The 50,494-nt window shown below is 38.7% G+C and overlaps 2 pseudogenes; one reads left to right on the top strand and one right to left on the bottom strand.

Annotated features, from left to right (window-relative positions):
- The first annotated feature begins 12,851 nt into the window (after window positions 1–12,851).
- On the top strand, window positions 12,852–13,545 carry LOC129514093 (60S ribosomal protein L10a-like; annotated as a pseudogene).
- Window positions 13,546–47,844: 34,299 nt separating this feature from the next.
- Window positions 47,845–48,398, bottom strand: LOC129514277 (chromobox protein homolog 3-like; annotated as a pseudogene).
- Window positions 48,399–50,494: the final 2,096 nt, after the last annotated feature.

Genomic DNA, 50,494 nt, shown 5'->3' with positions numbered 1-50,494 from the left:
TGGTTTCTTTACCTGTGAAATATGTATCCAACAGCCTTCTCTACTTCTCTTAAGCAGACTCTGTACTAATCACGTAGCACGGGTCAAAGCTTGATCTCAGGACCCAGAGATCACCACTTGAGCCAAAATCAAGAGTCAGCTAAGCCACCCAGGTGCCCCTCATTTTCTATTGTTCCCTCAAGTGTGCATCCAGATTTTATAATGACATTTCTGAAGATGGGCAGTCCACTACCTCTTGGGACAACATAGTGGGTACTGCATAGGATAGACTTTGAAGTCAGAACTCAGTTTGGATGCTACTCAATCAGTGATATTTGGGCAAGTTATTTGAACTCTCAAAACTTCAGTTTCTTATCTGTAAAATAGAGATTATAATAGCTACCTCTATGACTCATCAAGAGACTCAAATGTAATGATCCATGGAGAGCAAATAACACAGCCTGTGGCACAGAGAATATGTTTTTTTAAAAAAAAGATAGATGGGACGCCTGGGTGGCTCAGTTGGTTAGGCCTCTGACTCTTGATTTAGGTTCAGGTTGTGATCTCAGAGTCATGAGATCGAGCCCTGCGTGCGTGTGTGTTGTGTGTGTGTGTGTGTGTGTGTGTGTGTGTATCTCAAAAAAAAATAGCAACAGTGATGCAGAGGAGCTTTAAAAACATGGCCTTTGGGGATCCCTGGGTGGCTCAGCGGTTTAGCGCCTGCCTTTGGCCCAGGGCGTGATCCTGGAGTCCCGGGATCGAGTCCCACTTCAGGCTCCTGGCATGGAGCCTGCTTCTCCCTCCTGTCTCTCTCTCTCTCTCTCTCTGTCTGTCTATCATAAATAAATAAATCTTTAAAAAAAATAACATGGCCTTTGAGGAAAGTTTGAAGAACTAGAGATGTTCACCATAGAAGAGCTAGTTAATAGGAAATGAAGAAGAGCATAATGAGTAAGTTGAAGCAAACCGGTGGAACACTAAACTGAGGTTGGTTGTGTTGAAAAGTATGGGAATCATTTTACCTTCATCATCAGATCATCCAGTCGTGCATTGCTTAGCACCAAAAAAGATCCCCTTCTCCATGATTTTGTCATTGAAAACAGGAGCAGGAAGATCCCAGTGCCTTCACCATAGTAGATGCACACCAGCAACCGTTGCCACACAGCTTTTGCCACTGAAAATCCCTACAGTTTTTGCTGATGCTGACTCCAGCTAGTGGAGCTGCCTGGGGAGCTGCTTTGCACCACTCATCCCAGGCCAGAGCAGCCCCTGCTCCCAGCCGCATTGGTGCCAGGCCTCTTGATTCACCTGCCCCATTCTGGCACATGACTGGGGCCCTGGCTTCACACTTGCTCCATGTGCATATGTGCTCTGGGCCCTGGTGCTGCTGCCACTTCATGCATGCCTGTGCACCAGACCCCAGCTCCGCAAACATGTGGAAACTAAAGAATATGCTCTTAAACAACTATTGAGTCAGAGGCAGTCAAAGAGAATATAAAAGTATCTTGATACAGAGAACAGATCAGTGGTTACCAGGAGGAGAGGAATTGGGGGTGGGTGTAAGGGGTGAAGGTGGTCATTTGTAGGGTGATGGATGATAAATAGGGATGATCACTTTGTAGTGTATACAGATGTCAAATTATAATGTCATACACTTGAAACACACAACAATTTTAAAAGTATCTTGAGACAAAAATGAAAACAGAACATACCAAAATTTATAGGATGCAGCACAAGTAGTACTAGGAGGGAAGTTTTTAGTGATAGACACCTACATTGAGGAAGAAGAAAGATCTCAAATGAACAACCTAACATTATACCTAAAGGAACTGGAAAAAAAAATAAGCTTAGCCCAAAGTTAGCAAAAGGAAGGAAATAATAAAGATTAGAGCAGAAATAAATTGAAGGAAATAATAAAGATTAGAGGAGAAATAAATTGAATATAGAATTTAAAAATAGGAAAAAAATCAATAAAACTAAGAGTTATGTCTTAAAAAAATGATAAGCAAAATTAACAAACCCTTAGCTAGACTAAGAAAAAGAAGGAGGAAAACTCAAATAAATAAAATCAGGAATGAAAGAGAGACATTACAATGGATGTCTTGGAAATAGAAAGGATGATAGGATCTATTATGAAGAATCACATGCCAAAAACCTGGATAACCTAGATGGAATGGATAAATTCCTAGAAACATACAACATACTAAAACTCAATCAAGGAGAAATTGACAGCCTGAATAAATCAATAACAAATAAAGAGATGAAATCAGTAATTGAAAACCTCCAGCAATGAAAAGCCTAGGACCAAATGTTTTCATGGGTGAGTTCTACCAACCACGTAAAGAATTAACATCAATCCTTCTTAAACTGTCAAGAAAATGAAAATGAGGGAACACTTCCAAACTCATTTTGAGACCAGCATCACCCAGATACCAAAACCAGACAAAGGCACTACAAAGAAAAAAAACTAGGGTAATCCTCCTGATAAATATAGCAGAGAGGATAGTGATGGTCCTTCAGGTAAGGGGAAATGGGGAGATGTTGGTCAAGGTGTACAGAGTTTCAGTTATGCCAGGTAAATAAGTTCTGGAGATCTCTTTTTCATCATAAGTATAGTTAATGATACTGTACTATGTACAAAATTTGCTGAGAGTGGATCTTAAGTGTCCTTAACCCACACAAAAATGATGCGAACTATGCTATGTAGGGAGATGTATATGTAATATAGCTTGATTGTCATGATTATTTAACAGTGTTCTGTGTATCAAATTATTATGTTGTGTAACTTACACATTTACAAGTTTTAATTGTCAATTATACCACATTAAAGTTGGAAACAAATGGTTTCATAAGAAGTAGTAACTTTAAATTTTTGGGAAAAGACTCATGAACAGCTTAACACTATATACCTACCTACCTACATACATTCATATATATAAAGAATGTTAAAATTCATGAACTGTGTAGCTGAATAGAATCTTTATTATTTTATTCTTTTTCTCCAAAGTACTCATGTGACAAACACAAACACAAACATTTTAAAGCTCTTACTAAACAAACAAATACAAAACTAAGAGTTTTCCAATTAGAGGCCTCTGGGTCAGTTATGAAAATAATCAACTTGCCATTCATTTTTTTTATTTTTAATATTTTATTTTATTTTATTTTCTCAACTTGCCATTCAAAAGAAAAAAACTGGGAATGTCTGGATGGCTCAGTGGTTGAGTGTCTGCCTTTGGCTCAGGGTGTGATCCTGGGGTCTGGGGATCGAGTCCCACATCAGGCTCCCTGCATGGAGCCTGCTTCTCCCTCTGTCTGTGTCTCTGCCCCTCTCTCTCTCTGTGTCTCTCATGAATGAATACATAAAATCTTTAAAAAAAAAAAAGAAAGGAAAAAACTGTTGCTTTTTTTTTGTTTTAAAGATTTTATGTATTTATTCATGAGAGACAGGCACAGACACAGACACAGGCAGAGGGAGAAGCAGGCTCCATGCAGGTAACCCAATGTGGGACTCCATCTGGGTCTCCAGGATCAGACCCTGGGCTGAAGTCGGTGCTAAACTGCTGAGCCACCTGGGCTGCCCAAAACTGTTGCTTTTGTATATTATAGCAACTTTTGCTTCTGTTTTTAAAATAAGTTTAAGACATGAAAAAAGTAACCATATTAAACTATTGTAAAATCAGTCATGTTTTCATTGGTGGCTAATAATGATTAATGAGAATAAGATAATGAGAAAAAATTAGATTCCAAATAAACTTCTAGGGCATATGACAATGAGATTAATAAAAAGTTTTCTCCACACATAATCATTAACAGATGAATAACGCTTGTTTCAATGAAGACAATGTGAAAATAGTAAAACATACTCTATTAAAAGTTACAAGTTGCTTATTTTCTTTGGAAATCACTATAATGATCATTTTATTGAAAAACCAGAAGCATTAGGGTGTCTGGTTTAAGAAGGATCTAGACATGTCATTTTCTCTTTCATCCTTCGCATCTTGATTTTTCTTTATCCCTTGAAGACCCTCTTCTCCATCTTCTACTCTCTCCTTGGCAACATAGTCATCATAATATCTATCCTGAAATTATTTTTTGAATGAGAGGTCTGTTTCCTATTCTCTCTCTCTCTCTCTCTTTTTTTAAGATTTATTTATTTATTTATTTATTTATTTATTTATTTATTTATTTATGAGAGAGAGAGAGACAGAGACACAGGAGGAGGGTGAAGCAGGCTCCATGCCAGGAGCCTGACATGGGACTCGATCCCGAGTCTCCAGGATCCCTGTGCCAAAGGCAGGCGCTAAACCGCTGAGCCGGGGATCCCTGGGTGGCACAGCGGTTTGGCGCCTGCCTTTGGCCCAGGGCGCGATCCTGGAGACTCGGGATCGAGTCCCACGTCGGGCTCCCAGTGCATGAGCCTGCTTCTCCCTCTGCCTGCATCTCGGCCTCTCTCTCTCTCTCTCTCTCTCTCTGTGACTATCATAAAAAAAAAACAAAAAAACTGTAAACCGCTGAGCCACCCAGGGATCACCTCTTTCCCAATTATGAACTTGCTTCATCTTACTCTCCTTCTCATCCTTCTCCTCCTTCTCTTCCTCCTCTTCCTGTTCCTCATATTCTCTGGATGAACCAGCTCCATCCTCCCCATTGTTTTCATATATGGTTATTTTCATCCTCCTTCTCCTCCTCTTTAGAGCTGATGTTCATTATCTTTCTTACCAAATCCGTTTAAGTATGTTATGCTGTAGCAGTTTAAAAACCTTTCTCAACTAATAGGATTATGACATCATAGTTAAACAAATCATGACTTTTCTATTTTTTAATGTTTTCCTGAACATCTACTGAACCTCAGTTGGTTCCATTCAGATTAAAGTAGCTAGAATTTGGTCATTTCCCTTCCAGAACTTCCATGCCCCTAGAAATGATATTGACATTAAGACTTCAGGTCAATGAGGTTAGTTCCACTATAGCCATACTTAGAAATCCTGGTTTTTAAAAATGACCATTCATGCTTTCAGTTTCCCAATGGCTGACTAGCTGTTCAGTCATTCAGGGTCTTCATTGCCCCCCTTTTCCTTAAGTACCATGAATCTTGTTTCTCATTTCTTCCCTCTCACAGTATCTCCAATTCCAAAACTTGCAAAAGATTTGGAAATGAATGAAAAGAAAGACAAATATGCCACTGAACACTAACAAAAAATATAAAGGAGATAAAAAAAACAGATGAAGTGCAGAGTTGGAATGCTCTTATTGCCTCCCCTCATCCTTGTTTACACATTCACAGTTATTTTCCCTTCAACAGCTATTTAGAGGCTTGAATGATTTTTTTAAATGTCTGATACAATCAGAACCGTATTTTTGGAATATTAATCTGATGTGTGTGGAAATTGGGCTAGAGAGGGGGAAAAAACAAGAAGCAAGAAATTAGGAAGTGGTTTTATTAGCCAACAAAAGAAAAAAATTGAGAAATTAAACAATAATCTTGTCACTGGAAAATAGGCAAAGGATATAACTACGAGTGGTATCACGGAGTTGGCTTTGAGACTGGGTGATTAGTGGGAGAGATGGTAACTTTATCATGAAAAGGAAGCCAAGGAGAGAGCTTGCGGGAAAGATGCTGAGTGTAGTTGGGCACTTGAGGTTGGAAGGCTTCTTCATCATGTAGGTGGGAGTTCCCTATAAGTAAGTGGCAAATGTGGGCAGTCCAGTGGCTCAGCGGTTTAGCACCGCCCTTGGGCCGGGGCCTGATCCTGGGGTCCCGGGATCGAGTCCCATGTCGGGCTCCCTGAATGGAGCCTGCTTTTCCCTCTGCCTGTGTCTCTGCCTCTCTCTCTCTGTGTCTCTCATGAATAAATGGATAAAATCTTAAAAAAAAAAAGTATGTGGTAAATGTACTGGAGGAATGAGGTTGAGAGGAAGCCCCAAAGATGGGGTATCAGAGCCTTTGGCAGATAAAACATTTGGGATTATCAATTTTTAAAAAGCTACTGTATTTAAGAAGAGATACTTAGGAATGAATCGGAGAAGAAACAGTAAGATAATGAACAGGGGAAGCCTGATTGCTGATTCTCTAGAGGCTGAGAGGGAAGAGAATTTGGAGAGGTAAGAGATGCTTACTCAGAGGCAGAGAATAGTGAGAAGTTTTTGAGTTGACGGCAGGAACACTGACAGAGGGTTTAACCTGCCAGTGAAGAGACATACTGCTCTTCCACAGACAGTAGTGTCATCCAGTTCTAGGTGAAATGTGCAGGCACAAAATAGCAAAGTACACCCCTTTTCCTCCCTTTTTACCCCTTGACGTTTGTTCCATTCTGAGCAAAAGAAGAGGTGGAACAGAGCTTGGTCTGGTCTCTTCAGAGAGTCAGAAGTGCATTGGATGGCATCTATGTGCCCTTCCAAAACCGCCCTCTGTTTTTCTGTAGTCTGGTTTTTGCCCTTTGAGGCTGACCTGGCTGGATTATAATGATGGGCTTTTTGCCTCCTAACAGCCTGTTGGTTTTGTCTCACGGTGATGTTCGGTGGGAAGTTACAGGGCAGTAGGAAAGTAGTATGGAGTATTTCCTCCCAATTCTTCCATGGCACATAATTATATGTTGTCTGTGTGATTTTGTGATGCCTTGTCTGTACTAGCGTGTCCCAGCATTTTGGCCTGACGGTAGCTCAGAGTAGTGATGTGAACATCAATAAGTGGCCAAAGACGGAGCACTTTGTAATATTTAGGCTTCATATTTCTAACTTGACCAACTATTTTTTTCCTTTTAAAATTGACATTCTGTGATTATGAACTAGTGCTATGCTATTCGAAGTATATAGTCTGTGGACTAGCAGAAACAGCTTCTCTTGGGAGCTCATTAGAAATGCAGATTTGCAGGTCCTACACCGAACCCACTGAATTGCAATCTATAGTTGCAAAAGACACCCAGGTGATTTATATACACATCAGGATTTGAGAAATACTAAGCTAATATACCATCATAGTTACTTATTAGCTCTAAGAATTTGTGACAATTTACTATCCCTTTCTAATCTCAAATTCCAAATTTCTAATCTTAAATTTCTGAAGAATTATAATAACAATCAATAGGGTGGCTGCCAAGAGTCAACAAGACAAAGTGATCCTATATTGTTGTATAACACTTTTTTTTTATTAAAATACTTCTGGTATCTTCATGTGCCAAGTACTGTGCTTGATGAATCCTTGGTCTCATGCAACTTACATTGTTTGAGTCTTGTGGACCAAAGTTATTCCTGTTTTTGATTATGGCAACTTCGTATTGTAGATAGATCACTGACCCCAAAGGTGAGAATATATAGATGGCAATCCTCTTTGATTACCACAATCAAGTTAGTTGATACTTCTAAAATCTCACATAGTTATTTTTCTGCGTGTGTGGTGAGAATACTTAAAATCTACTTCAGTAAATTGCAAGTATATGAAATTATAATATTAAGAATAGTCATCATACTGCACATTAGATCCTCAGAACTTATTCACAACTCAAAAGTTTGTATCCTTTGACCTATATTTCCTCATTTTGGCATCCCTTGGCCCCCAGCAACCACCACTGTACTCTCTGTTTTTATGAAATTGGCAAGTGTGTATACATGTATTTAGATTCCACATAAAAATGATTCCATGCAGTATTTGTGTCGCTCTGTCTGGCCTATTTCATTTAGCATCATGCCCTTCAGGTCCACCCACGTTGTTGCAAATCAGTCCTCCTTCTTTGGAATGCACTCTATAAGGCCTTAAACAAGTCATTTCTGCTTTCTGAACATTGCAAATGAAATCTTAAGAATACCAGACCAGAAAGTGCTTCATAGAACAGTGAATGTGTGCGCTTCTCCATGGAGGGAATAAAAAAATATAAATATGGCCAAGAAAGTTGGGAAACTTATTTCCTTATTAGGAGATCACAATACACTTTTACTATAGTAAAAGCTTCAAGAAGTACTGAATAAAATACCCATAAAATACCCCTTAATTTGGCATAATCCCACATTTCTGGCACTTATCATCAAAGATTTCTTCCTTTCTTTTTTTTATTTTTTTAATTTAAAAATTATTTATTTATTTATTTATGATAGTCACACACACAGAGAGAGAGAGAGAGGCAGAAACACAGGCAGAGGGAGAAGCAGGCTCCATGCAGGGAGCCCGACATGGGATTCGATCCCGGGTCTCCAGGATTGCGCCCCGGGCCAAAGGCAGGCACTAAACCGCTGAGCCACCCAGGGATCCCCTGATTTCTTCCTTTTTTTTACTCCTGCCTCCCTTCCTTTCCTTCTTTCTGTCACAGTAATTTGGGGAGATCTTATACTGGCTCTCTAAGGCCATTTATGGCCATGATATTTAGTGGATCTGTCTTAGAAACATCAGGAGGAAAGGAGGATTTTGCAAGGACAGTCCCCATAGTGGCTGGTCAGGACGACTCCCAGTGGTTGTTTGGTTTCCCAAGAGGAAGCATTCAGTTTTAATAAAAGGTCAGGGGATAGGAGCACAGTCTTTAGGAGTCTCCTGACATTGAGCAAGTCTCTGGCTCTCAGTTTCTGTGTCTATGAGAGGGTGTGTGATCAACCTGGTGACTCTGTCATGGTCTGGAATGTCTAAGCTGTGGAGGAACGGAAGAAGGCTGGAAATGCCTCTGCCTCAGTGAGGAGAGGGCTCTGTGTTGTTGCCCATGAAATTCAGAGAGTGCTTTTCTTGCTTGATTTGGAAATGATGTTTTCCCCAGTGAAAGCTGGGCTTCCTCTCAGTGTGAGGACTGGAGAGTCCTACATTTGGCTTGAAGAGGGCTTACTGACTCAGTTAAGTGACCAAACCTGTCCCACTTGCTTAGAGTGTGGGTTTCAGAAATATGGCCACAATCCAGAGGGAAACAAGCCCAGAGCTTGTCTCAGCAGGTATTTTTGAGGTTGTTTCTTCTCCACATAAAGTTCTCAAGCTTTTGGTGTGAAGAAAAGCACTTACTATCATGTTTTACTTTCTAAAGTTTCCTGTACACTGATAAATAGAAACCGTAAGCACATGTACTTCCAGGTTTAGTGCAGGGAGAAGGAAGGCAGATAGTAATGTACCAGTAATTTTAAACAAGAGGTTTGACAGGTAAGAGGTAGTAGACTCAAAGAAAAGGGTACTGAGGTGATGAAGGAAAGTCTCCTGGTCACATTCAAAAGAAAAGTTCTTCTAACCACCTAGATTCGAGACAGAAACGGGCATAGGGACCACACAGAAGCTCCACATATCTGGGGGATACAAAGCAGTTCCTAAGAATATGGACTCTGAGGCAGTCAAACCCAAATCCAAGCCTGTTGAAGGAGGTCATTGAGAGGATGTGACCACCGGTTGACCCGTGAGCTGGACCCAGGCAATTACAAGCTCCTCATTTCCCCACCCCTCCCACCCCATCCTTGGAATGTACGTTCCTCCCACTATCCACGCTAGGTGTCATTTTCAAGGACACAGCCTTGAGACAGTAATGTGTTATTGAGACCATCAGGACTGGATACGTGACACTATCCCGCTCAAAACCTCTGTATGAACTTCTAAGATTCTGTCAGAGAGGTGCAGAAATGTACTTGCCTTGCTATTACCCAAGACAAGGCTTATATGTAAGTGTCCTTGCTTATTAAACTTGCTACCTACCAATCTAGAGTGGCCCACCTCTTAGATAGTCACTCACATATTTTGATAATTCAAGAAGAGATTTTGAGGCTATATGGTGCTGTGAAAAAAAAGAATCTGTCTGACGTCTGTTCAAATCCTGGTTAAAATAAATTCCTAGTTTGGGTTAAATCCCAAATAATAAATCCCAAACTAGGGATTTATTTTAACCTCTCTGAAACCTCGCAAGGTTATGAAGATTAAATGGATGACAAATCCATGTACCTATTATTAGCGTCTGCCTTACATAAGCCTTCAATAATAATAGCTGTTACCATTGTTAATACAGAATATTGGAGTTCTAAAATACGAACGTGAAAAAAGAAAGACAAGCACCATATGATTTCACTTATGTGCGGCATCTAAAAAATAAAACAAAGGAACAAACAAAAAGCAGAATCAGACCTGTAAATAAATTGATGGTTGCCAAAGAGGAGGGGGGTGAGAGGGTAGGCAAAATGGGTAAAGGACTGTGGAAGATACGGCTTCCAGTTATGGAATGAGTAAGCAACAGGGATGAGAGGTACAGCGTAGGGAATGTAGTCAGTGGTACTGTAATAGTGTCGTATGGTGACAGATGGGAGCTACATGTGTGGTGAGCATAGTATAATATATAGACTTAGTGGATTACTGTTTTCACCTGAAACTAATGTAACAGTGTGCATCAACTCTACTTCAATAAAAAATAAATACAAATAGATGAAGTCAATAAACTTCAGAGGGGAAAAATGACTTCTCCAAAGTCATAGAAAACTATAGACTAGAACCCAGTCCTCCAAGCTCTAAGCCAAATGCTTTTTACATCTACATACTCAGCCTTCTCCATGAAGTAGTATGTGAAGCACATACTTCATGGAGTACATACAGTGGAGAAGTGTAGTGACACATCTTATGGAGCCCAGGGGACTCACAGTCAGAAATTGAAGTTAAAAATCTGGCTCTGCCACATACTGACTTTTGTGATCTTGTCAAAGCCACTCAACTTCTATGAACCTTCCTTCCCTCATCTTGTAAAATGGTGATAATGACCCTTGCTTGCTTTCCAGGACTGTTGTGAAGTTCAAACGAGTTGAAAGAGAAGTTTAAAACTGTAAAGAGCAGCAGGTGTGTCAGGGATTGATATTTATATCACATGCTTAAAAGTGGCAAGGGAGCATAATTTGCTTGATATTGGTTCATCGGTATCAGAGAAATGATTTATTTGATAAGTCTGCTTGCAGTCCAGGAGAAGCAAAACAGGGTAAGAGTTGCTCATTCTAGCAAGGTGGGAGCATGTGGGGTGGGGGTGCCTCTGAGGAGTGTTGCTGTAACCAGAATAAATCCAAGAACTGCAGTTGGCTGGAGTTCTCTGTGCAGCCGTGTTCAAAGAAACCAAGTCTGAGTCCAAAAGTGATTAGAAGTGATTCAGGTCTTTAGTTGAATCCCTTGGCAGATGTCAACAGGGATGTAATTCCTACCCAGTTCTTCTACATCCTCCTTTGTCCAGCCTCCCATCTTCACATGGCTCGCACCGTATAGCCACCCCAAGCCTTTATCTTAAACCTTCACCATCAATCCTCCATGGAACTTACCTTGGCAAAAATACAATACAAAACAAAACTGAACCTTAGTGATCTTCACGTTTCTTTTTTCTCTCTTATCCTTTGCCTCTATATTTTATGCGTCTAGTTAACTAAATATTCATTTGCCTTTCTGATGAAATTTCTCTCCACTTCTCCATTCTTCTCTCTTCTCATTTGCCAATTCTCTGTTAAAAAAAAAAATGAGCCAGAAGCAGAGCTGCAGCATTTTGAATTTGAATTTGAAGGTGGGGAAGGATTAAGGTACAGCAAAAAATATATATATATACATATAGTCTAAATTTATTACAGTTTGTCTTCCTCTCTCCAAAGGAATGACTGAATTAGCAATGTGGTTATGAGGTATGAAATTTGTGTTATGGGACCAGATGTAGGGAAGCTAGTTGTAGGGATTTGCTTATGTTTTGGTTCATACTCATAAAAGTTTTTTGCTCATATTGTCTTCAGGCATTTAAGTGTCTCTCTCGTGCCCTATATTTGTGCTACTGACCACACCTTCTATCTGCTCACCTTATTTTTATTAGTTTACTTTTAAGATCTACTCTCAAAGACTCCTAACTCTGGGAAAAGAACAAGGGGGAATGGACAGGGGAATGGGGTGACTGGGTGACAGGCACTGAGGGGGGCACTAGACAGGATAAGCACTGGGTGTTATGCTATATGTTGGCAAATCAAATTCCAATAAAAAATATACAAAAAAATAAAATTGTAAATAAATTAAATTAAATAATTTAAAGATCTACTCTCAGCAAGTTTCAAATATGTAATAGTATCATTAACTATAGTCACTGTACTGTATGTCCATCCCCATGACTTATGTGCTCCCCTTAAATATTGGCTTGAAGTCCTGCGTTTGGAAGAAAATGCCTTCATTACAAGTGCTGACTCACCCCCATGGGTCCTCATTTTGAGTTACTTATCTGATTGCTTGAGACGGTTAGCAGAAAAAACCACTTTTTTTGCTGAGCACCACCTTGTGGATAATTAATGAGCTGTGATGGCATAACTGGTATGTTCCAACAGTGTCTGGGTCAGAATTCTTGGATTAGAATTCTTGCTCTCCTACCTACTAGCTATGTGACTGTGGACAAGCTGCTTAATCTGTGTCTGCGTTTCCTCTGTAGAAGGAGATAATCTACCAATTCTGTGGTGCCTGGTATTATAGTAAGCACACAGAGCTACTAATTTGATGTTATTATGTATAACAGTTTGAGAGCATTGGTCAAATAAGAGCAGATTTCTAGATAAGGGCAATCGTAATAACCCGTATCAATACTATTATTAATAAGATGATAATAGCTAGTATTTACTGAACGCCTACCAGCAGCAGATGCTGTGCTGCATTCTTTGTGTGTGTGTGTGTGTGTGCTACATTCTTTACATGAATCATTTCATTCAATCCTCACAATGCTCCTTTGTATTGAGCACTTTTATTATGCTCAGTTAATGCATGAGGGGCCTGGGTCTCTGAGATAACTGGTTTATCCAGAGCTACACATCCAACAAAGGCAGAATTTAAATCAAATCCAAGTATGACATTAAACATGTCATTGTAACTGCTCTAAGCTCTAAGCTCCTTGTGAGAGTTGAGTAAGGAAATTGTACTTCATAGGTAGAAGACAGTATGCATATCCACTCCCAGGCCCAAGTTCCCCATGTGTTTTGGGGGGCCAGCAGGACTGTGATGAGGCCAAGCCTGTGGATACTCCCCACATGGACATTGAGGCGCTGAAGAAACTCAAAGAGGATAAAAAAAATTAGTCAAGAAGCCGGTCATGTGGGACGCCTGGGTGGCTGTGATTGAGCGTCTGCCTTCAGCTCAGGTCATGATCCCGGGGTCCTGGGATCGAGTCCTGCGTCGGGCTCCCTGCATAGAGCCTGCTTCTCCCTCTGCCTGTGTCTCTACCTCTCTCTCTCTGTGTCTCTCATGAATAAATAAATAAAATCTTTAAAAATAAGAGAGAGAGAGAAGCTGGCCAAGAAGTAGGAGGCCTTTTTGGCTTCAGACTCTCTAATCAGGCAGGTCGCATGAATCCTGGGCCCAAGCCTGAATAAGGTAGCCAGTTTCCTTCCTTGCTGACCCACAGTGAAAACATGGTGGCCAAAGTGGATGAAATGATGTCCACCCTCAACTTCCAGATGAAGAAGGTGCTGTGTCTGGCAGTGGCCATTAGCCATGTGAATATGACAGGTGATGAGCTTGAGTACGTTATCCACTTAGCTCTCAGTTTCCTGGCGTCATTGCTCAAGAGGAATTGGGAGAACGTGTGGGCTTAATGTATCAAGAACACCACAGGCAAGCCCCAAAACCTGTCCTAAGGCACAGCTTAATAAACCCTGGTGTTATCATTAAGAAAAAAAAGGGGTGGGGAGCACCTGGGTGGCTCAGAGGTTGAGTGTCTGCCTTCGGCCTAGGGCCTGATCCTGGAGACCTGGGATCGAGTTCCACGTCAGGCTCCCTGCATGGAGCCTGCTTCTCCCTCTGCCTGTGTCTCTGCCTCTATCTCTGTGAGTCTGTGTCTCTCAGGAATAAATAAGATCTTTTTTAAAAAAAGATGTGATGCTTCTGCTGGAATTGTGCATTATATAGTATACTTTTGATTACAAGTCGTAGAATAAAAACTAGTTTAAGGAAAAAAGTTCATTGTAAGGATTAGGAGGTACCTCAAGACATCCACAGGCAAGAATAAGACAGCTGAAGGTGGAGTCTGCAATCCCATGCTTTCTCTCTCCATCCAGAATTTATGCTCCTGCCCACAGGTTATACTTGTTTCTTCTCCACTTCTCTGCAGAAGAGCTTTCTCTCTCGGTTTCTCTGTCCACTTGGTAGGCAGTAGATACCCATTTGATGGCTGCTGAGACGACACGTCTCTGACAAGACTGATCTTGACAAAGAAAAAGATTCTTACTTTTAGTTTCAATTCTTAACTTTTTGTTGGTGATGCATTTTTTTTTATCACTTTGTTTTATTTCATCATGATATGTATACTCTTTTATCTCCATCTGCTATTTCCTACATCCTCCCACCCATCTTCCTTCTGGTAGCCATCAGTTTGTTGTCTATAGTTAAGAATTTGTTTCTTGGTTTGTCTCTTTTTGCTTTGTTCATTTGTTTTGTTTCTTAAATTCTACATATGTATGAAACCATATGGTATTTGTCTTTCTCTGACTGGCTTATTTCATTTAGCATTATTCTCTCAAGCTCTATCCACTTCATTGCAAATGGCAAGATTTCATTCTTTTTGATGGCTGAATAATATTATATATATATATATATATATATATATATATATATAATAAATCACGTCTCTTTTATCCATTCATCTAGTGGGCACCTGGGTGCTTCCATAGTTTGGCTATCGTAAATAATGCTGCTGTAAAATAGGGGTCCATGTATCCCTTTAAATTAGTGTTTTTGTATTCTTTGGGTAAATACCCAGTAGTGCAATTGCTGGATCATAGAGTAGTTCTATTTTTAACTTTTCGAGGAATCTCCATACTGTTTTCACAGGGGTTGCACCAGTTTGTATCCCCACCAACAGTGCGAGAGGACTCCTTTTTCTGCACATCCTCACCAACACTTGATGTTTCTTGTGTTGTTGGTTTTAGCCATTTAGCCATTAGACAGTTGTGAGATGGTATCCAATTGTGGTTTTGATTTGTATTTCCCTGATGATGAGTGATGTTGAGCATCTTTTCATTTATCTGTTGGCTATCTGGATGTCTTTGGAGAAATGTCTGCTTATGTCTTCCACCCATTTTTAATTGCATTATTTGCTTTTTGGTTATTGAATTGTGTTAGTTCTTTATATATTTTGGATATTAACCCTTTGTCAGATATATCATTGGCAAATGTCTTCTCCCATTCAGTAGGTTGCCTATTAGTTTTGTTGATTGTTTCCTACTCTGTGCATTTTTTTTTATTTTGATGTAGTCCCAATACTTTATTTTTGCTTTTATTTTCCTTGCCTCAGGAGACCTATCCAGAAAAATGTTGCTATGGCTGATATCAGAGAGATTAATGCCTGTGCTCTTTTCAAGGATTTTTATGGTGTCAGTGTCACATTTAGGTCTGTAATTCATTTTGAATTTATTTTTGTTTATGGTGTAAGAAAGTGGTCCAGTTTCATTCTTTTTTGAAAAGATTCTAGTTATCTAGTTTTCCCAGCACTGTTTGTTGAAGAGACTCTTTTTCTCATTGTATATTCATTCCTCTTTTGTCGAAGATTAATTCAAATTTGAATAAAATTCAAATAACATGAAATTAACCATTTTAGACTATACAAGTAAATGTCATTTAGTACTTTCACAATATTGTGAAACTGTTACCTCTGTTTAGCTCCAAAGTATTTTTATCACCTGCAAAGTAGACCATTTACCCAATAAGCAGTCACTTCCCATTTGTTTCCCCCAAGGCCAGGACAATCACTAATCTGCTTTCTGTTGGTGGATTTACACATTTCTGCATGTTTCATATAAGGGAAACAATACAGTGTATGACCTTTTATATCTGGCTTCTTTCACTTAGCAAAATGTTTTTTGTTGTTGTAGCATGTTTCAGTATTCCATTCCTTTTTATGGCTCAATAATTTCCATTGTGTGAGTATACCACAGTTTGTTTATCCATTCATTTGTTGATGGATATTTGGGTTGTTTCTTGCTTTTTGGCTGTTGTGAATAATGCTACAGGTTTTGTGTGGATACCCATTTCAGATTCTTTTTAATTTTTTTTAATTTTTATTTATTTATGATAGTCACAGAGAGAGAAAGAGAGAGAGAGAGAGAGAGAGAGAGAGGCGCAGAGACATAGGCAGAGGGAGAAGCAGGCTCCATGCACCGGGAGCCCGACCTGGGATTCGATCCCGGGTCTCCAGGATCGCGCCCTGGGCCAAAGGCAGGCGCCAAACCAATGCACCACCCAGGGATCCCCCATTTCAGATTCTTTTAAGCATATCATAGGAGTGAGATTGATGAGTCATATGGTAAAATTTTGTTTTACATTCTGAAGAGTTGCCAAACTGTTTTCCACAATGACTGTGCCATTTTACACTCCTACATGCAACGTACAAGGGCTCTAATTTCTCCACATCCATGCCAATACTTTCTATTTTCTTTCCTTTTTTAAAAAAAATTATGACTCCAGTAAGTCAATATCTAGTGAAAATGTTATCTTGGTGGTTATGATTTATATTACTCTAATGACTAAAGAAATCAAATGTAATTTCTCCTCCAGTTTTATTGAGATATAACGAGCATACATCATTGTATAAATATGTTTATGGTATCCAGCATAATGGTTCAACTCATATATATATATAGTGAAATGATTACCACCATGACTTTAGTTGGCACCATCATCTCATATAGATACAATAAAAAGAGAAAGTAAAAAAGAAGAAAGAAAAGATTCTTTCTTGTGATGAGAACTCTTAGGATTTACTTTCTTAGCAATTTTCCTATATTTCATACAGTGGTGTTAGCTACAGTCATCATGTTGTACATTACATCCCTAGTACTTTGTACCTCTTGACTACTTTCTTCCAGGTCTTTCTTCACTACACTCATCTCGCCTTTGGTAAATACAATATGGTCCCTTTTTTCTATGAGATTGATTTTTTTTTTTGAGTTTGGTTTTTTTTTATTTCACATATACGAAAGATCATACTGTATTTGTCTTTTTCTATCTGACTTATTTCACATAGTATAACACTCTCAAAGTTCATCTATGTTGTTGCAGATTTTATGGCTGAATAATATTCCATTGTGTAGATATACCACCATTTCTTTATCCATTCATTGATCAATGGACCTTAGGTTGATTTCAGATCTTAGCTATTATAAATAATACTGCTGTGAACATGGAAGGGCAGGTGTTTTTCAAGTAGGTGTCTTTGTTCCCTTAGGATATATTCTTAAAAGTGAAATTGCTGGGTCATAGGGTATTTCTGTTTTTAATTTTTTAAGGATCCTCCATATTGTTTTCCATAATGGCTGCACCAGTATATGTAATCAACAGTCAGCACATTTTTAATATCATCCATTTATAATTGATTAGTGTACTTGTAATGGATTTTAATGACAACCATTTGCATCTGATTAATGTACTTCTTTGGAGAAATCTCTATTTAAATTCATTGCCCATTTAAAAAATTAGTTTATTTTTTTGTTTATGAGTGTTACACTTCTTTATATATTCTGGATAACAGTCCCTTATCAGATACAGTGGATTCTCATTATTTACAGGTTCTATATTTGTGAATGTGCTTACCTGATAAAATTTATTCATAACTCAAAGATCAATATGATTTTGTCACCATTTGAAGACATGCAGAAAGTGAAAAATTTAGTTGCCAGAGGCATATTTCCCCAGCTGATAGAATAGAGTGTCACTCTACCTTCTAGTTCCAGCTGTCTCACAGAGATGACCAGAGGATGGAGACAGCTGGGCAGTGCAATGAAGTCCAGCTCTGGGGCCTATTGGACAGGTTTGAATCCCAACCCTGGCATCCATTACCATCTCAGGTAAGTTACTTAAATTTTCTGACCCTTGTTTTTTTATGTAAAATTTTAAAAAGATGGCTTTTAAAAAGCATCTGCCTTTGGCTCAGGTTGTGATCTTGGGTCCCAGGAACAAGTCCAGCATCAGGCCCCCAGAAGGGAGCCTGCTTCTCCCTCTGCCTATGTCTCTGTCTCTTTCTCTGTGTCTCTCACGAATAAATAAATAAAATCATTTAAAAAAAAAAGAAGGCCAAGATGAATTTTTTTTAGGATTCAAGACTATATGTGATTACATTCCTTCTCTCTCTACATCCCTTATCTATATATATTCCTAGGAGCGGTGTTTCAGTTTTTGCTAATTCAGTGTTTGCCGTGACTTCTAGAATGTTTCACAAATAACAAAAACAGACTATATAATTTATAAATATTGTCTTCGTTTATTAGGTCTTGTCACTTATTTGATAGTGTCTTTTGATATATAATTTTAATTTTGATGGAGTCCAAATTGTCTATTCTCTCCTGTGGCTTAGGTCTCCAATTCTAACTTTTGAGGGGAAGTGGATTTGCTTAGTTCAATGACGGATGAAGCAATTATGCTTAAGTGTATTTCCATTCATTGATAATTGGCTGCAGAAGCGCTCAGGAGAGAAGGTGAATTGATTTACCCAGATTTGACATAGCTAAGGAAGGGCAGAGTTGAGAATGCAACTGACACCTGATGTTAAAACCTGCAATCTTAACTGCTCTAATTATGCAGAGAAGGGATCACTGTAGTGAACTAAAGAAAACGCTAAAGGCAATCAACTTTCTCTTAAGAAGTGGCTAGCATTTAGATAAAGAGGAGAAAGGAAGTAGATTTCTTTGTAGGGCATTCTTATTTGTAGAAGGTGTATTCAATTAGAGCAGATCTGTACAAATAATGACAAACGCTTATCACCACCTCAACTTTGTTCCACATATTTTGCTCTCAGACCTTAGGCCTCAATAGATGTCCCTAATACTTGGTGGGGTTGGCTAGTGTGATCACCAATTACAGACACAAGAGGGCGCTAAAAGATCTCTGGTCCTGTGGTCCTTCAGGCCCAGGTGTAGGAAATTTATGTTACCTACCATTATTGTTATTTCTATTTGCAGAAAGGAATTTAGATTACAAAACTCAGGGAAATATGAAGAGAACTAATAAAAATACAGCCTAATATACAAATATTTGGATTTCAAGATTGACTGAAGTCCAGTCTCAGAGTTGTTGATGATTTACCATGATTTTAAATGAAATAGTAGAATTTCAGAGCTAAAAAAACATTTGAAATTGCCTTTCCTATTCTCTCCTCTCTGTTTTTCTCCTTTCTTCCTGGCTGTCTAGTCTCTCCAGTTCAGAAAACAAACCAAACCAAAAGTAGAGCATAAGTAGAGCATATATATATATATATCACATACGTAAAATATACATAAACTTCATGTGCAGAGATTTTTTTTATCAAAGCACATAAATAAATACATTTGAAAACCATCTAGTCTAATGCTACTGTTTCACAAGTGGGAAAAATAAAATCAAGAGAGAAAAAAAGATGATTACTCAAGGTCCCAGAGCAAGTTATTGGCAGAGTAAGCTGGAGGCTCCTACTCTTTTCACTATATCATTTTACAAACACACCCGCCCATCCTGCACTGCCCTCCAGGCTGGGGTTTCTGAAGTAAAGCTCACCTGTGGGGACGTCAGAGTCACTTTATCACTAGACATAGTACCATATAATACATTTTAAAAAAGTTTTCCTAGTTGTTATGGGTCTTGGATTTTTTGGCCACCTGTGTGCTCTTTGAATTCTAGGCAGAGGCTGAGGATTACCGTAAATTGGCCCCAAATGTTTTCTGTGGGCTTGCAAGTATCACATAGATAGGTGCAGTAGAAATCTGCACACATGCTACATGGCACAAACAACCTTTGCTTTAGGAGTGTGGTGCCGGAAACAAAGAGATTGGAAAAGTTTCTGTAATTGATTTTGGACTCAGAATGACAGCCTACTTAGGAAAGTCACAAGCCAGGAGGAACACAAAAAAACTTGTACGTCTCTAAAAGAAGATCTAAAGGTACTGGGAAACATGTCTATGAAGAAAAGTAGAAGACATGGGGTCTTAGCTCAGAAAACGTGGATGCCAAAATTATTATCTGCAAGTACCCTAACAACTAACCTGAGAGAGGAGGAGCTTACCCACTCCATAAGTTTAGAACTAAGACCTATGGGTAGAATTTGCCGGGATTTAGAGCTTAATCAGAGCTGTCTAATTATGCCCTGCATGTCATAGAGACTTGGATATCAGAGAGATGTAGGTATGGTTCCTGGCTCCATCCCTATTGCCTGTATGACCCTGGGAGTTGTGGTTATGAAGAAGAGTAATATTTTGCAATATTGTGTAGATAGCTCTTTTAAGAAAAATATTTTATTTATTTATTCATGGGAGACACAGAGAGAGAGGCAGAGACATAGGCAGAGGAAGAAACAGGCTCCCTATGGGGAGCCCGATGTGTGACTTGATTCCAGGACCCCGGGATCATGACCTGAGCTGAAGGCAGATGCTCAACCACTGAGCCACCCAGATGCCTGATAGCTCTTTTGTCCCTTTACCACATGGCCTTCTACATCAAGCTCTCACTGCCAACTTATATAGCCAGGATTTTGAAAGTAAAGACTAAGAGAATAGTTTGAGAAAAAGACTTTTGAGTATCTTAAAGTCTGACTTTCAGAATCAAAGGCCAGAATGTCTGGAAGGAAACAGAGCATATAGTATATTCTAAAACAATAGGTTTGGAAACAGAGTAGGAGTCACACTGCACCACCGCCTAAGACCAAATAAAAATTCCATAGGCTAGAGGTTCAGGTGTGGAGAAAAGATAATGTCGAGGGAGGATGTTGGTAGAACCCAGCCTGCCTGGGGCTCAATATGCCAGGAGGAACCGGGTCAGAGTAGTAAAATCAGTGCTAAGACTCGTCACCTCCCAACAGGGAAACATTTATCACAAGGTAGGAGCCAAATCCTTAATGCCGGTCATGGGATCACATTAGGCAATTGCACCAGGGTTGTAAATCATCCATGCCATAGAGCTGTATTAGCTATCCTAGTTATTCCTCATTACTTCCTTATGAAGACCTCTACCAAAGCACTAGCAGAGTGCTCCTCTTTGTCCTATAAGAGTAACAACTCTTTGGGACCCATATTTTACTCAGCCCCATCCAATTTGTCTTCTATGGAAAAAGCTTTTGTTTGCCTGGTATGTTCTAAGGCCCAGTTGAAATGCCAGGAGGTCTCCTGAATACTGAAAGGAGGAATGATTATATGGAAGGACAACCTCGTTTCTGTGCCTTAGGAAAATAGATCTAGTGTGAGAGGTCCAGCCTTGCTCCTTCCCCATCTCATTCAGAACAGTAGTTCCAGCTACACATTAACCATTCTTCCACCCTTCCCATCCAGTTACAGTTACAGTTAACTTGTCTAGGCCTTTTTTTCTGTTATAGATTTTATAACCTTAATCATTATTTTATAAGTTTGATCCAAGATTAAGTGTGATAATGCATAAAAATATTTAAAATATTGGGGGAAGGGATCCCTGGGTGGCGCAGTGGTTTAGCGCCTGCCTTTGGCCCAGGGAGCGATCCTGGAGACCCGGGATCGAATCCCACGTCGGGCTCCCGGTGCATGGAGCCTGCTTCTCCCTCTGCCTGTGTCTCTGCCTCTCTCTCTCTCTCTGTGACTGTCATAAATAAATTTTAAAAAAAGATTTATTAAAAAAATAAATAAAATAAAATATTGGGGGAAGCCCGGGTGGCTCAGCGGTTTAGCTCCTGCCTTCATCCCAGGGCATGATCCTGGAGTCCTGGATTGAGTCCCACATCGGGCTCCCTGCATGGAGCCTGCTTCTCCCTCTACCTGTGTCTCTGCCTCTCTCTCTCTCTCAATCTCTCTCTCTCTGTGTCTCATGAATAAATACATAAAATATTTAAAATAAAATAAATAAAATATTGGGATGCCTGGGTGGCTCAGTGGTTGAGTGTCTGCCTTGGCTCAGGGTGAGATCCTGGTCCTGGGATTGAGTCCCGCATCAGGTTCCCTGCATGGAGCTTGCTTCTCCCTCTGCCTATGTTTCTACCTCTCTCTGTGTGTCTCTCATGAATACATAAATAAAATCTTTAAAAAAAATAAAAAATAAAATATTAACCTATCATGGGGTACTTGGATGGCTCAGTCGGTTAAGCATCTGCTTTTGGTTCAGGTGATGATCTCAGAGTCCTGGGATTGCACTCCACATTGGACTCCCTGCTCAACAGGAAGGTTTGCTTCTCTTTCTTTCTCTGCCCTTACCCCCACTTCTTCTCACTCTTTCTCAAATAAACAGACAAAATCTTTTTAAAAAATTTAACCTATTGATTGTCTTATATCATGCTCATCAGATGGAAGCTGTTATTATTATTCATAAGATGATGATTTCATAATCCCTTTAGGTATTCTTGTGAAACTGAATGACTACTTGGTGTTTATGTGGTAAAGGTTATTCAAATTTCTGAATGTGATAGTTGTGAGTGATTTGTCGGTTTAGATTCAGTATTTTTCAACCTGTTGTACATGGGCTCCTATAGGCTAGTTGTATCAGAATAACCTGGGATAACTTCTCTTTTAGAAAAGATTCTAGTTTTAAGCAACCTCTACTCTTGATGCAGAAAAAAAACTTACAAACCTGAGATCAGCAGTTCTATACTCTACAGACTGAGCTAGTCAAATGCCTCAACCTAGGATAGTTTTTTTTTTTTTAATATATAAATCTGGGCCCCAATCCAAATACTTTAGTAGATCGAGAGAAGGGTTCAAGATTCTGTGTTATTAACAAGCTACTTCCTTCTGGAGGCTCTAGGGAAGAATCTATTTCTTTGGCTTTTCCACCATCTACCACATTCCTTGGTTTACAGCCCTGTATCACTTGAGCCTCTGCTTCTGTTGTCACATCTCCTTTCTGACTCTGTTCCTCTTATAAGGACCTTTGTGATTATACTGATCCCTCCAGGAAAATCCAGGGAAATCTTTTTATCTAAAGTTTCTTAACTCGATCATATCTGCAACATCCCCTTTGCCATATAAAATAACATATTCACAAATTCTGGTGATATCTTTGGGAGGCCATTCTGTTATTGATGGTAAACTGTTTTTTTTTGTTGTTGTTTTTTGTTTTTGTTTTTGTTTTGTTTTTTGTTTTTTGTTTTTGGTGGGAGGACTGTCACCTACACAGAGAAATCCCAAGGTTTTCACTCACTCCCACCTAAATCTGCATGTGAGAGATTTTTTTCTTGTACATCATTAACCCTCTCAGTGCCCATTTCATTGGTATACAAGTGTCTCAGGAGACTGATGAAGAGTTGACAATTCTAGGGTAAGATGAATGGGAACAGAACAAGTCTAAGCATGAGGATATAAATGCTGTCACTCTCGCTAGTTGATCAATGGACTAGTTACGGACTTCTGTCAAAGAGAGGACTTCATGATAGCTCTTCAGTACAGGCAGCATAAGACTTCATGGGTGAAGGCACCAGCCTCCATCCCTGGGCCCTGGCTACACATAATGCACACTCAAATGGACACTGGTCATTCCCTGGATGTTGACTCAGTACTGTCCTCATGATCCCTCTGGCTATGTCCCCTCCTTCTTTGTCGAACTAATTTCAAGTCTCTCCTGTTTCTTTCTTCTCAGCCTTGGAAGTCCATTCTTTATTTTGAAGGTAGGAAAAATTTAACATTCAAATCATTATCATATCACATATTCTCTCAGAATCTCATGCATCAGAACAAGTGGGGTGCTACACTTGAAAGCCGACAATTGACTGTTTTCTCTCCTTTCTGCTGTCAGTTCATCTCTAAGACAATGGGGAAGAATGCTTAGCTGACTGAGGGAAAGAACAGAGATTGAAGGAAATTCTGGAAACAAAAGGATATAACATTTCCAGATATTATCCATCTTCATGATGTTTAAAATCCAAAGACACAACTTCACCAAGTCGACAACTAGTGCTTGTTCTACTATACCACACCCCTTTGTGCCATTTTCAGCTTTTTCACTTCAGTAATTCGTCCAGTAACTTCAAGACCTTGGATTTCCAAAGCGACAATGGCATATTCCACCTCCACCAATACACCTCCCACAGTTTCTAAATATCTACTCTCACTGTGTGACAAGAGCATCCTGCTCTCTAACTCCTGGGAAATATTGAATATCAAGAGCTCTGCACCACCCTAGGTTCAGCTGCCAGTCTGTCTTTCCACAATTTCAGCCAACTCTGTCTCTGACTCAGCTCTCTGTCTGCTAAATTGCAGAAAGCATCTCCTATTCCTTGTCTTCTCCCAGGGAAAATCGGATTAGCATTCAGTACCCTGAACACAGGGCAGCTCCCTTTCAGTTTGTTTGTCTAGTATTAAAAGGGGATGGGAACTAGCTTAACATCTGAAATGAGTTCCTTCCCACAGATACCTGCCCACCCTCTAATACCCAGGTACACATCAAGAATGTGGACTCTGCTTGGCAGCTCAACTGGTCCAGCTTCCTTAATGCAAGTGGCTGCTTGTCTAGTGCTGTCTCACCATTCTTTATAGTGAAACAGTACAAAGAGACAGCCTAGATTAGTGTGTAAGTTGCTCTGTGTTTGCATCAGAAAAAATGTGGATTGAGTCCCAATTCTGCTGCTTACTAATTATGTGACCTTGGGCAAGTTACTTAACTTCCTAAATCTTCTATTGCTCCTTTATAAAGCAAGACTGAAGGCACCCATATCACTGGATTGCTGTAAGGAATAAATAAAATAAAATAGGTAAAGCACTTAGTGGCCTGCCTGACACACGTTACTCCACAAAGGGTAGTCATTGTTCTACTCTGTTTTACTTTGTAAGATGTGCTGAGCCCTTATTACGAAAAATACCATGCTTGTACTATGGAAGTGAATAAAGAAGGAGGAGATGTGCTCCCTGTCCTCAAGGAATATTGTGCACTAAAGGGGGAGAGAGAGAGAGAGAGAGAGAGAGAGAGAGAGAGAGAGAGAGAGAGAGAAAGAGAAAGAGAATATATCAAAATAAGTAAAGGGAATGGTTGAAACAAGGTAAGGTTAAAGGGAAAGAACTGAGTGAACGTGAAGCTGGAACTGTACAGCCTGGAGGAGGGTCCCGAGAGACCTCACTGCAGAAGTGTAGGAGAGGCCACTTTATGTGACATCCTATCTTATGAGCAAAAGCTTTACCCATGTCCCTGTGCAAGACTCTTCTATTCAGTAGTGTTGCACCAGGACCAGGAATGCATATGCCTCTATTATTCTGTATTTTGGGGAATAACCATGGATTGGAGCTACAGTTAGGAAACTCTAGAAAAATGAACAAAGAAACATCTCTTTCTTTCTACTCCACTTGTCCTTCCCTTATACTGTGATCCTCCGGTTCACAACAAAAAAGCCTGATTTTTTTTTCTTTTTCTAGATGCTGTTCAACCACAGAAAATTTCCTGAGCAAGTTTTAGCTATCCCTAAAATTTGGAATGAAAATTAACTGAAGTGTAGGCATGCCAAGCTGAGTGCATGTCTGCTGCCCTCTCTACACTAGATAAAGCACGCATTGCGAGTGTGGGCTAAATAGTACATGGGGAGCTGGCTGGATCATTCCTCAGCTCACTAGCACAAAAGTTACAAAATTTTCCTGTTCCCCAAATGTCACAAGGAGGCAATGGAGTATTATGAGAATCAGGGCATCTATACAGGTTTTCTTCAATTTATGATGTGGTTAATAAATATTTAAGTCAAAAATGCATTTAATACACCTAACCTAATGAATATTGTAGCTTAGCCAGCCTACCTTTAACGTGCCCAGAACACTTTCATTAGCCTAGTTGGGCAAAATCATCTAATGCAAAGCCTGTTTTGAAATAAAGTGCTAAATATCTCCTGTAATTTATTGAATACTGTACTAAAAGTGAAAAACTGAATGGTGGTAAGAGTACAGAATGGTTGTAAGTGTACTGATTGTCTACCCTCATGATCTTATGGCTCACTACAACTGCCTACCAACTTGAAAGAATATCATACCAATGTTACTAGCCCAGAAAAAGATCCAAATTCAAAATTTGAATATTGTATTATACTGAATGCATATTGCTTTCTCACCATCACAGGTCAAAATATCGTAGGTCAGACCATCTTAAGTTGGGGATTATCTATATTTTAGTTACAGCCCAGCTGTGACAGTTGTATGTAAAGTCAGGCAAATTTTCTTAATTGCTTTCTCAATAAGCAGAATAGGTGAAGTAATCCTTGCCCATGGCTCTGTAGAACACAAATGTAATTTTCTTTGAAGAATCTGATATTTCTTGTTGTAAAATGGTCAGAAACAATAACTTTAGCTTGGACCACTATACCTGGTTGTTATGAATATTAGGCAAAACAAAGGAAAACATTTTGGCAGCTTTGTCTTCAAGGCTAGTTTTAAATGTCTGAGAAGATCGACTGCGTTCCCATTAAGGTTTCTCCAGATTGGTCATTTCTTGTTGCTCCATCTTTGTAGGGATTCTAGGTCTCTGTAGACCCTTGAAAGCTGGTCAGGGGATCCCTGGGTGGCGCAGCGGTTTGGCGCCTGCCTTTGGCCGGGGGCGCGATCCTGGAGACTGGGGATCGAATCCCACGTCGGGCTCCCGGTGCATGGAGCCCTCTTCTCCCTCTGCCTATGTCTCTGCCTCTCTCTCTCTCTCTCTCTGTGTGACTATCATAAATAAATTTAAAAAAAATATATAAAAAAAAAAAGAAAGAAAGCTGGTCAGTCTAGGCTGGTGAATGGATTGTGATCATCCACAACAGACATATCTTGCAGAACATTCATCAGTCTCAGATTTTCCAATTCTAGTAGGGAGACAATAGGAAAGGGAGTGACTTCAATGTACTTAAATCATTCCAATGCCTTCTGGTTGCACTTGGAATAAAATCTAGACTTGTTACTGAAGACTGCCAGCATTCACATGCTCTGGCCCTGGCCTACCTTGAGCAACCTGCATTATGATCTAGTCATATGGACATTCTGTTCTCCATATATGCTAAAACCATTCTTGCCCTAGGGCTTTTGCTCCTACTCTTCCCTCCTCCTATAATGCTCTTCCACTAAACCTTTGCATGGCTGGCTGTCATACCTTTCTCCTCATTCCTTTCTCATCTCAAAGCTAACTTCCTTAGAGAGGCCTTTCCCCATTATGCTAAGGTTCCCTCCTTTGCCCCCATCACCATCTCCTTAATTTATAGCTCTTATCACAATCTGCAATTGAGTTATGCATTGTTTCATTCACTTGTTTACTCTGTACCTTCTCAATAGAATGAAACCTGTTCTCCCAGTGTGATATTCCAAATATTTAACAACTAGTATCAAATGGCACTAATCAGTTGGAGTTGATACTACCCAAAGTCTTGGATCAGCAGCCAGGAATCCCCTCTTTCTGCCCTTTAGCCTTTAAGTTGCTGGCATGTGGGGAGGTCTAGAAATCCTGAGGGAGGAGTTGGAATAAATAGGGCAATGCATGGGAAGTAGAGGACTCAAGGAAACGGTTAGTCATCCATTTCTTTAAAAATATTTCAGTATTTTATTTTATTTTTTAAGATTTTATTTATTTATTTGAGAGAGAGAGAGCACACAAGCTTGTGGGATCGCACGTTGGGAGAGGGACAGAGGGAGATGGAAAGAGAGAATCTTAAGCAGACTCACACTGAGCACAGAGCCTGACACGGTGCCCGATCCCACAATGTGAAATCATGACCTGAACCTAAATCAAGAATAGACCTCTCAGCAAACTGAGCCACCTAGGCACCCTGAAAATATTTCAGCAATCTAGCAATGCTTTCTAGAAGAGTTGTAAGTGTCCTGGGTTTATGGATTCTTGAAAGGGGTAAGTGCAGTGTATTTAGGCCATAGATTTTGGTTTAATAATAACTAGTATTTGTAACTCTTCATAGTTTACAAAATCTACACATCAATTGTCTCATTTTATCTTCACAACTATCCTGAAAGCATAGCAGGACAAGAACTATTATATTCATTTTTCAGTTGAGTGAACTCAGGCTCCTCTAAGACAAGTGATGGTTAAAGAGTAGGCAGAGCTTGGACTATTGTTCTTTCCCCTAGCTTGTATACTCTGTCCTCAGCTGGATGGATCTGAACCTAAGCATGGAAGCAGCCACTGGATATATGTATAAATTCTGACCTCCACAAGTAGGATTACAAAATTGGGGATTTCAAGCAAGATTGACCAACCTATGAGGGAGAGTGAGAGGGCCCTAGAAACCCTATCCAAGAGCTTGGAGGAACAATTAATGACTAATGTGGAAAAGCCTTAATGGAAATATAGTTGATCTTTTCAGACACTTAAAAAATCAGTCTTGAAGACAAAATAGTCACTACTTTTTCAGCAAGTTCCCAGGGCAGAGTTAATACCAGTGGTGAAAAATAATTGCAAAAATCAGGGTTTTTTGTTTTGGTTTTAAAATTTTTTTTTGACTCCAATATGGTTAACATATAGTATTATATTAGTTTCACGTGTACAGAATAGTGATTCAACAATTCTACCCATTACTCAGTGCTCATCATAAGTGTACTTAAAATATACATTTAAAAATGAGAACGTAGATTAGGGCAATGTTTGCTAAAATACAGTACATACAAAAAGGTGCTAAGAAATGGTTTTTACTTAGACTGTGGTTGAACACTTTGAATACTTTTAGTTGTATGAATTTATTTTAATGTATATTAAAGAAAATACATAACTAGTAGACAAATTTTGTGATTTCAGATATTTTAAGAAGTGGTTAAAATAAGTTTTTTAAAAAACCAAGGTCACTCAAGGAGGAGTTTTTAAAAGATTTTATTTATTTATTTACTTATTTATTTATTTATTTATTTATTTATTTATTTATTTATTTTAGAGATAAGGTGGGAGAGAGAGAATATGAGAGGAGGAGCAGAGGGAGAAGGACAAGCAGACTAAGTACAGAACCCAAGGTGGGCCTCAATCCCACAAACCCAAGATCAGGACCTGAGCTGAAACCAAGAGTTGGATTCCCAATTGACTTAGCCACTCAAGTGCCCCTAAAGAGGAATATAAAGTACATAATAGTTATGATGATTCTCAGACATAATACAAATAAATTGATAGATGAGTGAATAAAATCTGTGAAAAATCATATTCCTTGAAACTAGCTCTATCACTTTGCGTGACCTTGAGCACGTTCCTAACATTTCCTCACCTGTTTAATAATTCTGTGGCAAGGATTCAATGGTTGAAGGCACAGAAAGCATTCAGTGCAGCTTGACACATAGAACTCAACAAATGCTAGCTATTGTTTTCACATTTTATCAGTTACAGTGAAAACTGTTGAACCATGGAAAGCTGTGAAGCAGAAAGCTCCTCATCTTTGGAGGTGTGTAAACAAGACTAGGTGGGATGTTGTCAGGGATGCTTCAAAGGACATTCCTTCATGGGTGGGAGCTCAGCTAGAACTTTGAAGTGATTCCAACTGGTAGATTTCTATAATTCTGCTTTTGGGTGAATTCTTAGAACTAGAGGTTTTCCCCCCTACATCTTGGGAGGCCCCTTAAGTTGCTACTCATCAGGACTCAAAAGAGCCACTGCTCTGTGAGCACCATTGTTGGTTGTGACACCCGACTTGGCCTTTCAATCACCCACATCACTATCAAGGAGAGCTGTTTGAGAACCACACAGCTATTGTCCCATAGTTCTTGCCCAACCAGGAAAAATGCCTGTTCTGTCCTCACATCCTTCCTCACCACCGTGGGAAAGACTAGAAGAGCTTCTCATGGGTACAAAGAGGATCCATCCTGTCTAACTCTCAACTGGAACCTGGCCTATTCCCAGTAGTGGCTGCTGACAGGCATCAGGTCCACCTTGAGAGCTCTAGCTATGGGAAACCTTTTTTTAAAAAAAGCTGAAATATGTTTCTCTGTAGCTTTCACCCACAAGCCCTAGTTTCATCTCCTTGAACCACAAAGAACAAGTCTCATTGCCTCCCATGGGAATCTTGCAGAAGATTGCAGACTAATGGAGTGTTTGTCCTGTGGTTGTTCATTTCCTTGTCATTCTGCATTGTTCCCACAGATGGATTGTTTCTGTGGAGCAGCCTCCAGTACCCTCCTCTTCCTCATCATCAGTATCATGTTCTAATACAGTGCATCTCTGCCTCTTTTGAAGGCCAGACATTTTAGACTCTGGGCCCCCTTTTCTTCATAAAGAGAGTTGCTCTCAGTAAAAGTTTAGTTATAAGGAATTTAGTAAATGTACTCATGTGAAGTCATTAGTAATAGATCATGGCATGTTTGGTGCTTTTTAGAGCTGTGGTCCCCCAGTGATAACCACTATCCCAGTTTCTTTTTCCTCTTTTTGAACTTTTATTAAGTAGATTCACACAGTATATGCTTTTTTGTGTTTGGCTTCCTTTACTGTACATGTCTGTACATTGTTCTGATAATCATATATTACTGTATGTAATAAGACTTTGTTCTCGTTGCTATCTGGTATTTCATTATATCTGAGTTCTATTTTGTGACTATTTACATTTCCATTGTAGGTATATACTAGAATTTATTTTTCTAGTCCCTTATTAATGGATACTTAGACTGTTTCCAATCTTTTGATATACAAACAATGTTGCAATGGACAATTTATGTTATTTTGTACGTATGCAACTATAGCTACTGGATAAATTCCTAGAAGTATACCTACTGGGTTAACAGGTATACATATTTGTAATGTTGAAGAATGTTGACAAATTACCCTCTATATAAGATGTGCCCTTTACATTCCCACCAGCAGATTATTTGAGAGTTTATTTTCTTAAAATGTTAAAGCTTAGAGCTTGAAGAGTTAAAAATCACATTGTGTAATCCACTCATCTTACATGAAAGAAATTGAAGACCTTAAAGGTGAAAAGACTTGCACAAAGCCATAGAACAAGTTAGTTACAATCTTCACATTCTGAAGGAGGCTGAGTTGCTGATCTCACATATTAGTGAGACCAAACAGAACCTCAGACACCCTGTTTTGCCTATAGCTATTGTCATCCTGCTTCTCTCTCCACTTCTCTCCCCAACTGCCTTCATTTTTAAAAAAGATTTTATTTATTCATTTATTTAAGAGGGAGGCAGGAAGAGAGTAAGAGAGAGAGAGTGTGAGAGTGTATGTTTGCTTGCACACATATGGGGCGGGGCAGAAGAGGAGGGAGAGGGACTTCCCAAAATGGGGCTCAATATGAGGCTCTATGTTATGACCAAGAGATCATGACCCTAAGATCATGACCTGAGCCAAAATCAAGAATCAGATGCTTAACCAGCTGAGCCACCTGGGCACCCTATCCTCAACTGCCTTCAAAGAGAAACATAAAAAGCCCAGCCACATACACCAGGACCACCAACCTAAGAGATCTCCAATTCTGCTGCACTAGTTTCCATCCACAGACTGAGGGTTCTAATATCTTATTCTAATGTCATTTCTCTGCTGATTTCCAGAGTTATGCACAGTGGCCTCTTGGATATTTATGCATGAATTTTATTTATTATTTATTTATTTATTTATTTATTTATTTATTTATTTATTCATGAGAGACACAGAGAGGCAGAGACATAGGCAGAGGAAGAAGCAGGCTGCCTCTGGGACCCTCATGTGGGACTCGATCCCAGGACCCTGGGATCACACCCTGAGCCAAAGACAGATGCTCAACCACTGAGCCACCCAGGCCTCCCTACACATGAATATCTTAAAGGTGTTTCAATCTCACCATGCTCAGGACTAAACCTATCCACTTTCTGTCAATTCGCCCATCTCTGCAATGAGGATAGTAACAGGACATACTTTACAGGATTGTTATGAAGATTACATGAATGAAAATGTGCATAAAACACTTAGTAAGTGATAAATTTAGTTTGTAGCTATTATTAGTGAGTATTGGACAGCAAATAAACAAAATATGCTAAATGCTGATGTGGGGGAAAAATGAAGTCGGAGAGGTTGGGAAGTGCTGCTAGGGACAGAAAAATGCCACAGGGCAATTTTGGAAAAATGGTATGTTTCTCCAAGTTTTCTTCTAGCAGGCAACAAATGTGTGAGGAAATTCTTGGCAAACCATAAAGCATATATATAAACCATTACAGTTGGTTGGTCATGATGAGTGTTTTTCAAGTTGTTCAAGATGGTCATTATGAGGAGCCTTCTGCCCAGTGGCTAAAGTCACTTCTGGGTCTTGGATCCATTTCTCTGGACTCCTCAGAGGGAGTGAGTTCATGGTAGGGTTATTTTCCAAGGAATAAGAGATTGCATTTGCAGATGCAAAAGTCTATGCCAAGTCAAGTATCAGCTTGCTGCAGAGAAGGGTCTTGTGAACCTTGGAAGGGTGATTGGTTAGACTTGACTCACAGAGCTGTGCCACTCAGGGTGCTGTCTGCAAGATGCTGCTGGTTCACAAACTGTCACATCAAACCACAAGTAGTCATATTTTGGAATTATTGATGATTGTCTCATTCAGATGAGTGTATGGAATCAGAAAAGATGCAGGCAACAAATTAACTATAGATTTCAGATGGAAAAAGTCTTTCATCCTTCCATCTCTTTTACTGAGGAAACAAAGGTGACAAATAAGAGTGCTACAGTGCTGAAGCCCAAAACCATTCCAGAGCAAAGTGCTGGCTTGATGGGTTTCAGCCCTGGGGCTACTGAGAAGATGAAGAGCTCTGCCTTTTTGAATTAACTGTCTTCAGTCACGCAGACCCTGCATTTCCTGACTCAGCATAGAGGGCAAGAAGCGATTCAACTCATTTTACTTTGGACTGTGTCCAGGCATTTCCCTGGGAAGGAAAGAATCTCAGAGACAATTTAAGGGCTCCACCCAGATTAAAGCTTTCTGGCGTAATACAACGAGTGGAAGATTTCCAGCTGGGGGAACGTTCAACCCCACAGATGACCAGTATCACCAACTACACAGTGAAGAGAAGAGGTAGGGAAAGAATTCATGAGATATCTGAAGGGAGGCAATAGGGAGTGATGCAGGGAGCCCCAGGCTTTGGAGTTTGAGCTAAGATTCAACTCCCCACTCTTTCCTCTACAAGCTTTTGATTTGGGGTCCTTGTGTACTTATGGGAGGCCGCACCTCTTTTGCAAATTTGCACATTGCATGGTTGATGTGAACCTTAAGTGAAAACTAGATAAGCGTCTGTAAACAATAAAAAACCACAGTTCGGTTAGATTAATAAGGCTTCCACTGAATTGCATCAGACTATCAATACTATTTGTGGAGTTGACATGGCTGTCTTGGTCACAACACTATAAGTGAAACTTGAAAGACACTGTGAGAAAATACTTGTAGGAGTGGAATTGCATCATGTATAAATATGGTGATAGTATGTGTATGCATGTGTGTACATGTTTGCACTATTTCAGTGCTATATTTGTGCTCCAGTGTTAATTAAGTTTTGATGGAATGGGATCAGGTGCAATGTGGGACAAAGGTTCAGAGCAAGGGCTTTGAAGTCAGAAGGACTCATGTCTCAACTCTAGCTTACAGCCTTGGTGACAAAATTACTTAATTTGTCTGAGCTTTACTTTCATCATTTGCCAAATGGTGATAGTAACACATATATTTCATAGTGTGGACAGGAAAATTAAATATTATAAAAATATGAAACATTAGCAAGTACTGAGAACAATGAAAGACTCCAATAAATGCCAGTTATTGTCATTGATGTTATTATTATTAACCATAAAACCCACTTGATGCCTATGTGTGGATGGATGGAGACTCTTGCCTGAGTGACAGTGCCTGCATAGGGAAAGGCGAGCAGAGATAATCACTGTGTGTGGAAGAAATATCATTTCTAGAGTCCGCACTTTCCTGGTTTGCAGTGGAAGTCTCCACAATCAGAGCCATGGTTTGATTCTCTATTCCTTTTCTGTGTAACTTCTTCTAGAAATGGAAGAAGGCTGTGTGTTCTGGGAATTGTTAACGAGAAAAATGAAAGAATAAAAAAATATTTATAGTCTCTTCTGAAATCATTCAGGGAATTAAGCAAGTTGAATAGAGAGACCAGCAAGGAAGGTGAGAGTACTGATGCCGCTGAGGAGAAAGAGGACAAATGACACACGGGCACAGTTAGGACAACTGGTAGGTTATCCTTAGGACCAAGGAGTTGGAAGACTCAGAAAAACATAGTAAGTAGATAACAGAACTGACTTTAACATCAGGCAAATCTGGGTTCAAATTCCATTCTATCACAAGCCAATGTGTAGTTGGCAAGTTAATTGAACTCACTGTAAAATGCAAAGTGAAAATAAAAATAATACTTTTTTTTCCCTGAGATAAGATAATATATGTAAAGCACTTGGCAAAGTCATCATACTTCTGCTACTTTTAGTAGCTAAGAACCAGAAACTTTTCTTTTGGAAACTTGTTTGATTTTATTCCCTAAAATTATTAACTCACCTCTTTGGCATAGACAGATGAAGATGTTCATTTTGAAAATACTACTCTGGTTTACATATTAAGATCATCAAGGAAAAATGATTCAGATCCAAGTGGGGACACAGTTGTAAACAGAGGAAGATGTAGGGTTTACCTGAGTCAAGTCTGCCAGAACTGCTCTATCTCTTCTGGGGATTATGGTCCCAACACACTTCACTTTTAAAATCTTACAAATAGGTGTGCCTGGGCGACTTAATTGGCTAAGTGTCTGCCTTCAGCTCAGGTCATGATTTCCGGGTCTTGGAATTGAGCCCCTTGTGGGGCTTTCTGCTCAGTGGGGAGTTTGCTCCTCCCTCTCCCTCTGTCTCTCCCTCTGCTTGTGCTCTCTCTCTCTCTCTCAAATAAATAAATAAAATCTTTAAAAAAATCTTACAAATATTTAGTCTAACTTAACTATATAAACTGTTGCCTAATCAATTACTTTTTCAGTTCTTAATTCTCCCCCCACAATTTTAAAGATTTATTTATTTATTTATGACAGACATAGAGAGAGAGAAAGAGGCAGAGACACAGGCAGAGGGAGAAGCAGGCTCCATGCCCGGAACCCTACGTGGGACTCGATCCCGGGACTCCAGGATCGCGCCCTGGGCCAAAGGCAGGCACTAAACTGCTGAGCCACCCAGGGATCCCCTTTTTCCCACAATTTTAAATGCCTGCTTGTTCTTTAATGTTTTTTGTTGGTTTTGTAATAACAGTTCCTGACATTAGAATAAAAAGAGAGAACTCCGATTTCTATTTTCAAATAACTACAACACATGGCAGCATGTGATAAGAGAGCTAAGAGAAAAAATTTCATGAAAAGGGGAAGCCAAGACCTAGAATTTGAATTATAGAGCTATTTTTAAAAAATATTTTATTTATTTATTCATGAGAGACACACAAAGAGAGGCAGAGAAATAGGCAAAGGATGAAGCAGCCTCCCTGTGGGGAGCCTAACATGGGACTCGGTCCCAGGACCCCGGGATCATGACCTGAACTGAAGGCAGACGCTCAACCACTGAGCCACCCAGTGATCCTAGAACTATTTTTTTCTAAAGATTTTATTTATTTATTTGAGAGAGACAGAGATAGTTCAATCAGGGGGGCGGGGAGAGGGAGCCTAATGTGGGGCTTCATTCCAGGACCCTGGGATTGTGACTGGTACTGAAGGCAGATCCTTAACGAACAGACACCCAAACAGCCTGCATTAGAGAGCTATTTTAATAGTTCATGAAAATCACATTTCAGAAGGAGACAAGGGTGTGGAAAGAGACTCAAAGACCAGTACATAGTTTGGTATGGAGGGGTTGGTTCTCAAGAATGACTCTAGAATTAATCCCTGATCAAGATGTCAGCATAAGTACACTGGAGTCCAGACTGCTTTATTTCAGCGCCAGCTTTACTTCTTAACTAGCTTATGTGACCTATGGCGAGTAACAATGTCTTTGTGTGTCTGTTTCTGCCTCTATAAAATGGAATCATAATAATATTAATAACTTTCAGAATGGCTGGAAGGATTAGATTAGATAATCAGTGTCACATTATTAGCACAAGGCCTGGCACATTGTAAGTCCTCACTTAGTGTAAATAATTATTATTACTGGAATCATTCTGAATTATTTTTAAGGAGACAGCAGAGAAAGTTTAAAATTTGTATTAAGATTTGTTTTGAGGTAAACACCAATTTCTTGAGACTTGGACTACAAAAGCTTGGTCAGAAGATATAACAGTGAAGGAATCCTTTAGAATATAATTCCTTATAAGAGTCTGACTTGAGTCTCTGTTTTTTCTTTGTATAAAGTATGTATACCAATACTTATATATCTATGGTACTCTGAACTAACACAACATAATTATATCATAATACATGATGTTAACAAGGAAAGCAGTGGTACTCTCATGCTAACTTAAACTCAGCCAGTGGTCTATTCTCTTCGGTTCTATTTGTGTTAAACTGCTGATTCTTCTAAACCTGATTAAATGGTCTTTCTTTTGAATTAGTGTTGCTGGCAAATTTAATAGCCATTCCTCTCTTTTAAATACATTTAATTTAACATACTTTCTCCTAAGCAAAACATTCAAAATAAAACTATTTTAATATTTACAGTTGTTTATGAAGATGTTAGCTAGTATTTTTGTATCGTGCTGTATTTTATACCTAAGTTGTAGAGCATGATGTTTAAAGGCTTGATTTTAGTCCTTGCACAATTCCACAGGTAGCCATACATATAGATGACATCAGTGATGCCGACTAGAGTTTTACACTATGGTAGTTCATACTGGCAAGTTGTTTAATCTCTTGTACCTTGGTTCCTTACTTTTATTTTTTTTTTCAGAAATCCATTCATATTACAAGGTTTTTGCAAAGTTCATTTAGGTTATGTAGATAAAATATTTAACACATTATTTTGCACACAGTGAAGCATAAGTGGGGGCTGTAATTATGCTATTCATGATCACTATCTCCCTTAAATCTTAACAGCAACTCTCCAAACTTGATAGCCATTCTTCTATCCACTTTACAAAGCAAGGGATATGGCACTGTAAAAAAATAATTACTTTTCAAAGCCCTAACACAGTGAACCTCTAAGGTAACAGATTGTACCATAACATTAAATAATATAATAATACTATTTTTATGCAATTAAGTTATACATTTAATTTTTTAATTGTGGCTTTTCTTTATTCAAATAAATGGCGTTCTTTGTCATTGTGTGGACGTATGCAGAAAAAAGGGTTTAAACCCTAAGGATCAAAACGACTGAGTGTCTGTTTTACTACTTTGGCCACCGAAATTTAGGTGAGATACGCTACCATCTTCACATTCCTGAGAACTGAGAACCTTTAGGCAGGTTGACTCCCAAGACACGTCACTTTGAGTGTGGCTTTCTTTGAATGACACCAATTACAACAATGCAAAAGACTGCCTGTGAGTTTTCCCCCTCCCAGAAAAATGTGAAAGTACACATGGGGAAACTATTTCCTTAGTCACTAGATTTGTTGAGGGAAGGCATTAGTATGTTGTGGGTTAAAGGATGCATTTATTTGCTGAGTGTTATTCAGAAAGGTACTTATAATTGCAGTGAAAGAATTTGTAATATTTAGTAATGGTGGGAACAGAATGACTCATGAGTGAGAGATGCAGAGTCAAGAAAAAAAATAATTTGTGAAACGTTGGACAGGTCGACTGTACATTAGAATGTTTTCTTCACATAATTTCAATTTTGTATTTTTCATTAAATAAGAAGGCGACCTTTGATTATATTTCATCCACTTGAATACTTATTTAATAATTATTTTACTGGAAAAGGTTTATTAAGCATTCTTCTTAGGGCATGGGACACAGTGTAAGATGAAATAGGATATAATTCCTGCTCTGCCAATCAAGCAGGGAAGACAGAAAAATGAATTACTTTAGATAAAGAGTGCAGAGGGAGAGCTTACCTTGTCTAGTAGGTCATGGAGGACCTTGCAAAAATTCGCTACACCCTAAAGCAGGTCTGGTTCTATGCATTCATTCATTTACTCTCCCATCCTTTTCTGCAACAATATGTATTGTTTTCCTCCAGTTAGGTGTGTTGTATTCTAAACTTTAAGGACTTAGAAATGCACAAGAATGTTCTAAGACATGGGAATAAAGAAACAGGTAAACCAATGTGTAAGATTATCTCAGGTACTGGTGAAGGATAAGAAGGAGGAAAGGAAAATTGCAACAGGAAGATCTGTTAGGGTTTGATCTGGGAAGGTCTGTCTGAGGAGATGACATTTCCAATGACCCTTAAATTGAGAGGAATCAGCCATGCAAAGAGCCTTTTAAGGTATCCTCAGTGTTTACCCTTCCTTTCATTATCCACAAAGCTTCAATGAATTCTAGCCAAAAAGTAGGGCTTTTATTCAGGGATGTTTTGAATAGCAACGCAAAAGTGTTAAACAAACCCCGTTCTTCAGCTGAGGCCGGAAGAGAATAACAATCGTGATCTCCTCCGGACAATAGCTGTATCAAACAAAATAATAATTTGCAAGGGTTACTGATAACAGAGACTTCAGAATGCTGGCATGGTAAAGCAGAGAGGGCAGATGAATTAGAAGTTTTATTTATTCTAACTACAGAAACCTCAGAAATACTTGAGAAACCTGTAGGATGGGATTTTTTCTTTTCTTTTCTTTTTCTTTAAAGATTTTATTTATTTATTTGAGAGAGAGAGATAGTGAAAGAGAGCACGAGCTGGGGATGATGGGGAGGAGAGGGGCAGAGGGAGAAGTAGACTCCCTACTGAGCGGGAGGCCTGACTTTGGGCTCCATCCCAGGACCCTGGGAATCATGACCTGAGCTGAAGACAGACACAACCGACAAGCCACCCAGGTGCCAATGGATACATGGCTTTGACCAGAGGTTCATTAATCCTGTCACAATTTGGTTATAGAAAGGAAGTATGACCTCATTTTACTGTCACATCCTGGGAAGCCTAGAATATGTGGTTTATACTTAGCTGTGGGCATTTTTATTCAACAAACAAAAGACTACTTATGCTGTAATAATTGCTAACACTTAGCGAATATTAACTATGCGTCACCCTCCCCTCTATGTGCTTACATATGTTAACTCATGTAATACTCATGACATCTCCATGAGGGAGCTACTATTATGTTTTTGTATTTCATATCTGAGGTGGAGAGGAGTTAGAGAATTTGCCCAAGTTCACAGTAGATGTTCAAGAATCAAGCCCAGACAGTCCAGAGCTGGGGTTCTTCTTCATTTTGCAAGCCTGTTCCTTATGCCACATCTGTGGTTCTTCTCATCAGCCACTAGGTAATCCCAGTGTGTTGTTTGCCACGTGATGTGTTCATTGTGTGTGTGAGAGAGAGGGACAGAGAGGGACAGAGAGACAAACAGAGTGAGAGAGAACTAGCAAATGTGTGGATAGGTTACACCACCAGAATTAATCCGCTGAAAAAATTCGGAAGAAGTAAAAGAACAATTTTTCAAGTATTGTTCCACATGCAGTCCGTATTTCTCTCAAGTCTCAAAGCAAACAAGGTATTTTTAGCCCTATTTTACAGATGAAGAAATTAAGCTCAGATAAGTTCAGCAGCTTGGGTATGCCTTATGCCTAGATTTACACTTTTTATGGTACTGTTCCCTAGGGGTGTTTGTAAAAAGAAGAAGAAGGAGAAAGGCAAAAATAAAGGCATTATCTGACCTGTAGTTCTAGTTTGATTATGCTGTGATAGGATTTTACCCAATGAGAAATTGGAGGAAGCTTTTTATTAAAGGTTGCAAAAACATACTGTAAAATTAATTTAATCTTATAAAAATCTACATGATCTACTAACAAAATATACACTCATGGAAGAAGGGAAGACATGCCAGTGTCCTCAGCATGAGGCTAGGAGCCCTCGTAGCATCACACCGAAGATGTTGGAATGTCTTTTTCTCCATTGGTCTCAAGTGTGTACACAAACACATATGCATGAAAGAATAATGAAAATTCTTTTGTAGCACAAAAAAAGAACGTACACAGAACTAATAGTTTTGAGGAAAAATATACACTATGTTAGAGGCTTCATGTACAGAGATCCTTTCTTTAATTTAGGAGGGTCTCTAAATATGACTACTGCCTTTATCACAAAAGATAAAGAGAATCACCTTAATTAAGTTATATTATTATTATTATTATTATTATTATTATTATTATTTCCAGGCTTGTTTGGCTTTCTTCTCTTATTGTATTTTTCATATTTTAGATTGTTTCATATAAAGTCATCCAGACACTGTTTCAAAAACATACCCCTCTAAATGGCCATTTACTCATGTATCCTTCCTTTAATATTGTAAGGTTTATGCTAGTGCATTTTTTCTTGATTAGAGTCCATAATTTTGGTCTATATTGCTAGTCATATTTAAGGAATTGGTCTAAGCTAATTTAGGTGTACTTCTAATTTTGAAATTAGATATAACAACTTGATTTTCTTCTATTTATCTTCTTGTGTGATTTTATTTTACTTTGTGCTCTGAGTAATTCTTTGGCTAGATTCTATAAGTTCTAGATTACATTCATAAAAATGTAGGATTTAAACTTTAATTATTTTAAATATTTTTCAGGGGCTTGCTTTTGTCACAAATTTGTTTCATCTGCAATAATTCATTTTCTGCCTTAATAAAAAACTTAGATTTGTATCATAGTTCTTTAAATATCTGCATTTTGTTTTTCATATCCCTTTCATTCATAATGTTTTCTGTATATTTTCAAATTATTATAACTTTAATTATTATAAAATAAGCCTCCAAAACTTTCCTGCTATGCTTTGTCTTTTTCCTTTTAGTCTGAAGTCAGTATTGGCAACCCTATTCTTCTTTTACTTAAGCATGATTTGTTTTCATTTTTTCTCAGTCTTTTAAATCAATGTATTGATTAATTAATTAGTAATTTTGTTTTAGAAATATCTCTTAAAAGCAGTATTGCTAACTTTCTTTTGAGATGCACTTGGAAACTTCTTGTTTTTGATTAGGGAAGTTTAGACCATTTACACTTACTGAATAATTTTTCATAATTTAACTTCTGTTATCTTCTTATTTACTTTTTTGATTTATTTATATTTATTGTTTGTTTCCTTCCTTAAATAAACTTTAAAAAATCTTGTGATATATTCTCTTTCTTAAAAGCCTGTGAAAGTGCGGGATATATATATAGAGAAAAATGTAGAAGAAAAATAGATGATATGGGTAAATTTGTAGTGAAATGTGTATTCTACAACACTAATTTTAATGCCTGTTGTTATTGTAAATTAGCATAGTATCATAAAAATATGGTTTGGGGTCAATAATCCTATTTATAATGATCCACCCTAAGAAAATAATTGAAGACAAAGAAAAACCTTTCTATACAAAACATTTATTTTAATAATTTATTACAATAAATATGCAAATAAATTACATGTTGGGGAAATGTGAAGGCACTTAACATTTCTGACAGAGTGAACTCTGTCAATATATATTGTATAGTAAATATAAATAACATATGGGGGCACCTGGCTGGCTCAGTTGGTAAAACATATGGCTCTTGATCTCGGGGTTGTGAGTTCAAGCCCTGCATTGGGTGTAAAGATTACTTAAATAAACCTTAAAAAATATAAATACCATAAGAGTACAAAAGATGTGTACAGCATATATGAAGTACAGAAAACAAAATTTTATGTATGCTTTGACCATGTGAAATAGGTAGGTGGTTGCAGTAGGATTAGAATAATTAATGGAAAAAGCAGTTGATGAAACAGGTTAATAACATATCAGGTATATATTTTTAAAAAATTTCTTTAAGTCTACCAACAAGTTTATACAATGTATAAAGCAAAATTAGGTCAGATTCTCAAGTGTCTGGAAAAGAGTAGGTGTGGACCTCCTTGACTTCTGATTCTCTTTCGTCTGAAATCTGCTGAGCCTTTACTAAGTGAAGGGTGAAATCTTCCACTGCCATTGATGAGAACTAAGTGAATTATAGTGGGAGTAGACAGACCGGCCCTTCCTTCGTGAGGATGACTAATTGACAAACCCTCTTGTTGGGGTGTGAGCTGGGGCTGACCCTTGATGACTGGGGATGGATTAAACACAGGATGCTCACTTTTCCCTGCTTTTCTATGAGGTTTCAAATGGGCCTGGGCTATTACTAGATCCTTTCAGTAAATATATCAGTACTGAATCTACCTGAGATGATAATTTAGTTATAAAGTCAATTCTTTCAACGTATGTGGAAATCCCTCCCAGTACCTGCCTCTGCCTGTATAATATGTACTTATTACCACTGAGTGTAGCTTATTTTTTTAATAAAAAACAAGCTTCTTTGACAACAGACCACCTTTTCATGCAACAGATCCTAATAGACCGTCTTCTGAAACACAATTTGGGAAAGACTGAATCCTAAATAATTGTTTAATCCTCTTACAAAAAGAGTGTGTCAAGTAAAGAAACTTGGGATGTGTAAGAGTTATTTTTTTTAATTTTTTTGTATTTATTTATTTATGATAGTCACACACAGAGAGAGAGAGAGGCGGCGCAGAGACACAGGCAGAGGGAGAAGCAGGCTCCATGCACCGGGAGCCCGACGTGGGATTCGATCCCGGGTCTCCAGGATCGCGCCCTGGGCCAAAGGCAGGCGCTAAACCGCTGTGCCACCCAGGTATCCCCTGTGTAAGAGTTATTATATTTGTTTTTCAAGATCTCAAGGAGGACAAAAACTAGAATAAAATAATAAAATTATAGTGAGTTAGGGAACCATGTAAAAAGATGTTTTTATCCTAGAAGCCAAGTTTTGCATTACTAACAGTTCTCCAACATGGATTTGATGATCATTTGCTGTGAATACCATGAAGAGAATTCACGAGTTAGATAGGAACTTAAAAGAATTTGGAAGATTTGTGACTTTCAGCCCTGACTGGGCATCAAAATCTTCTGAGAACTTTGTTTAAAAAGGGGAGGGATGAAAAGAAGGAAGGGGAAAAAAAAAAAAAAAACCTGGGCCAAGCCCTACTGAATTGGAGTATCTGGGTTTGGAGCCTAGGAATTTGAATTTCTAATAAGTTGCCTAGGTGATTCTTATCTATACAGTTGAAGAGAGTAGCAAATGAAAACCAATGGGCCAGATTGCTTTTTAAGGATACTCGCACTCATAAAAGTCTGTTTCCATGGTACAAACAACAGTATGGCAAATTAGGCAATTAGAAATATTGAAGAAGTGACTTTGCTTGTCATCTGAGAATCACAGAGCAGAGACCTGGTTTCTGAGATTTTTTTAGTCCAGGCACAATGGGACCAGTTTGTGCTACTGAATTTGTTATCCTGAGAGATAAATGGAAGTGATGAGAACTAGGGAAGGAGGAGGTGGCCCAGGAGGGCAGCTTTGGAAGCTGACTCCTCCACCCATGTACAATCCCTTCCTTGCTGTACAAAACTAAGATTTTGATTGCTTGAATGTGTGGCTATTGCTTCATGGAGTTTAATGAGGTTCATCCCATACAAAGAAGCTGCTAGACTTCTTGGATGGTTGTTACAGGGAGTGGCTTCTTGATCACGGCAATCCATTAATCTGCCAGCAAGGGTCTGGCAGGATGTGTCTGCACTGCCAGAGATCCAACTCTAACAGTGCCAGCTGGTTTTGCCCAAACCAAGGGAGTGACCTCAGACAGTATTTGCCCCAAGTTGCAGTTTGTTTTAACTGCAAATCTTAGTTCTGCCTCGTGTTATATAGAGATCTAGGAAAAGAGACAGCCCCTTGTAGAAAAGTGACCTGGATACTGGTTCTGGGTGGCTAGGAAATGTGGATGCCCCTCCCAGAAATCCCATGCTTTTTACATCCCAGGTGTATGTGAAATCATTGCTACCAGGGATGCCTAAAATCTGTGCAGCTGAAAGGTATTTATCGGATCCTTTATTCTTACTCATTTATCTGTACTTGTCAAGTGTAACTCTGTGCCATTTACTTCACTGTGGATCCTGAAGGTAAAGTAATAGGTATAAACAGATAGCCAGTAGTTTACAGTCTTGCTAAATTTCCGTACTTGCTCTGCCTGGGAACTAGCCAGCCTCTCTTGGTGATAATCAATAGTATAATAGTAGCTAACATTTATGGACTTGGCAGCTATGTGCTGAAAACATTTTAATGGCATATTCCTAATAACATAAGTATTATTACACCCATTTTCTGGATGAGAAAATGGAGTTGCATAGATAAGGACCAAAATACATGGCCTCCATTCATCATGAGGGTGGGCATGACAAGGCAAAGATTTAGGATTCCTTCATCACATCATACGATCTTGAGTGTTGCTTGCTCTTGATCTCTGGGTTAGGGTCTGAACTAGGCCATGCTCTGTTACTACTACATTAATACAGTGTGGTCTCCAGCCCCAATGAGGATTATTCTAAAGAACAGGGATTATATTTATACCCTGAGTAAAAAGAGAAATGGGATTGGCGGGAGCTAGCTTTGAAATCTTAGGAGACCTAATAGTCTCAAGAGAGGAAGGAAGATTCTCAAAGTTTGGAGAAGGGTACAGATTTTCCTTTGGGTGGACCGGAGGGTGAGGCTCTTTTTATGAAACTCAAACTGTAAGGAGTCAACAGGACACCTGAATCCGACTTCCTGGGTTCAGAGGGTCAGCTGGACCTAACCCCAGTGGGTCAAGGAGACTAGACAAACCTGAAGAACAGGGTCCTGGCCAAGTAGCTCAGATTTAATTAAGTTTTGTTCCCCTGTAATACTGAAAAATCTATGTGAATGTGATTCATTTTAATGAGATTTAGGCATAATGCAACAGAGTTGAGGTTCCTCCAGTTTGTAAATTCTAAACTATCTTATGGAGCCATATCTCATAATGTAAATCATCATTTTGATTTTTAAAAAGATTCTCTTGAGGTGCATGAGTGACTCAGTTGGTTGAGCCCCGGACTCTCAATTTCAGCTCAGGTTGTGGGATAGAGCCCCGGGTCGGGCTCTGTGCTCAGTGCAAAGTCAGCTTGTCCCTCTCCTTCTGCTCCTTTCCAGCTCGAACTCTCCTCTCTCTTTTGAATAAGTAAATAAATAAAATCTTAAAAAAAATAAAACAAGATTCCCTCTATGTTATTTATTTATTTATTTATTTATTTATTTATTTATTTATTTATGATAGTCACACACAGAGAGAGAGAGAGAGGCAGAGACATAGGCAGAGGGAGAAGCAGGCTCCATGCACCAGGAGCCCGACGTGGGATTCGATCCCAGGTCTCCAGGATCGCGCCCTGAGCTAAAGGCAGGCGCTAAACCGCTGCGCCACCCAGGGATCCCTCCCTCTATGTTCTTAAATTACTTTTTATTATTCCTTCATAATAGACTTACCAAAATCTGTAAATTCTTATGTATATATTTACAAAATTCTTATTTACAGATTTTATGTATATCTTCATCAAGTCAAGGATGATATTGCCTATATTCACAACTGCACTCAAATATTTACTACTTTTATTTGTTTTAATTTGAGAGAGAGAGAGAGAGCACTAGCAAGAGAGGAAGAAGCAGTCTCCCCACTAAGCAGGAAGCCCAGGACCCCAAGATCATGACCTGAGCTGAAGGCAGACACTTAACCAACTGAACCACACAGGCAGGTGCCCTTTACTGAGTACTATTTAAAAACAAAGTTGGAATCATTATACTCTGGATGTATATATTTGTATTATTTTTCTCCCTAAACATGTCCAAGAATATACCAGAACATTTAGATGAATGATAGTCTGTCATACAGATAAACCATGATATTTTAACAATTTCTTTCTTACAATATCTAAGCACTCTCTCATTTTACAGTTCACATTTATAACAGCAGTGGAAAAAATCAGGAACAATCTGAATGCTAACTGTTTGGCATACGTTTGATCATAAATCTTTCCAATAAGTTATAGTGGGTCAAATATTGATACTTAAAATTTTCTTATTATAGAACATCTAACTAATTTTTAGGATGGTTGTATGAATTTTAATTAGTGACTGGAAAGGTTACTCAATCTGTGCCTCTCCTTCCTTATCTCTAATATTGGCATAACATTAGTATCTACTTCATAGGTTTATGTTGCCATATAGAAGGTACTCAGAACGGTGGATGAATAGTACCGAGAATGGCACATTCTCGACGTCTGTTTGCTAATTTTGATTATACTCCTACCAACATTAATGCCATTTTCTGTGGCATTCTGTGGCAACTTTTCCTTTTATTATATATTTTTAAAATACTAATTTAATAGTTAAACATTAACCATTTTTTATTTGCACTTCCTTGATTACTAGTAAATTTTGACATGTTATTCTGTATTTGTTTACCTCCTTGTATTTCTTTTGCCTGCATTTTATTCCTGCTTTACCTGGAGTCTCATTGTTTTTCCAATCAATTTTATGACCTCTTTTTATGGTGACCCTTTGCTGCCATTTATGTTATAGTTATGTTCCTGGTTTGTAAGAGATCCTATGCTTGGCTCTAGTTGTTTTTGATTGTAGGTCAGAGAGGACTGGGAAGGCTTGAGGGAAGAAGTCATGGTTGGGCAGCTGGTTGAGCAGAGGTGAGTGGACTTTGCAGATGCAGGGGCAATGACTATGGCTATGGAAAAAACATCCTGCATCAGGGATCAGGGACTGCAGTTTTATTCCTGATTTTTCCCTTTGGACAAACCAGTTAATATCTCCGAAGTCAAATGTATTTATTCTTACAATGGGCTTATATTAATGATTGCAGAGTATCCATCAAATGAGTTCCCATATTTTAAGCTTTTGCATAAACTAAACTAGCCCCATGTAACTGTGAACTTACTGCTACTTTTTCTTTTTTTTTTAAAGAAATATAAAACTATTTATTGACCACTGTTTAGCAGTATTTACAATAAAATAAACAATATACAGTTGGATAACATTCTGACTACAAAGTTATTGTTTCTCCTGGTTTCTGCTGAACCAGTAATTCAAATATTGAGAAGATTGAGCCTACATGTTAGAAATGAGTTGGGGTGAAGAAAAAGCATGCATGTCAAGAATTTGAATTATAGGAGTCTGTCCACCAATTTATTCCAGCAGGTGCTAAATTGTCAACATCTCTAACCATCTGGTTATGATTGGGTTTCCATGAACGAAGTCTTAGACACTCCATGAATCACGACCTTTTAGTCAATACAGCACAAGGGTTTTCAACTTCTTGAAAAGGAATGGTTCACTAGAAGGAACCTTTAAATGTCCATTTAAGTAAGTTTTGCTTACCTAATTAAGTATACCAAAACTTGTCTAGTTTTGCCCTTTGGGTTGGGGAGGTTGTTGGTGGTGATTAAAATTTTCCTTTCAGGGATCTTGCAAATAAACTTGCATTTATATGATTGTAACTAGGGATATGGATTCTGATATGCCTGCTTTTAAATTGTCCAATTTACACCCTTTACATTGTATTTAAATTGTCCAATTAATTACAAAATTTGAAAGGTTAAGGCTTCAGGAAAAATTTCAATGTAACTTTAAGTGATTTATTTCTTAAGTTGCTGAAAATGATAGCATCCCAGAAACATGGGCTTATCCGTGGTTATAAAATGCTGTTTTTGTTTTGGTGACTGTTTCAAAAATAACAAAAAGAAAAGAAAACCATTTATGTATGTACTTTTAAGTATACACACAAAAAAGCCCTAATTAAACAAAAAACCCAGAATGGTCCTTAGGCATATAGAGTTAAACACAAATTCTGACTGAGTAACGACTATGAAAATTTCCCCCAACATTTAGAAAAGGTGTTCTCTAATGCAGGGAGATAATATGCCATGGTCTCAAATATTCTTTTCTGATAAAGGAAACAACTACAGAAAGCTTTTATTTGTTCAAAGTAACCAGTGCTATAGATGCAAAAACCCTAACAACTCCCCCAATACTACTTCAAAACAAACATATCAAACTTGATTTTCATTAGAATGTTATTTCTTCACACTAATAAATCAAAAAAACAAAGACCCAGATTTTATATATATATATATATATATATATATATATATATATATATATATATATAGCAATGCAAACAATTATTGAGGTTCATCTTCTGGACAAGAATGCCAAATTAGTCTCTCTTCATAAAACGCAATTACAATTTGAGGACACTTCATACTTGCCTGTTTTGCCAGCACGAAGTTGGCCTCATCTGAATCTTTCCATTTCATGAGAAACATTAATTCTCCACTGCTGTCTGTGCCACCAATTATTCATTCAGGATCAAGACCTCTGGCAAAGCCTCTTGGTTTATCAGCAGCATCTCTTTTCTTCTTTGATTTGCTGTCATCAGATTCACTGTCAGATGAAGATTTTCTTTTTGTACCATCTTTTTCTCTACCAGCTTTTTGAGAATTAAGAAATGCTTCAATTAACTCTGGACAATCTAAGTTTTCTTCAGGTTCCCAAGTATTGTCAGCATCTGTAAATCCCTTCCACTTGAGGAAATACTCCACCTTCCCATTCACTACACTGTGGGTCCAGTACTCTTTCCACCACAGATTCTTCAGGCTCCATCTCTTCTACTTGTTTTGCTCTTTCCATTCTGTTTCTTTCCCATTTTTTGGAATGTAGTTTTATTGGAGGCCATTTTTCTATTGCAGGCTTGAAGAGCTCTTATTATTCACCGAGCTGCTCCGGGTCCAGCTACTTTTTCTTTTATTTTTGACATATATCAAAGTCAGAAGAAAGCCACCTTTGCATTTAAGGTCTGTTGTGCTTGCCCAGGATGGGCTTCCTATTCCTCCAGACCTGGTTAGCTTGTTACACAGATACCAGCTTAACTGACCCATTAGAACCTTCCCCTCACTACATGGCCCCATCCCCGCACACCTACACCTCCTTGATTAGGTCAGGTCTCCACTGTTCTCTTACAGTGCAGGTGCCTCCTCTTTGTAGCATTCCACACAGTTACAGTTTCACATTTGCTTATGTGACTGCTTGATAAAAGCCTGTTTCTCCCTGTAGACTGCAAGCTCTGCAAGGGCAGAGACCAGGCTTTTTTTGCTTACTGTAGTTTTCTACATGTTCACGATGTAGAATAGGGCCGTTCATTAATATTTCTCTAGGGACTTGTGGGATATTGAATATGCATATAAGCACTTAACAACATAAGAGAGCATAACAATGTAAGGAACATGTAAGAAATGAATAGATCATGCTACAGTACTTGGTAAGGGGACAAGCATGTCTGCATTAGAGGGTATTGTATAGAGGACAGCCATGGGAAAGGGACTGGGTTTGATCATGGAGAGCCCGGGACACTAAGTGGAAGAGTTTTTTTTACCGATGAGACATGCATAGGAAGCCAGTGAAGAATTCTGAATAGGCGTGGCACATAAAAGACTTGGGTAAATAAGGTTAAAAAGTGCATGTCAGTAGACAGAGAAAGAATCCTAAAGTAGTAAAAAATAAGATTAAAGTAATTGAAGATTTTATATCAAATGCCTTTCATATTCCAAAAGGTGATTTAAAAAAACTATAATTCATTAGAAAATTTAGAAATTTCTTTATCTTAAAAATTGCAATTTTATGTTTTTCTCTGTGGTATTATGCAATTAGTGTAGAATGCAAGATTGAGAATTTGGGACCTGATGACACTGAAAATTTTAGATTTAAGCACTGAAAGTAAATAGTGAAAGCATCACATGTTTGTAAAACAGAACAGAATTTCTATTGAAATGTAATGCAATTAAACTTTACTATATCTACAAAAACTAAATTTTAATGTAATTGTTCAAATAAAATTTAAATAACCTGAAAATTATATGAAGCAATAGAAAGGCTTACCCTTGGGATCCCTGGGTGGCGCAGCGGTTTGGCGCCTGCCTTTGGCCCAGGGCGCGATCCTGGAGACCCGGGATCGAATCCCACGTTGGGCTCTCGGTGCATGGAGCCTGCTTCTCCCTCTGCCTGTGTCTCTGCCTCTCTCTCCCTCTCTGTGTGTGACTATCATAAATAAATAAAAATTAAAAAAAAAAAGAGAAAGGCTTACACTTGAAGTTTCTGAGTAAAGATTAATAACCTGGGACGCCTGGGTGGCTCAGCAGTTAAGCACCTGCCCCTGGCTCAGGGTGTGATCCGCAGTCTCAGGATTGAGTCCCACATCGGGCTCCCTCCCTGGAGCCTGCTTCTCCCTCTGCCTATGTCTCTGCCTTTCTTTCTCTGTGTCTTTCATGAATAAATAAATAAAATCTTTCTTTAAAAAAAGATTAATAATCTAAGGGGTTGGGATGCATTGGTGGCTCAGTGGTTGAGTATCTGCCTTTGGCTCAGGGTGTGTTCCCTGGGTCCTGGGATGGAGTCCCGCATCGGGCTCCCTGCAGGGAGCCTGCTTCTCCCTCTGCCTATGTCTCTGCTTCTCTTTGTGTGTCTCTCATGAATAAATAAATAAAATCTTAAAAAAAAAATCTAAGGGGCTCCTGTGTGGCTCAGTTGGTTAAGTGGTTGCCTATGGCTGAGGCCATGATCCTGAGGTCCTGGATCTAGCCCTGCATCAGCTCCCTGCTCAGCAAGGGGTCTGCTTCTCCCTCCCCTCTCCCCACGGCCTGCTTGTGCTCTCTCTCACTCTCTCTTTCTTTCATATAAATACATAAAATCTTTTCTGAAAAAGATTAATAATCCAACATTTGGTCATTTCCCCTAATAACTGTTTTTTTATTTGATTATATTTTCTTTTGACATATT

Source organism: Nyctereutes procyonoides, unplaced genomic scaffold (assembly GCF_905146905.1).
Source record: "Nyctereutes procyonoides isolate TBG_1078 unplaced genomic scaffold, NYPRO_anot_genome, whole genome shotgun sequence".
NCBI classification, from domain to species: domain Eukaryota; kingdom Metazoa; phylum Chordata; class Mammalia; order Carnivora; family Canidae; genus Nyctereutes; species Nyctereutes procyonoides.
This window is presented reverse-complemented; position numbering and strand designations above follow the sequence as displayed.